General features: G+C 41.0%; 2 protein-coding genes across 2 annotated transcripts; one reads left to right on the top strand and one right to left on the bottom strand.

Moving 5' to 3' along the window:
* The first annotated feature begins 28,678 nt into the window (after positions 1–28,678).
* pdxp (pyridoxal (pyridoxine, vitamin B6) phosphatase) lies at positions 28,679–34,642 on the top strand. The gene is made up of 2 exons (XM_021603223.3): positions 28,679–29,769; positions 32,442–34,642. The coding sequence occupies exons 1-2, from the start codon at positions 29,169–29,171 to the stop codon at positions 32,774–32,776; spliced, it is 936 nt and encodes a 311-aa protein (XP_021458898.2). The 5' UTR covers positions 28,679–29,168; the 3' UTR covers positions 32,777–34,642.
* Positions 34,643–36,957: 2,315 nt separating this feature from the next.
* On the bottom strand, positions 36,958–43,862 carry LOC118964615 (alpha-ketoglutarate dehydrogenase component 4-like). The gene is made up of 4 exons (XM_090236681.1): positions 43,833–43,862; positions 38,730–38,784; positions 37,402–37,592; positions 36,958–37,250 (listed from the first exon to the last, which is right to left on the bottom strand). Exons 1-4 carry the CDS (start codon positions 43,860–43,862, stop codon positions 37,233–37,235), a joined length of 294 nt encoding a protein of 97 aa, XP_090092807.1. The 3' UTR covers positions 36,958–37,232.
* Positions 43,863–51,645: the final 7,783 nt, after the last annotated feature.

The raw sequence follows: 51,645 nt of genomic DNA, 5'->3' as shown, positions 1-51,645 counted from the left end.
TATTTAAACTATTTTGTATTTTATTTTTCAGAATAGTTTCTGATTACACTAAAGTCTCTTTTTAGTCTCTCTTACTGCAAAGAACCCTTGGTTTGGTCTTGAACATAATTTTCAGTTGAGTTGAATTTCAAAAGCCGGATAACATCTAGCTCAGAGTTTATGGAATAAGCTATTTTCACTTTAAGTTGACTTAAATGGTGCAGATCTCGGTTCCTTATCGCTTACGTTCACTGCTCCTACGTTTTTGACTCATCCTACTACAGTTTATACCTTTATATAATCTTTGTTATTTTGTCTTTGTCTATAGTTTCTATTAATGCTAGGGGGTTACGAAACAATGTGAAGCGCAAGACCTTATTTTTATTTGCTAAACAATTTCAAACAAGATTTTTGCTTTTTTCAAGAGTCTGACTCAATTTCGGCTGATGCCAACTTCTGGAGGTCACAGTGAGGCAATGATATTTGGCTTTCCCATGGATCTGAACACTCCGCTGGTGTCACTACAATGAAAAATACCTTTGGTGGTAATATTCTACACTCGGAATGTGACCCCTTTGGTCACTTTATTTGTCTTGTGATCAGTTACAATGACATTACGCTCATTACTGTATACTTCTATATGTACAACACCAAACATGAGAATGATGAGTTGCTTGAATCTATAGAGAAACATACTTCATTGGTTATCTAAATTTCCAAATGTGTTATTATTGATAGGAGGGGACTTTAACATTACTATAGATAATTCAACTGATAGATGGCCCCCAGGGAGGCCAACCAATCAGAATTTGGGTTTAATACTTTTTATGGAAAAGTTTGATCTTACTGATATATGGAGGGAGAGGTTTCCGGCTGACAGATCATTCACTTGGAGTAACAAAACAGGTTCCAGACAATCCAGAATAGATGTTTGGCTTATATCCAAATGTATTGATAGTGAGTGTGTTACTACTGATATTTGTACTACTCCCTTCACAGACCATAGGGCCATTTACATTAATATCAAAATATTTACCCCTGATACTAACCTTGGTAGAGCATCCTACTGGAAGCTAAATAGCTCATTATTAAATAATGATATAGTTAAGTTTGAGGTTAAAGATCTGCTTTCACACTTTTGGGAAAGGGCTTGTGAAGAAAAATCTTATTGCAAGAACTGGGAGCTCTTTAAATTTGAGGCGTCCAAATACCTTAGAAAATATGGTAGCAATCTTGCTAAGACCAGAAGAGCTGAGGAGGAAAAGGTGATCATTAAGATAACTTCCCTTTCTCAGAGGTCCCCAGCCGGCCTCTCGGGGGAGGAGAAAATGGAACTGATTGAGTTACAAAATAAACTGGATAATATGTATAGATTCAAAGCAGAGCCTTTATTAGATCTAGGAAAAAATGGATTGAGGAGGGAGAACAGAATTCATCCTTTTTCTTTAGCCTTGAGAAATTTCACTCTACAAATAACACTATCCATAAGTTAAACATTGATGGTGTTATTACAGATAAGCAGAAATGAATCGCTAAATACTTGAGCAATTTTTACAGAAAATTGTATAGCTCTACCTACTATCAGGAATCCACAGATATGTTTTTTGACTCACTGAATAATGTTCATTCTATCAGTGATATAGAATCTAAACAGTTTGATGAACCCATCAAATTTGAAGAGATTATAGTCTATCAAACATTTGAAGAACAATAAATCACCAGGTGTTGATGGAATTACATCAGAATTTTACCAATTATTTTCTAAACAAGTAGCTCCCTTCCTATTTGATGTCTTTTTTTAGAGAGTATTAAAAACAATGTTCTCTCTCCTACAATGAGTCGGATTAATAACACTGATACCTAAGCCTAAAAAAGAAGTGCTGCTCGTCGATAACTGCCGTCCAATTTGTCTTCTTAATAATGATTATAAGATATTAGCCTTACTACTTGCAAAAATAATGAAAGAAGTCCTGGATGCAATCATTGATGTAACACAGTCTGGCTTCATGAGGAACAGACATATTTCTAACAATATCAGACTAGTATTAGACATACTTGACTGCTCAGACCTAATAACCGAGGATAGCTTCATATTATTTTTAGAGTTTTATAAAGCATTTGACACAGTAGAGGATTAGTTCCTCTTCCACTCCCTTGGGAGACTTGGCTTTGGGGATTTTTTCTGTAAGGCTATTAAGACTCTATACAAAAGGTAACAGCTCTATCAAATTGAAATATGCTAAATCAATGGCTACAGAGCGACTTATCTTTAAAAGGAAGAGTCCTAATAACCAAAGCTGAAGGTATCTCTAGACTAACATATGGTGCGCTATCTTTATATCTTGACAGTAAAATAAGCAAGGAGATAGACCAGATGCTTTTCAACTTTCTGTGGAGAAACCGTACCCATTACATTAGGAAAACTGTTGTAATGAACACTTATGTGAATGGTGGGCTGAATTTTCTGGACTTTACTATCTTAAATAATACTTAAGATCAATTGGATAAAACAATTCCTAAGAAGACACACTTCTATGTAGACACACTTCTATTATTCCTCATCAAGTCTTCTCTACTTTTGGTGGCCTTAACTTCATGTTGGTTTGCAATTATAATATTGACAAAGTTCCAGTGAAACTTTCTGATTTTCATCGGCAGGTTTTCTTGTTATGGTCCTTAATTTATAAGCATAATTTTCCTCCACACAGATATTATATATGGAATAATTGGGATATATTGTATAAAAATAATTCTTTGTTTTTAGAATATTGGTTCCAAAATAATATCCTATTGGTGAGCCAACTGGTAAATGCAGAGGGTCTTTTACTCAGTTATAAGGAATTCTTATCACTTTACAAGATCCCTGTAACACCTAAAGATTTTGCAATTGTTTTAGATGCCATTCCCTCAGGTGTTGCTTTATTATTCAGGAACATGTCAAGACCTGACCCTCAGAGCCTACCTTCTGTTGACCCTGTTGACTCATCAGTAGAAAATATTTGTTTCTCTTTTGGTCCATTCAACAACAGAGCGATATGAACCTTGTTTCAGCAGGATGTTGTATCTATATCTTGTCATGCCTTATTGGAATGGATTTATTGATAAAATCTGTTGGAAAAAAGTTTGGATGTTGCCACACACATACCTACTTGTTAACTAAATTAAGGAAGTTTCCTTTAAAATTGTTCATAAATATTATCCTGCCAACCACTATATGAGGAAGTTTAAGGAAAACATCAACTCAAAATGCTCATTTTGTAATGACCACGCAGAAACAGTGTTGCATCTTTTTTGGCATTGTATTCATGTAAGAAAACTGGCAAGACATCAGTAGATTTATAATTGAACACATTTAGGATCTTACACTATTGTGGATAGATCTACTGCTTGGATTCTTTACCTACAATAGAAATAAGCTGAAACATTTTTATGTAATTAATTTCATTATTCTTTTGGCCAAATTTCATATTCACAAATTTAAATTTACAAACAAAACACCACATTTTCTTACCTCACAAAAATAAATTAAACTGTATTTTAAGACGATTAAATAAATACAGAAAATCTGTTAGAATAATAAGTGTATGTATGTCCCTTAAGGTCCTTGTGTAATGTGATATTGTACTCCCTAGCCCAATTGTCCTTTGTATATTATTTATATATACTTGTGTTCCCACATGTACTTCTTGTATTGATTTGTTGTGAATAAAAAAATAAAAATAGAGGGTGACGGCAAAACCAAGCCAGTACGACGTTGCTATGGTGATTTCAGTAAACAAACAGTCCAAATCAACATCCGGTAGAATACCAATGGCAAAAATGTAAATATTTAATCTCTGGCGGCCAGTCTCAACCAAGTGTAGGTAGCTGCAATTGGCGTGTCTCGAGAATTGGGATGATAGGTAACACTAATGGGAGGAAGGAGGAAATCATCATACCATTCAAATGGTGAATGGTATCCCACACGCCACATATGTGGTACGCGTTACATTTGAATAGCGATTCAGAACAGCACATTGTACTGTGTGATACACGACCATTGTGATTTTAGACCGTTTCAACTAAGACTAAGTGCACATGTTCGTCGTAGAAGGCCAAAGTTCAAATTCATGGGTTTTTGGAAAATTGTCCTTTCTCACCAGTAGCAGCATGGAGCAAGGGTGTGTTAGCTGTCCACCCAACTGAAATTGCTAGGCTTCCATTTGCTGTCTTTGCGACATGTGGTATAAGGGGTTGGTATGTATTTATTATAGGGTTTTTTTGCAACGAAAACGAGAGTTTCTATTGGACAGATTCACGTACTGGTAAATTCCCTTTGCTTTCGCTTGGTCTTCTTTGGTGGGTTTTTGTGGCGGAATACAACCAAAAAGGTGTGTTGCTGCCACCTACTGGATGCGGTGATTCTAAGCGAATACGCCCTAAATCAGGCTTCTTCAACTGGCGGCCCGCCGGCCGAATTTATATGGCCCCCCCAAGTTTTCTGATAAAAAAATATAGAAATATAATACCAACTAAAAAAATATATATCGATTTTTTGTGTGTGATTATGTACAAATAATAATTGATTGGATTTATATAGTACATTTCTACCAACTGAGGTACTCAAAGCGCATTACATAGTAGGGGAAAAGTCCCCTTATCCACCATGAATGTGTAGTACCTGACCATTTTTGTGCCAGAACGCTCACCACACATCAACTATCAGGTGGAGAGGTGAGGAGTGATATATGCCAATTAGGAATGAGGTGGATGATTAGGTGGCCATGATTGAATGTGGCCAGGTTGGCAATTTAGTCATGACACTGGGGTGAACCCTCCTACTCTTACAATAAGTGCAATGGGATTTTGAATGAGACACCCATTTTAACGTCCCATCCGAAAGACGACACCCTACACAGGGCAATGTCCCCAAATGTAATCAAGGTTTGAAATGATTATGTTTTAGTCAAATATTTTATCTGTTCAGGCTTCTTGAAGTCAATTTGCAATCTACAAATATTTGTTTTATGTTCCGGCCCCCCAACTAGCCGCTCAAGAAAAAATTGGCCCACGGCTAAATCTAGTTGATGTTCCCTGCCCTAAATGTTGCATAATCCTTGTCAAATTATTTTTTGAAATATCAGAGACCTTTTGAAAGTGGACAAGAATTTGCTGGCTTCTGGCCTTCCTTGAGTTTGTGATCAACTTTATGTATTTTATCTGATTCTTCATAACGGTCTTTGTTTCAGAATTGTGCAACAATTCCCAAATTTGGGAAAACAAAAATCTTTATCCTGGGAAAGGAAATTCAATTGAGAGGCGAAAGAGGCACATTGTCCCTGAGGGCTGCAACTCCGTGTGTGGGATCGAGCTAGAGATAATATGGAGGTGCACTGACTGTGGGGCTGAGACAATATTTTGCTCTGACTGTGTGATGGCCACCCGTAAAGACCAAAATATTTGTGCACTACCTGGAGATCTGACAGGTAATTATCATCGACAATGTTTCATCGTGTACCCAATTGACAAAGAAACAAATTTCTCAAACATAAGTTAAGTGAAATGGTCAGTTTCTGAGGCCTTCGCAGAGGTTTATCCCACAAAGGATTACAGTCACATTAAAACCAAGCACTTGTACTATTTGCAGTTGTACTTAAACTGAACAACTAAATGTATTTGCTCTCGGCCTATTTTTGTCTATCTGATATATATTTCCAACACCTGGAGGCAGAGAGGTGGCCATACGTGCTCATTCTACAACAGTAGACTTCTGAGGGTATTTGATGACTTTGTGAAGTAATAAAGCATTTGTTTGTAATATCTTACCGTAAACAAAAAATGTTCAACTCCATCTGTACATAAACCTTTTAGTTTAAAAAAAATGATATTATGCAAGAAGTTCAAGGCATTAAGAATACCTGCTCTTTCCATGTCATAGACTGACCAGGTGAACATATGATCCCTGATCCCTTCAATCAGTGTAGGTGATACTAGCTATATTAGCTAGCTCAGAGAGTATGAAACGATGATAATCAGGGTCAAAACAGCTCTCAAAAGTTATAATTAAAGCATGCTTTTATGAGAACCATACCTGCCAATGACATAATTAAGTTGTAGAAGGGGTGGCAGGTAGCCTAGTGGTTAGAGTGTTGAGCCAGTAACCGAAAGATTGCCGGATCAAATCCTTGAGCTGAGAAGGTAAAAACACACTTTTCCCCCGTAGGCCATCATTGTAATTAAGAAATTTTTCTTAACTGACTTGTCTAGTTAAATAGTAACTTTCCTTACTTGTAAATATTACACATTCAAAAGCTCAAGACAATTTCCCCTGAAACCCTGGAATTTGACACTAAAAACTCCCTGGAAATATTTTGGGTTTGGCTTCTATGGTGAACATGCGCCCTTAGTCTCAGTTAAAATCACGATTGAAAGGGTCGCGCGTATCACACATGTGGGGTTCTGAATCACCATTCAAAGGTAATGCGTACCACACATGTGGCATGTGGAGTACCACATTGGTAAGATGATTTCCACTAAATTATCATGTGAAACGACTGAGAAAGCTAGAAAGCCACAATCTAATTTTAATAGAATCACACTGTGTCAGTTGAGTGTTAATGAAACACAAATAGCAAACATCTATCTTATAGCCTAAATTAAAATAAAAGTACTTTTTATGTCACTTTTTACCAATACATGTTAAGTCTATAACTCATTATGATGTCTGTTTGGCTATCATATGATGACAATAAAATTGTGTTTTGTTAATAAGGCTCATTATAATTACTGTTGTAAGCTTATTTTTAGACACAAAAACAGACTATACAGTTTTTTTTTATTTACCAGTAAATCTATATTTCCTTATTATAACTCATGGCTCATCAGAGGATGAGAATAAAATAGTTTTTGGCTCAATAATCTACTTGTAGAATCTGGAAACAAACCAGTTTAGAATGGGAACAGCTGGGCTCTGTATTGTATTGTAATTCTATTCAATGACAAGTTCAACAATAAAATCCATCAATATGACTCCTACCAGAAATCCACTGTTATGTTGTCTATTATGAAAAGATTGTCAAATGAACCTAGTGACTTCTACATAAAGTTGTACTAAAACTGTAAAGTGTGTTGACATGCTCAAAATCAAACTCTGTCATCTCTAAGACTTTAAACATCTTGAAGAAAAATATAGCCTTAATTCTTAAATCACAACCAGGAACAGCCAGAAGAGGAATGGCCACACCTCTAGGTTTTCCCCTAGGGCCTAGGTTCTTGCCTTTCTAGGCAGTTTAAGCACTTAATGACAACCCCAGATGTAAAAAGGGTTTTATAAATAACCTCCCCTGTTATTGTAATGTTCTTGGGGGCCTGATATTTGTGCGTCTGTAACTTTGTCATTCATCATTATTCACGATTCATTCAGAAGAATCTGTAATCATGGTAGCATCCACATTAATATAGAAGCTTTTAGAAACTTATTCTATTGTTATTTACAATAAAAGTGACTCAAAATGACACAATACATTATTTGCCATTCATTTCTATTGGGCGCAAAATAATCTGAAACAAAACCAAAACAAACATCAAATGCATCCAACAAATTTGTAGTCACAAGCTTGATGTAGTCATTGCGTGCTATGATTGTTGGCCCAAATACCTAACCTTTTACTACTTTAATACACATACAAGTGAATTTATCCGAATACTTTTACTTCCCTAAAATAGGGGGACTATGTACAACAAGTAATTGTTTGACTTCAAATCCCAACAAAGAATTAAAAATGCTTCGCTGTCCCAATAATTATGGAGGGAACTGTACTTTTATTATTGGTTTCAGATGTGTTAGGCCAAGGCCAGAGTGACAACCAACAGTACGGCAGACCCCCAGGGCCAGGACTGAGCAGTCCAGCTTTCCTATATAGGTATCTCTCCTGACATGGGCATGTTTTCAATGTCATACAGTATTCTATATGAGGCATCCAGACCTTATGAAAGTTGCACAGTATACCTTCAATCTTGTAATAAATCAAATCTAGTGATACATAACTTGATATTTCTGCCATCCTTTCTGACATTGTGGGAGGATAACCAGCCTTCCAATTAATGACAATGCATTTCATAACCTCTATAAATGCTAGGTTACACAGTTTCTTCTTATAAGAGTCTCCAGTATCAATATTTCCAAGCAAACAAAAACAGGGAGAAGGGTGAATCTGTAGACATGCAGAGATAAAAGAACATACTCTTTGCCAGAATTCAACCAGCCTTCACAAGAGCATAACATACACTACCAGTCAAAAGTTTAAGAACAACTACTCGTTCAAGGGTTTTTATTATTTTTTTACTATTTTCTACATTTGCAGAATAATAGTGAAAACATAAAAACTATGAAATACCACATATGGAACCATGTAGTAACCAAAAGAGTGTTAAACAAATCAAAATGTATTTTATATTCTTCAAAGTAGCTACCCTTTGCCTTGATGACAGCTTTGCACACTCTTGGCATTCTCTCAACTATCTTCATGAGGTAGTCACCTGGAATGCATTTCAATTAACAGGTGTGTCTTGTTCATTTGTGGAATTTATTTCCTTCTTAATGCGTTTGAGCCAATCAGTTGTGTTGTAGGTAGGGGAGGTATACAGAAGATAGCCCTATTTGGTTACTATATGATTCCACATGTGTTATTTCATAGTTTTGATGTCTTCACTATTATTCTACAATGTAGAAAATTGTAAAAATAAAGAAATACCTTGAAAGAGTAGGTGTGTCCAAACTTTTGACTGGTACTGTATGTATACAGTGCCTTGCGAAAGTATTCGGCCCCCTTGAACTTTGCGACCTTTTGCCACATTTCAGGCTTCAAACATAAATATATAAAACTGTATTTTTTTGTGAAAAATCAACAACAAGTGGGACACAATCATGAAGTGGAACGACATTTATTGGATATTTCAAACTTTTTTAACAAATCAAAAACTGAAAAATTGGGCGTGCAAAATTATTCAGCCCCCTTAAGTTAATACTTTGTAGCGCCACCTTTTGCTGCGATTACAGCTGTAAGTCGCTTGGGGTATGTCTCTTATCAGTTTTGCACATCGAGAGACTGACATTTTTTCCCATTCCTCCTTGCAAAACAGCTCAAGCTCAGTGAGGTTGGATGGAGAGCATTTGTGAACAGCAGTTTTCAGTTCTTTCCACAGATTCTCAATTGGATTCAGATCTGGACTTTGACTTGGCCATTCTAACACCTGGATATGTTTGAACCATTCCATTGTAGATTTTGCTTTATGTTTTGGATCATTGTCTTGTTGGAAGACAAATCTCCGTCCCAGTCTCAGGTCTTTTGCAGACTCCATCAGGTTTTCTTCCAGAATGGTCCTGTATTTGGCTCCATCCATCTTCCCATCAATTTTAACCATCTTCCCTGTCCCTGCTGAAGAAAAGCAGGCCCAAACCATGATGCTGCCACCACCATGTTTGACAGTGGGGATGGTGTGTTCAGCTGTGTTGCTTTTACGCCAAACATAACGTTTTGCATTGTTGCCAAAAAGTTCAATTTTGGTTTCATCTGACCAGAGCACCTTCTTCCACATGTTTGGTGTGTCTCCCAGGTGGCTTGTGGCAAACTTTAAATGACACTTTTTATGGATATCTTTAAGAAATGGCTTTCTTCTTGCCACTCTTCCATAAAGGCCAGATTTGTGCAATATACGACTGATTGTTGTCCTATGGACAGAGTCTCCCACCTCAGCTGTAGATCTCTGCAGTTCATCCAGAGTGATCATGGACCTCTTGGCTGCATCTCTGATCAGTCTTCTCCTTGTATGAGCTGAAAGTTTAGAGGGACGGCCAGGTCTTGGTAGATTTGCAGTGGTCTGATACTCCTTCCATTTCAATATTATCGCTTGCACAGTGCTCCTTGGGATGTTTAAAGCTTGGGAAATCTTTTTGTATCCAAATCCGGCTTTAAACTTCTTCACAACAGTATCTCGGACCTGCCTGGTGTGTTCCTTGTTCTTCATGATGCTCTCTGCGCTTTTAACGGACCTCTGAGACTATCACAGTGCAGGTGCATTTATACGGAGACTTGATTACACACAGGTGGATTGTATTTATCATCATTAGTCATTTAGGTCAACATTGGATCATTCAGAGATCCTCACTGAACTTCTGGAGAGAGTTTGCTGCACTGAAAGTAAAGGGGCTGAATAATTTTGCACGCCCAATTTTTCAGTTTTTGATTTGTTAAAAAAGTTTTAAATATCCAATAAATGTCAGTTTTATATCTTTATGTTTGAAGCCTGAAATGTGGCAAAAGGTCGCAAAGTTGAAGGGGGCCGAATACTTTCGCAAGGCACTGTGTATACAGTTGAAGTCAGAAGTTTACATACACCTTAGCCAAATACATTTAAACTCAGTTTTTCACAATTCCTGACATTTAATCCAAGTAAAAATTCCCTGTCTTGGGTCAGTTAGGATCACACTTTATTTTAAGAATGTGAAATGTCAGAATAATAGTAGAGATAATTATTTATTTCAGCTTTTATTTCTTTCATCACATTCCCAGTGGGTCATAAGCTTACAAACACTCAATTAGTATTTGGTAGCATTGCCTTTAAATAGTTTAACTTGGGTCAAACGTTTCGGATAGCCTTCCACAAGCTTCCCACAATAAGTTGGGTGAATTTTGGCCCATTCCTCCTGACAGAGCTGGTGTAACTGAGTGAGGTTTGCAAGGCCTCCTTGCTCTCATACACTTTTTCAGATCTGCCCACACATTTTCTATAGGATTGAGGTCGGCTTTGTGATGGCCACTCCAATACCTTGACTTTGTTGTCCTTAAGCCATTTTGCCACAACTTTGGAAGTATCCTTGGGGTCATTGTTCATTTGGAAGACCCATTTGCAACCAAGCTTTAACTTCCTGACAGATGTCTTGAGATGTTGCTTCAATATATCCACATAATTTTCCTCATGTTCCTCATGCCATCTATTTTGTGAAGTGCACCAGTCCCTCCTGCGGCAAAGCAACCCCACAACATGATGCTTCCACCCCCGTGCTTCACGGTTGAGATGGTGTTCTTCGGCTTGCAAGCCTCACCCTTTTTCCTCCAAACATAACGATGGCCATTATGGCCAAACAGTTCTATTTTGTTTCATCAGACCAGAGGACATTTCTCCCCCAAAAAATTGTCCCCATGTGCAGTTGCAAACCGTAGTCTGGCTTTTTTGTGGCGGTTTTGGAGCAGGTGCTTCTTCCTTGCTGAGCGGCCTTTCAGGTTATGTCAATATAGGACTTGTTGTACTGTGGATATAGATACTTCTGTACCCGTTTCCTCCACTATCTTCACAAGGTCCTTTGCTGTTGTTCTGGGATTGATTTGCACTTTTCGCACCAAAGTACGTTTATCTCTAGGAGACAGAAAGCGTCTCCTTCCTGAGCAGTATGGTGGTTGCGTGGTCCCATGGTGTTTATTCTTGTGTACTGTTGATTGTACAGATGAACGTGGTACCTTCAGGCGTTTGAATATTTCTGCCACCCACATACAGGCAAACGTTTCCAAATAAATGACATTATTACGTGTTCCACCACCCATGTTATTTACATTATTAAATGTCCATGTGGGCTGTGCTCTGTCGGTAAAACCTCTCGTCCTCTCAAACAGAGAACTAGTGAACATACAAGTTCAATCAGGAGAAACGACAGGGATTATCCAGTCGCAGTACATTTCAATGACGCATGACATTTCTACCTTTAGAAATGACATTTCTATCTTTAGATTTTGTGGCATAGAGAAAGTTAAGATATCCGACAGGCGAGGTGATATTAATAATACTCTGAGTAAAAGATAATATTTTGGGATTTTCACCCTCCAGACATTATTTCCCAAAGGACTTAATGATGAAATGCCTATGTATGTTATGTTGTGAATTTGAACATGAATTATATCCCTATTTAAGATTATGTTTTTCGTTACATGTACCCAATGATTAATGAAAAATGTCCTCATTGGGGTTATACAGACGTGTTTAATACGTTTTATTTACACACTTTATTTGAATATTTATGAAATGCATATTGTTATATTTGGTAGCACTTCTTCGTTTTTCCTTCGCCTCCAACCCCTTTCGATGCGTGGAACGGATGTGGGTGGGGCTAGGTCTACATAAGGGTGCAAATTTTTTCTTTTTAACTCACAAAAGCTCAGGAAGCCGTGAGGCCGATACCTAAGCTTATTAAAGATCAGTGATACTATCAAGAGCAGTGTGTGGTTTTCTTTTTCCTATACCTATAATTGACTCAAATGATGTCTAATTGACTCAAATGATGTCAATTAGCCTATCAGAAGCTTCTAAAGCCATGACATAATTTTCTGGAATTTTCCAAGCTGTTTAAAGGTACAGTCAACTTACTGTAAGTAAACTTCTGACCCACTGGAATTGTGATACAGTGATATAAGTGAAATAATCTACCTGTAAACATGCACAAAATAGATGTCCTAACCAACTTGCCAAAACTATAGTTTGTTAACAAGAAATGTGTAGAGTGTTTGAAAAACTAGTTTTAATCACTCCAAACTAAGTCTATGTAAACTTCCGACTTCAACTGTATATATATGTTTTTATCTCAGAGAGTATGAGGCCTTTGGAGACTGAAAGATGTACTGGCAGACTGGGCAACATAATCAAATGCACATGTTGTAGCTAATGGTGTAATTACCTTGATATGCTTTTCAGATAGTGGCTAGACAGAAGCCACCGAGTCTGCTTTATTCTAAATGGAAAAGTAAAGTAAATAGAACCTTATCAAGCTAATTTATACAGTTAAAAGGGTTGCTAGACAGTTTTTCTAATTGGGAATTTGGAAAACAATTAGCTCTGACTGGGAAAATCTATTTGAACGGTCATCCAACTAGGAATTTCAACTTTTGACAACCCAGTCTCTCATTAATTATGTACCATATGTACAAATAAGCACAATGTTTTTATGTGTTAATATCACAAACTCATGGCGCATCGAACTCTGTCAATGCCACACCCCTTCTAAACCACTTTACTCGATGCTCCCCGAGTTTGTGCTATTAGTACAAATAAAAATAACAGCTTATTTGGATGTAGCTAGCTATTTTACAGTGAAAGCGAGGTAAGTTAAGAAATGACCAATAATCTAGTATTTTCTGTATTTCGGCCCGAATAATTCTAGACTTTTCTTTTATTTTAGTCAGTTATGTGTATTGCTTTATCATCTTGTGTACTGGAAGTGATCTTTAATCGCTCTGGACATCATTGTTGATGTATTTATTTAACTAGGCAAGTCAGTTAAGAACAAATTCTTATTTATAATGATGGCTTACCCCGGCCAAGCCCTAACCTGGATGACGCTGGGCCAATTATGCGCCACCCTATGGGACTCCCAATCACAGCTGGTTGTTATACAGCCTGGAATCGAACCAGGTCTGTAGTGACACATCTAGCACTGAGATGCAGTGCCTTAGACCGCTACGCCACTCGTTAACATTAGCTGGTTGGTTCCCAGAAGCGTGTAGGCCTTTTAGCTAGCTGTTTAAAAATCTGTTGTTACTGTTGTTATCATTTATGTAAAAAGACAATCAATAATATCAATCGTGCAAACACATGGATATACTTTTTTGCAAATTATTTATTTATTTCAGACTCATGACTTAAATGGCAGGCTGTGAGTGACAGACTGTGAAACTCAATCTCCCATGATTCCGTAGTACCGGAACTGACCATGTTGTCATTTGTAATATAATTAATCAACTTAATAATGTTGAACTCCGCAAACAAACTTAAGAAAAAGACAATTACTCTTTATATATTACTTTGCATACAATGTATAATAATAGAAGAAACAATTGTATTTTACGTTTTAATTTGATCTGTGATAATGTAGCTAGTTTATTTATTGGCCTGCATGTGTCCAATAGAAAAAATATTGGTATGTCCCACCTGCACAACCATTAAAATGATCAGAGAGAAAAAAGAGAGAAAATCAATTGGGCCTTTGTAGTTGCTCAGTGAAACATTGTTGACAGCATATTGAGATATTTTTCACAGTACACTCAGAGTGCCCAAATGCCTGTAGGGGAACCCTCATTAAAAAAAAGGTTCCAGATCGAACCATTTTAAGATCAGATAAAATCCTTATTTTTGAGAGTGTAGATTGTTCATTGCCCCACAGCTCACTGTTTTTATTGACGACTAGGTCAAACATAGGCTACAACAGTCGTTCTAAGTTTGCGCTGGGACAGCATCAGTGGCAGCATCAGTGGACTAGACTGGGAAGGTTTTACTGTCCAAGTCTATAGGGCAACAGGGATGTGACCCGGCAGGCAATAGTGGAACCAATAACACTATATGACTTTGGCAAGACTGCCCTACAAAGGCAAAACGCAGTAACTATGAATTTGGTAAAACATCTTTGATCTGTTGTAATGGTTTCCTGACACAAGAACAAGCCAGTTGATCCGAATATATCATGGATTATCAGAAATTACAGTATAGACAGAAAAATAATAAAGTCCAAAAAATGCCTTTTATTTTGCCTTTGTAGGGCAGAAGTCGGAGCCTAATAATAATATCTTACTATGAATATATAGCAACTATACAATCAAATATAGGCCTTCAACATTTTACAATCATGGAGGGACCCAGTCTAAGTAGGGTACCCCTCAAAGTAAGGGTCATTTAAATAAATTAGAAAAGGTATTGCATTAGGTAAGGGGCGGCAGGGTAGCCTAGTGGTAGCGTTGGACTAGTAACCGGAAGGTTGCAAGTTCAAACCCCTGAGCTGACAAGGTACAAATCTGTCGTTCTGCCCCTGAACAGGCAGTTAACCCACTGTTCCTAGGCCGTCATTGAAAATAAGAATTTGTTCTTAACTGACTTGCCTAGTTAAATAAAGGTAAAATAAAATAAAAGGTAAAACGACCTCCTAACTCTTTCTGTTGAGCACTTTGGCATTACAAGCCGATAGCTAGAAGTACTCCTAGGGTCTTTTGAAGAACTATACAGATATGCAGTTTTTGTCTGGTTCTCTGCTCTGTCATGACCTTCAGAGAGTCTGGTGTCAAGCCAATAAGTAACTCCAATAACTGAATCGGCCTTCTTAATCAGTTTATTGATCTTGTTCTTGATGTGGACAATTTAATATCTAAAATAACCCTCTACTTACTACCTCATTATGGAATTATAATTCACATAATATGACATGATGCTATGAGTATGACATTAAACAATTAGCCTTTTGTGCTCATATTGACAGATTATAAAGCTGCACCTTGCCCTCAATTTCAGAATTGCCGGGATCAACAACAACAAAATATGTGTCCAAGCTGTACCCAAACCTTTTCGGTAAGGGCAAAAAAAATTATGTTCTTGGAAAAATCCAACAAGTGGGTACAGGACTGATGATACATTTGTCAGACCTGTGGATAATGCAAATACCTTGATATGAGTGAAGATATTGTATGTCACAATCATGTCTGTTGATATTTTGTTTGTGGAGGCAGACTGGCAGACAAGGAGACTTGTTTGACTTTCCTTTGAAATTGTACAGAAACAATGACCATAACATACTTTGTGTTTTCAGCTTTAGTCTGCTTCTGGGGGAAAAGAAGAAGACGGGGAGGGGGGCTTAAAGCCCAGGTCCTCACCACCTCTCAGGACCTGTCAGAGGAGGAGATGGTGGATCACACTGCCCTTAGATTTGTGTTTGAGAAGTTACTTGATTGATATACACTAAGTGTACAAAACATTATGAACACCTGCTCTTTCCATGACATAGACTGATCAGGTGAATCCAGGTGAAAGCTATGATCCCTTATTGATGTATTTGTATTTATTATGGATCCCCATTAGTTCCTGCCAAGGCAACAGCTATTCTTCCTGGATGGAGTCCAGCAAACATTAAGGCATATACATATACATTATAATACAATTTCACAATAGATTAAGTGTGTACCCTCCAGGCACTACCCTACTACAACACAATCCAGGTGTATGTGTATGTATGTGTGTGTTTGTGTCACTTGTTAAAACCTCTACAGGATCGGTAGGTCCCCCGCGGGATGGTTGAGATAACGTAGGCTAATGTGATTAGCATGAGTTTGTAAGTAACAAGAACATTTCCCAGGACATAGACATACAGTGCCTTGCGAAAGTATTCGGCCCCCTTGAACTTTGCGACCTTTTGCCACATTTCAGGCTTCAAACATAAAGATATAAAACTGTATTTTTTTGTGAAGAATCAACAACAAGTGGGACACAATCATGAAGTGGAACAACATTTATTGGATATTTCAAACTTTTTTAACAAATCAAAAACTGAAAAATTGGGCGTGCAAAATTATTCAGCCCCTTTAAGTTAATACTTTGTAGCGCCACCTTTTGCTGCGATTACAACTGTAAGTCGCTTGGGGTATGTCTCTATCAGTTTTGCACATCGAGAGACTAAAATTTTTTCCCATTCCTCCTTGCAAAACAGCTCGAGCTCAGTGAGGTTGGATGGAGAGCATTTGTGAACAGCAGTTTTCAGTTCTTTCCACAGATTCTCGATTGGATTCAGGTCTGGACTTTGACTTGGCCATTCTAACACCTGGATATGTTTATTTTTGAACCATTCCACTGTAGATTTTGCTTTATGTTTTGGATCATTGTCTTGTTGGAAGACAAATCTCCGTCCCAGTCTCAGGTCTTTTGCAGACTCCATCAGGTTTTCTTCCAGAATGGTCCTGTATTTGGCTCCATCCATCTTCCCATCAATTTTAACCATCTTCCCTGTCCCTGCTGAAGAAAAGCAGGCCCAAACCATGATGCTGCCACCACCATGTTTGACAGTGGGGATGGTGTGTTCAGTGTGATCAGCTGTGTTGCTTTTACGCCAAACATAACGTTTTGCATTGTTGCCAAAAAGTTCAATTTTGGTTTCATCTGACCAGAGCACCTTCTTCCACATGTTTGGTGTGTCTCCCAGGTGGCTTGTGGCAAACTTTAAATGACACTTTTTATGGATATCTTTAAGAAATGGCTTTCTTCTTGCCACTCTTCCATAAAGGCCAGATTTGTGCAATATACGACTGATTGTTGTCCTATGGACAGAGTCTCCCACCTCAGCTGTAGATCTCTGCAGTTCATCCAGAGTGATCATGGGCCTCTTGGCTGCATCTCTGATCAGTCTTCTCCTTGTATGAGCTGAAAGTTTAGAGGGACGGCCAGGTCTTGGTAGATTTGCAGTGGTCTGATACTCCTTCCATTTCAATATTACCGCTTGCACAGTGCTCCTTGGGATGTTTAAAGCTTGGGAAATCTTTTTGTATCCAAATCCGGCTTTAAACTTCTTCACAACAGTATCTCGGACCTGCCTGGTGTGTTCCTTGTTCTTCATGATGCTCTCTGCGCTTTTAACGGACCTCTGAGACTATCACAGTGCAGGTGCATTTATACGGAGACTTGATTACACACAGGTGGATTGTATTTATCATCATTAGTCATTTAGGTCAACATTGGATCATTCAGAGATCCTCACTGAACTTCTGGAGAGAGTTTGCTGCACTGAAAGTAAAGGGGCTGAATAATTTTGCACGCCCAATTTTTCAGTTTTTGATCTGTTAAAAAAGTTTGAAATATCCAATAAATGTCGTTCCACTTCATGATTGTGTCCCACTTGTTGTTGATTCTTCACAAAAAAATACAGTTTTATATCTTTATGTTTTAAGCCTGAAATGTGGTCGCAAAGTTCAAGGGGGCCGAATACTTTCGCAAGGCACTGTATTTCCAAATTTCCAACTGCGTCCAATGCATCACTTCATTGAACACTATCCACAATTGATATGGTGTTTTGGTCCACTTGTACATTTCTGGACCATCAGATTTGAAGGAAAGCATAAAGTATTTTAAAAATATTGTATATGATGCACAAAACTTCAAGAACCTAAACAAACCCTAGTTCAAAGACATCAGAGAATGATGGCATAACATTTGGCATAGCCAAACTTTTTTAAGCCTGCCGTTGAGACATTCACTGTAAAGAACATATTTTTGAACACTCTTCCGACTGTAGCACAGGATTATATACAGGAAATTACTGACAGCACCTTGGTGTACAGCACTTCACATGTTGTTGTAGACAGCACACATTTTGTCAGATGCATGTTTGTGTGCACTGGACTACATGGTGGTTTGCCCCAATTCAAACAAATTGGAAACATCATACTCGTCAACAATCAAAATATGCAAAAGCTGCCAGTCTTGGAATATAGAGCACCTGAAGCTCCTATGAGGTGACAACAGAAGAGTCATATGTTGTAACAACACCATCAGATCTCCATGACTTCGTGCCTCTAACTGCATACAGACTGAATGGACAACTTGTCCTTACTACTAAGCACTTCATACTTTTGAGCAGGTAGAAAAGTCATCTTTGTTCCCCTGTCCTACAGCGATAAGGCTGACAAGTCTGAACTCTTGAGTCTGAACTGAGAGTCCACTTAGGAGACGGAGGCATTGAATGGGTGACACTCCCCTGTCGTCCAGATTCTGTCCCTTAACAAACTACTTTACTGCATGAAAAATGTGAAATTCCATAGTGTCCTGATTTTGGTGGCCAGCTATGCAATCTGAGCAGTATTCATGAACTACAAAACATGGAAACTGTCAAATTGATCAGAGTAATACACTTGGACTGTAGCTCAACTTCCAGCTCTGCATGGACAAGTGACAGTGGAGAGACCTACAGCTGCCTAACACCCCAAAGGGAAAGTGCATGGCCAGACGTGTTTGTGGTGCCCAACTTTCCACATGATTTAGAATTTGCTCTCAGGGAAGGCAATGAAGCTAAATAGCTGCATGGGAAATGCCTTACTTTAAACAAAGAGCAAAAACGTACGATTTTTGAAGGCATATATGAATACAAGGCGTACCCTTGCAGCAATGAGATTAAAAGTGTTGCTGAAGCGTTAGTTCAGAAACATTGATGCCTGAAATAGTCTGGCTCCAAAAGTGGCTGTGATGGAAGGAGAGACAGCTTGATGTTCAAACAGATGCAAACTCAGCAAGTCAGTGTGTGCAGAAGTGAAAGTTAACAGTGGCAAGAGAAGTAAAAGTAGCCCAGATGGTGACTCGCCACATTCAAAGATAAAGCGGTGAAACTGAAGAAAGTCTAGAGAGGTTGAAGATTGTCCTTGTGGAGGGGTTGAAGGAAACGGTCCAAGACAAGTTTGACTTATCATTGGTCAACAGCAGCATGTGTAGGACCTTTGCATTGAGACGTAAAGAGATTGTTACCTTAACCCCCAACATAGAGCGTATCCAAGACAGATGGCCGGCACTTTTCCTGAAGGAACAAGTATGTGGGTGGGGGATGGGGGACGTAAAGCAGTTTTCAACTGCCTTTGTACTTTGTTTTAGGTATGTGCAGAGTGCCATCGCATCACAAACCAGCAACTCCGGGATTCGTTTTATTCCATGTTGGACCAACTCACAGAATGCTTGCTAGCCCTATCCAGAGAGAAGCAGGGAAAGACTGGAAGAAATGGACAGAAGATAGCTGCCATTCTGAATTTGTACAGCCAGGTATATAAATGAAATCAGTAAGCAAAATGTAAAGCTAATTAATTGATTGAAATGTTACATTTTAATATCAGTGATACCCTTACACAGATATATAGTTCATGTTGTAATGTTTCTCTGTAGCAACCATGTGATGTGAACACCAATCGAGCAGTTGTCCTCAGATGTCTTCCAGCAACACTCAAGAGGATGACTCTGGAGTGTTCATAACATGCACGGTGGGTTGTGTTTGTGTTGTTCAAATATTCTTTAACCCAAAATAAAGGAGGGGAGAAACTACTTGTGTGTCTTCATAAGAGTTTATTGTGACATGATAATTATATTTTCATGTTCTTTCTCAGGAGAGAACATCCCAAGACCCTGCAGCCATCAAGAGACCAGCAGCTATCATCTCAGTCATTGATTACAATGGAGATGTAGCTGCTGTGCCATTCCATCTAGGAAGAGTCTACGTGGTCCTTCAGGAAAAGGTGGTTATGAAGGATTTCCGGTGCTGGCCTGATGCACTTGTATGTTTATATGGGCTAATGTACAGTACTCACTCCAACATGGATACACAAATTGCATGAAGAACATGTTTGGGTTCATACAAAAAGTGTTGTTAAACTTGGATGGAGACAGAATGAAGCCAGGTCCTTGCTTTGAAAAACCAATGCAAAAATGTATGGCGCTAAACAATTGTAAATAGTTATGTATGTTCTCCTATAAGGAAAATAGATTAGGGATAAAAAAACAACAACTAAAGACAACTAAATATTTTGTAGGCAAATACCATCTAAAATGTCTCCATGCATTTGATTTGATCTGTGCCTTTAGTCAAACCAGTCACAAAAATGAGAAAGTCATGCAAAACTATTGGCCTTTAATCTATTGAGTCTTAACATGTACAGAGATACAAGAGTAACTTGACTTCAGTTTGTGTAGAGTTTAATTAAAAGTGTTAATATTTGGGATAACTGAACATTGGCATTGTGAAGTTACCTTACAAATCAGCGATGAAGTTGTTGGCCTCAGCCTAAATCCTAAATATAGGAAGCTTTAGAGGCATTGACCACAAATCTCACATTGCTGACTTCATCATCAAAATGTCTGAGGTCCCAGAGGATGAAAATAGATAGGGAATCTTCATGGAGTTGTAAGGAGAGGTCTTTTGCATACCTGGGTAGTGTTTTGGACCGGTACATATAAGAAAGTTGGAGAAACAACGTTCGCACATATTTATACTTGCATTTAGAACGTTTATTTGTCTGTTTAATGATTCGGCCCTACACCTTAGACAGGAATTAATATTTAGGACCGAAGCATTGCGTGCATAAGTACATTTTATAATCTGCAAGTTTAACTTTGTTTTGTAAACATAATGGAGTGAAAATTGTCGTGGATGAACATTTTTAAATTGTCAACATTAATCTTCATCTTAAACAGTTAAATGTAGTCAAATTGTTAGACTGTGAAATGGATGTCGGCACATCACTACCTCATTATTTTGATTTTATATCCTTCAGCACAGCTTTTAATTGAATGGAAGCTACCACATCAGTTGAAAGTGTTAATTGGGGAAGGGTCATTATACTGTGCTTATGTTTTAATAGTTCAATTGTTGATAGGGAATGTTGCAATGTTACACAGTATTGAATTGATTGAAAGATGGGGTTTTGTTATCTGGGCCTTTTAAAAGTTATAGCATATGTTCAAATGAGTCATACTGTACAGAATTGTCATTCATCTATTGATGGAGGCTAAAATAGATTAATCATGTTTTGTGCATTCATGTAATTAGAGATTTGTGGTTCTGAAGATGCAGTGTTTTAAATAAAATGTCCTTTTATTTTTTAAGAAAAAATGGTTGCAATTGCTAACTTGCTTTAGAATAGTTGACTGACAGAAAGAACTTGAATTTTAAGAGTCGTTTTTTACTTAAAATGTTGATGCGCAGCTGGTTTCCACAAATTATTTGAGTTACGTAACAAAATATGTCAAGTTACACAGGACTGAAATGTGATACAATTTGTTTTACTAATTTATGTTTAATTTACTCAATAAAAGTTGTATGCAAACTTGAACATTGATTTGGTAATTGTTGAATGCCCTCCAAAGAAGAGAGTAACTGCCATGCCCTGACCTTAGAGAGTCTCTTTTTGGTTTGGTCAGGGTGTGATTTGGGTGGGCATTCTATGTTTTGTTTTCTATGTTTCTTTATTTTTATGTTTCTATGTTTTGGCCGGGTATGGTTCTCAATCAGGGACAGCTGTCTATCGTTGTCTCTGATTGGGAATCATACTAAGGTAGCCCTTTTTTCCCTCCTTCAGTGTGGGTAGTTGATGTGTGTTTGTGGCACTTAGCCCTCGTAAGCGTCATGGTGGTTTTGTATTGTTTCTGCTCATTCCAAAATAAAGGATAATGTACGCTCACCACGCTGCGCTTTGGTCTTCCTTCAATGACGGCTGTGACACCCACCCCACTTGCTTCAGTAGATGGCTAGCAGAAATGATTAACACCATTAACTTGTAAAACATTTTTTTAGGACCAACGCCTCCAGCAGATTTCTCAAGGTTTGGGGTCTGTTTCTGGACCATCTGGACAAGGATTGACTGTGAAAACTGACTAGGAACACTTACTGTTATTGTACCTCATTCTTTCTCTATTCTTCTCCCATGTCTTGCCTAAGCAATACTTAATTTCATGTCTGGCAGCTGTGTTTTTTCCCCTTTTTTTTCTTGTGTGCTTTAGTTTTGTACTAAATTACAAAATAAAATATTTTAAAATAAAATATATAAAACATTTAAAAAGACTATCCTACCAATGGGACATTAAAAACGGTAATATCTTATGTTTCACTGAGACGTAACTGAACGACGACATGGATCATTTTTTATTTATGAGGGTGCCTGTGTTTATGGATTTGGGATTGTATCTGGTGGGTTCATTGATAATTTGTGTGAGATTGAGGGCATCAAGCTTAGATCGTGCATCGGCAGGACAGAGCAGCTATGTCTGGTAAGACAAGGGGCGGGGGTGTGTGTCTATTTGTCAATAACTGCTGGTGCACGATGTCTAGTATTAAGGAAGTCTTGAGGTATTGCTCGCCTGAGGTAGAATACCTCATGATAAGCGGTAGACCACACTATCTACCAAGAGATTCGTAGCTGTCTATTTACCACCACAAACTGATGCTGGCACTAAGACCACACTCAACAAGCTGTATAAGGCCATAAGCAAACAAGAACATGCTCATCCAGAAGCAGCACTCCTAGTGGCCGGGGACTTTAATGCAGGCAAACTTAAATCTGTTTTAGGTCATTTTTACCAGCATGTAACATGTGCAACCAGAGGGAAAAAAACTAGACCACCTTTACTCCACACACAGAGACGCATACAAAGCTCTCCCTTGCCCTCCATTTGGCAAATCTGACCATAATTCTATCCTCCTGATTCCTGCTTAAAAGCAAAAACTGAAGCAGAAAGTAGCAGTGACTCACTCAATACGGAAGTGGTCAGATGACGGATGCTACGCTACAAGACTGTTTTTCCAGCACAGACTGGAATATGTTCCGGGATTCATCCAATGGCATTGAGGAGTATACCGGCTTCATCAATAACTGCATCGAAGACGTAATCCCCACAGGGACCGTATGTACATTTCCCAACCAGAAGCCATGGATTACAGGCAACATCCGCACTGAGCTGAAGACTAGAGCTGCCGCTTTCAATGAGCGGGACACTAATCTGGACGCTTATAAGAAATCCCTTTATACTACACCGGCTCTGACACTCGTCGGATGTGACAGGGTTTTTAAAATATTGGAGACTACAAAAGGAAACCCAGCCGCGAGCTGCCCGGTGACGCGAGCCTATCAGACGAGCTAAATGCCTTTTATGCTCGTTTTGAGGCAAGCAACACTGAAGCATGCATGAGAGCACCAGCTGTTCCGGATGACTGTTTGATCACGCTCTCCCTAGCCAATGTGAGAAAGACCTTTAAACAGGACAACATTCACAAGGCCACAGGCCAGACGGACTACCAAGACGTGTACTCAAAGCATGCGCGAACCAACTGGCAAGTGTCTGCACTGACATTTTCAACCTCTCCCTGACCGAGTCTGTAATACCTACATGTTTCAAACCCCCATAGTCTCTGTGCCCAAGAAAATGAAGGTAACCTGCCTAAATGATCACCGACCTGTAGCACTCACATCGGTAGCCATGAAGTGCCTTGAATGCTGGTCATGGCTCACATCAACACCATCATGCCGGAAACACTAGACCCACTCCAATTCACATACCGCCCCAACAGATCCACAGTTGATGCAGTCTCAATCACACTCCACACTGCCCTTTCCCATCTGGACAAAAGTAACACCTATGTTAGAATGCTGTTCATTGATTACAGCTCAGAGTTCAACACCATAGAAGCCTTGTGGTTAGAGTGTTGTGCCAGTAACCGAAAGGTTGCTAGATCGAATCCCTGAGCTGACAAGGTAAAAATCTGTCGTTCTACCCCTGAACAAGGCAGTTAACCCACTGTTCCTAGGCCGTCATTAACATCGACGGGGATGAAGTGGAGCAGGTCGAGAGTTTCAAGTTCCTTGGTGTCCACATTACCAACAAACTATCATTGTCCAAACACAGCAAGACAGTTATGAAGAGGGCACGACAACACCATTTCCCCCTCAGGAGACATGGCATGGGTCCCCAGATCCTCAAAAAGTTCTACAGCTGCACCTTTGAGAGCATCCTGGTTGCATCACCGCCTGGTATGGCAACTGCTCAGCATCTGACCGTAAGGCTAGTGAGGGAGATATGAGTCTCCAGCTTCAGTGATTTTTGCAATTCGTTCCAGTAATTGGCAGCAGAGAACTGGAAGGAGAGGCAGCCAAAGGAGGAATTGGCTTTAGGGGTGACCAGTGAAATATACCTCCTGGAGTGCGTGCTACAGGTGGGCGCACCTATGGTGACCAGTGAGCTGAGATAAGGCGGGGCTTTACCTAGCAAAGACTTATAGATGACCTGGAGCCAGTGGATTTGGCGACAAATATGAAGCGATGGTGGAGCAGATCTCCATGAGCTATACTCAGCCTTGTCTCAGGGTAGTAAGTTGGTGGTCTGTTGATATTACCCTCTAGTGGTGTGGGGGCTGTGCTTTGGCAAAGTGGGTGGGGTTATATCCTGCCTGGTTGGCCCTGTCCGGGGGTATTGTCGGACGGGGACACAGTGTCCCCCGACCCACCCCTGTCTCAGCCTAGTATCTATGCTGCAATAGTCTATGTGCCGGGGGGCTAGGATCAGTCTGTTATCTGGTGTAATTCTCCTATCTTATCCGGTGTCCTGTGTGAATTTAAGTATGCTCCCTCTAATTCTCTCTCTCTCCCGTTCCCTCCCCTCCCGGAGGACTTGAGCCCTAGGATCGTGCCTAAGGACTACCTGGCCTGATGACTCCTGGCTGCCCCCATTGCACCTGGTCGTTATGCTGCTCCAGTTTCAACTGTTCTGCCTGCGGCTATGGAACCCTGACCTGTTTCACTGTGCTACCTTGTCCCGAACCTGCTGTTTTCGACTCTCCTACTCTCTCTCTCTACCGCACCGGCTGTCTCGACCTCTGAATGTTCGGCTATGAAAAGCCAACTGACATTTACTCCTGAGGTACTGACCTGTTGCACCCTCTACAACCACTGTGATTAGTATTTGACCCTGTTGGTCATCTATGAACGTTTGAACATCTTGAAGAACAATCTGGCCTTAATGGCAATGCACTCTTAGAATCTCCACCCGGCACAGCCAGAAGAGGACTGGTTCCTCTCTAGGTTTCTTCCTAGGTTCCTGCCTTTTTTTGGGAGTTTTTAGGGTGCCACCTTTCTTCTACATTTGCATTGCTTGCTGTTTGGGGTTTTAGGCTGGGTTTCTGTATTGGACTTCGTGACATCTGCTCATGTAAAAAAGTATTTATATATACATTTGATTGATTAATTGGTTAGCAGACTAGGCCTACTTATTATTGGCAGGGTTGGATGATGACCACTTAGTACCCGCAGGGCAAGTCAGAAGTTACCTTGGCTTTAAAGTAAAGTAGCTTTGCACGAACCTTGGCTTGTATGAGATTTGATACAGGCAGATCATTTTTATATTTTTTTTGTTGGAAGTATGCAGCTTTTTAACCTTTATATAACTAGGCAAGTCAGTTAAGAACAACATCTTATTTACAATGACGGCCTTCCGGGGAACATAACTGCCATGTTCAGGGGTAGAACAACAGATTTATTTTACCTTGTAGGCTCAGGGATTTGATTCAGCAACCTTTCGGTTACTAGCCCAACGCTCTAACCACTAGTCTACCTGCCACCCCAAGCTTGAGGGTTTAGAGGCCATGACTATTTTCATGAATGTGTCAAGAGATACATACAGGATTAAACAACTTGACTATCTCCATTGATCCTAGGTCCTGGCAGTTCTGTGCAGACTCAGGATAACTGAGCTTTGGAGAAATACGCAGGTTCAAAGAGGAGTCTGTAATTTGCTTTCTAATGAACATGATTTTTCATGAATTAATCACTGCTGAAGTGAAAGCCATCCTTTTTTGTTGAATGCTGCTTTTTAGTTAGCATTGTGACAATATCAATTTTGGGGGGGATTGTACTTGTTCTCCTCAATTAGGTTGAAAAAAAAATAGGATGATCTAGCAGCAGTTAGTGCTCTTCGATATTGCATGGTACTGTCTTTCCAAGCTAGTTGGAAGACATCCAGTTTGGTGGAGCACCATTTCCATTACAATTTTCTAGAAGCTTGCTTCAGGGCTCGGGTATTTCTGTATACAAGGGAGCAAATTTCTTGTAAAAAATGTTTTTGACTGCATCTAGGGTATTACGCAAGGTTAAATTTAGATGCTGTTCGTGGGTTAGTCCCAGAAAGAGGGCAAATTATCTACAAATTCTATCTTTAGGGAGGGGCAGAAAACAGTTTTCAACCAGGGATTGAGTTGTGAGACTGCTGTAGAGCTCATCACTCCCCCTAACTGGGAGGGGCCCAGAGAAAATTACTCGATGCCGACACATCTTTCTAGCTAATTTACACACTGAAGCTATGTTGCTCTTGGTGACCTTCATCCTAACATCTTTGGTGCCGAAGTGGATAACAGTATCCCTATACTCTCTACACTCGCCAGTTTTAGCCTTAGCCAGCACCATCTTCAGATTAGCCTTTACTTTGGTAGCCTTGTCCCCTTTTAAACAGTGTATGATCGCTGGATGATTATTTTCAAGTCTAACATGCGGGTAATGGAGTCGCCAATGATTAGGGTTTTCAATTTGTCAGTGCTAATGGTGGGAGGCTTTGGTGGCTCAAACCCCGTAACGGGTGGAGGAGAGACCTGAAAAGGCTTGGCCTCTGACTCCGACTCGTTGCTTAATGGGGAGAACCGATTTAAAGTTTCTGTCGGCTGAATGAGCGACACCGGTTGAGCATGCCGACAGTATTTCTTTCCAGAAGCCTTGAGAAAATTGTCTGGCTGCAGGGACTGTGCGGAGGGATTTATACTACTACCTGTACTTACTGGTAGCACAGACGCTGTTTCATCCTTTCCTACACTTAAATTGCCTTTGCCTAACGATTGCATCTGAAGCTGTGCTTGCAACACGGCTATTCTCACCATAAAGCGATAGTTCTCCTGTACATTATGAGTACATCGACTGCAATTGGATGGCATACCTGATCTTATACCTGTAGCTATGTTGTAGAGTAATTATATAGCATGCCTACCTGCAACAGGACATTAGACACCATCTGGAGCTGTGCGGTAAGCAGTGGGGGTCAAGCCCAACACTTACAAACCCTCCATCCAGTGTATTAGCCCTCATAGTGTTGGCTGGGACATATTCCTGCACACCCCGTGACAGGTCAGGAAAGCCTGATCCCTACTAACCCTAGTATAGGCAGGCCTACTATACTTAACAGCACAGATAGTCTCTTGTTATTGTAGTGTTGGCCGTTAGACCACATAAATGCCAGTGTTGATCTGGGCCTGGACTGAGAGTCCACTAATCTCTGAAACACAAATAAACCAGTAGCCCTTAGAAACATATTGTGTAGATCTGGAAGTATTGGAAAGATGTAAACAATATGCTTGTAGCTCCATCTTGGTCTCTGATAGACCAGGTGGGATTAAGGAAATGTCTGGTTGTGGTGTGTTGTTTTTGTTTTTTAAATTGGTATTGGTACACACTGTTTTTTTTGCTAGTGTAACAGGGTTGGTTATGTTTCCACTTGCCTCCAAAGAAAGGTGTATTTAGTGTTCAAGCATTCTTATTGGTTGGTTCAACTCTGATGACAATAAGACGTGTTGTGATTGGCCCCGCTTGCAGATAGGGGGAGATCGCGAACGTCAGGTCTTCCCAGTATGAAAATGTGATGCAAGGGATTTTGTCATCGACAGCCATCAATACAGTTAAACCCTGCACAACTATTTCCTTGTTTTCAATAAGTTGCAAATTGTACATTGCTCTTGGAAAATTAAATATTAAATACAATAAGTCTTTAAAAAAAAGCCCTGCACAACTAACGTGCTGTTTCCTATTTAACAACAGCAACAGAAATAAATTATGCTCAACTGGGACCACTGGCTGATGTGATTTATTTGGACAAAACACAACGCAAGGAGAGTACGATTTACATCTGTTACACTAGCTACCTAGCTAGGTCTCAAAACAAATTTGCTGTAGCTCTGATCTTGACTTACAAGACACTGCTCATCTCTGCACTATAGGTACAGGCAGGTACCTAGGAATATGTGCAGATCAATGTAATATAAAACCACTTCTAACCCTCTTTCCCCTAAACATGCATCACCCATCTAACTATTTGTAGCTAGCTAATAAACTAAACTATCGCCAGCTGATCGTTTTGTGAATAGAACTCCTGTGCATGGCATTCAGATTTGCTTTTTTATTTAAAAAAATATTTTTTTGTTTGTTGTTGTTGCAAACTAACTAGCTATATATCTAGCCATCTATCTGTACCCATTGCTGATGATCCTTTGATCTCATCCATGATGCCTTGACGTCTGTGTTGCAAGCTACATGCAAAACACTTAAACAAATCTTTAGGACCAATGAGAGTAGAGCTACTGAGTTCTGACGTCACATACACATGTCCATATATGGTATTGCGTTGGCAGCTATATTGGATTTTCTATGCGGTGACGTCCCTGGAACCGGGACACATTATTCCTCTACCAATGTGGTTTAGCCGCTCATTAACTGTAACGGGCAAGTTTCACTGTTTTGACTGTCTCCACAAGTTGTCAGGAGAGTTACATGTAACTCAATGTTGTAAACGGTAATCGCCGGTCAATAGGCCAAATGGTTAAAGAGGAAGCGCCGTGTTATTGCAAAATATGCTTGGTGGGTGGGTCTTAAATGCCAGCGCCAATGAAACGAATAGAATGAGCTGTATAAAAGACGGGGACGTTTCAGTTTCATGTAATATAATTGCCATTTATCACCGTTGTACAAAAGTGTGGTGGAACTAGAATTACAGGGAACTGTCGTAGTTCGTTCTATTTGAGTGGCGTAATCATATATTTCTGTAGACAACTACGCGCGAGGTTGTTCCTCAACGCATCGTTCACAATGGCTGGGCTGGTGAGTAGCAGAGGGTGTCACAAAATCAGGGGTTCCCAAATAAGAGAGCTCCTCGACTCCAAGCTCAACGTCCTTTTTGATTGCGACGGAGTCATCTGGAATGGCGAAACGGTAGTGGCAGGCGCGCCAGAAGTGGTGACGCTACTGAAACAGCAAGGCAAAAAGGTATTTTTCATCACCAACAACTGTACTAGGCCCAGAGCGAGCTACGTGACGAAGTTTATCCGGTTGGGCTTCACTGATGTCGCAGAGGAGGAGATCTTCAGCTCGGCGTACTGCTCTGCGGCTTATCTGCGAGACGTGGCGAAGTTGCAGGGTAAGGTGTATGTCATAGGGTGCCAGGGCGTTGTGAAGGAGCTACGGGAGGCTGGGGTTCCCATAGTGGAGGAGGACACTAACGCACCCACTGGGACCATTTACGACTACCCGTTGGACCCAGAAGTAAAGGCAGTGCTGGTGGGATATGACGAGAAATTTGATTTCATAAAACTGGCCAAAGCCTGCTGCTACTTACAGAATACTGAGTGCCTGTTTCTGGCCACTGATCCTGACCCTTGGCACCCACTGCGAGGAGGCAGAATAACACCAGGTAGGTGTGTCACTAGTGAGGGTCCTGATGGCTTTTGTTCCTCCCCAGCACTAGTACAGCTGATTTTTAAAGCGATTATCCAGTACTGTTTTGTACTTATTAGACAGTAGTTCTGGAAATAGCACTCACGAGCCAAAAGTGGTCCCCGAAAATGGTGTACTGTGTGCGAGGGGGCTGAAGCTCATTGGCTAGAACTCGAATTGTTAAGGGGCTGGCCCAAATGGGGGGGCCTGTGAGGTAATTGAGGTAAAACAGTAATAATGCTCATAGACTATGCATGTAGGAACTAGCGAAAGGCTTTGCCGCTTTCATCAAATGGTGCCAAAAACAGTTAATTACTCAGAGCTTCATTATCCCTTCTCAATGTCCATTAGTGACTGCTGGTCAGCAATAAATAGCTGCATTTGATTATCGGATGTTTTCTCTCTCTCGTTTTCATCGAAACTCTGTGGCACAGCGGTAAGTTGTTGGCTTTAGTAGCTTATAATCAGTTGGAATTCCATTTTGCCTTCTAGTTTACTTTTTTTTAAATCATGAATTTCACATTTTATTGGTCACATATTTAGCAGATGTTATTGATGGTGTAGGGAAACGCTTGTGTTCCTATCTATGGCATTATTTAGGATGCTTAAGACAAGCTTATACTATATTAAATAAAACAAATTATTTGAATAACAGTGCACATATTATTATTTTTTCAAAATAGTTTGTCTTTAATGGGATTTGACCTCATACCCTCACATCCCTTAATGTCCCATAGTTCCCTACTCTACCAGCTAAGCTACCTATATTTGTAAGTATGGTGTCCAGTAGATGTCAGTGTTTGAAAGCAGCTTGGAGTAAAGAAAGCACCAGAACCACTGTGAAATCAATGGGCTCTCACATTTTGCAACAACCTGTTTGAAAAAGCAAATGATCAAACGACGCTTTGGACATCATTGATGACGTACTTCTGATAAAGTGATGCACGCATCGGCACACTGCTTCGAAGTTAGCTGCTAAGCGATTTCTATGCATGCCTCTGAGCTCCGGTATCAAACGTAAAATCTCTAGTATGAACTACGCATTGACACAAAGCGGTAGATTTGATAGAGGTAGATATGTATCTTGACTAGGCATCAGGATATGATAAACAGAGTAGCAGCAGCAGCGTATATGATGATTGTGTGTGTATAGAGTCAGTATGAATGTATATTATGTGTGAGCAAATTATGGTGTGTGTGTTGGAGTGTCAGTGTGCATAGATACGGTGCAACTCAGGGTCAACTCAGTCCATGTAGCCATTTTGTTAGCTTTTTAGCAGTTTTATGGCTTGGGGATATAAGCTGTTCATTAGCCTGTTGGTGTCAGACTTGATGCACCGGTACCACTTGCCGGGTGGAAGCAGAGAGAACAGTTTATTGCTTGGGTGGCTGGATACCGATTTTCCAGGCCTTCCTTTCACACCGCCTGATATGGAGGTCCTGGATGGCAGGGAGCTTGGACCCAGTGATATACTGGGCTGTCCGCACCACCCTCTGTAGCACCATGCGTTCGAGGGCAGTGCTATTGCCATACCAAGCAGTGATGCAGCCAGTCAAGATGCTCTCAATGGTACAGCTGTATAACTTTTGAGGATTTGATGGCCCATGCCAAACCTTTTCAACATCCTGAGGGAGAAGAGGCGCTTTTATAACGACTGTGTGTGTGGACCATTTTAAGTCCTTAATGGTTTGGACACCTAATCATGATTAGTTGAATCAGTGTGTAAGTGCTGGGCTGGAACGAAAGCTTGCACATCCTGTAGTTGCCCAGGGGACCTGTGCAAGGTAAACATTATCTACTTCAATTTCACCTCAATGTAACAGGGTGAATAGGGATACCATGTAGAAAGGGTTTACTACATTTTAGCCCTGTGGGGCCTGGACATACAGAATCCACATTCATTTTTACCTGTCATGCAAACTTTTCACAGCGCACTAGGTTGGTTGAGCACACCTGTTGGTTAAACGATTACAGTTTTTATCAGAGAGATGTCAGTATTTGGTAGACATGAGCAGTTGTGTAGAATGGCTTTGAATGCTGTGTGCTGTGCAATTCAACCTGTTTTTGCTCCCAGCAACACACACGTGCTGCTCTGTTCATGAAATGAAGGATACTGCTCATAATGTTGTTTATAAATTGAACCCTGACAAAGGTTGTTTCGGGCATTTCCTCACTGTCTGGCTAAGTGGTCACCTGTACTCGTCCTGGAGAGCTACTGGTGTCTAGTTGGATATTAGGTTTTGAGTGCAGGCATTTTTTTCCAGCACAAACATCTTATCAAGGTACAGTCAACTCCTAATAAGAGCACATCAAATAAGTGTAAGCTTATAAGTGCAGTGCACCAATTGGTTTTATTTTACTTGACAATACAAATATCAAGCAGCTCCAGTTGACAACAGGCATTACAAATACATTTTTTGTTTAGGATTATTTTAGTGTGGCTTCAAAACAGCCCCAAGTCATTGCATTGCAGAATTGTATTGCTGAATCAGGAATATTTGTGCTAGGCTGGAACAAAAGCTTGGAAACCTTAAGAATGAAGGTTTCTGACCACTGCTGTACGTCAGTATGCCGTTTACAAGTTAAACATTGAAACGGTAGTAACTGGTAATCTTCCCTGACTCTCTGGCGCCGCTCCTCTCCCTCAGGTTCAGGAAGCCTCACGGCGGCTGTGGAGACAGCCAGCAGCAGGAAAGCCACGGTGATCGGGAAGCCCAGCTGCTTCATGTTCGAGTGCATCGCCAGCCAGTTCAACCTGGACCCCGGCCAGTCCCTCATGGTGGGTGACCGCCTGGAGACTGACATCCTGTTTGGGGCTAACTGTGGCCTGGACACCATGCTCACCCTGACCGGAGTGTCCACTCTAGAGGAGGCGCACGGCTACAAGGACAGTGACGACCCCGAGCGGAAGGACTTCGTGCCAGATTACGTGGTGGAGACCATTGCCGATTTCATTGAAGCGTATGAAGAGGAGGAAGGCTGAGGAGGACTATAGAAAGAGGAGACCCCTGAAGCTGTGCCTGAGAGACCTGGGTCATGTTCATTAGAGTACGCAACGGAAAGCGTTTTAAACCGCTTTGCAACGGAAAGTGAAAATTCCCTCCCTGTTTCAATCCATTTGGTGCCTAATGAACACGACCCTGGATATATCAGAAAAGGGATTCGTTTGGTGGTGTTATAAGCAGTCATTTGTAAAGCCTTTAAGAAGTCAGTGTGATGTGTTATAGTGCTTGTGACAGGCATGCTGTGCTTTTTATGCCAATAATCTTTGTCATGAGGCATGTAAAGATGTGGCATAACATTTTGGAAATGTTTTTGCAATTTACATGCTTATGGCAAGTGATAATGACATTGACCAGGATGCAATCAGAGATGTGTTGTAGACGAGCCCATTTCACTACAATGAAGATCGCGTTCACGGTAAAACGCTGAAGATGTCAACTCATGAGGAAATTATCTTTTAAATGTCAAGCACTGTGCACTTGTATACAACATGTCTTTGATTGAGTCCAGGCCATTGTGTAGTATTTTGGAAAGCTTTATGAATGGTGGCATAAGACCACCTGGAACATTATATACTGACACCAATAATGCAGTGTGAGACTCCACCTGGTTGTAGTTCCTAGTGTTCATTATTTGGGACATTTATTGGTGTAGTAGGAATGTCTTTGGTTGTACTGTAGTATATCATAGACGTCACCATATGAGCCCAATATACAAGCTGTTCTATTTTCCTTGAGACCATCCAGTGTTGAAATGGATAGGGATCCATCAAAGCGAATCATAACACCCAACGTAAATGGACTGAAGTCATCTAAACTCACAGAGCCAACTGTGCTGTTCCACAGTCAAAACATAAGATAACGTAAGCTGAAAGCTTCCCTTGCAGCACCTTCATCTTTAGTATACCAAACCAAATACTGTGTTAGGTTTGAATCCAACAACTGGTATACCAAACCAAATGTTGTTTTTAGAGCCAACTGTCCAACATTTAGCTCTGGATATATGGAAATAGGGCTGGAGAATTGGTTTGCTGGAAATATGGATAAAATACTTGGTTTGATATTGGTTAGTTTTCCCACCAAGTCAAACCTTTGTTAATGTGTGCCAGCAGCCTTGCTGTAGTTTTGGATCCTTTGGTCAATGAATCCTTGACTGTAACAAATATGACATGGAAATTGTTCTCACTTCTCACCTTTCTAAAGAACAGAGCATACGAGTGGTCCTGAATTAATCATTACCAACAATGAAATGTGTAGGACTGTATGTAGATCCAATTACCTTTTGATAAGCCTTCTACTGATCTATTCTACAAGTAATAATATTTGAATAGAACTTCAAGGGATACCAATGTTCAATGAACTGAAATGTGAATTTGCAGTGGAAAATATTGTACAGTAGTTTGGTATTTGAAAGTCAAAAAGGAACTAGTATTTTCCTTAACCATACCACTGTAGAATGTTAAGTAGCTGAAATGTTAACTATTAGGTGTATTTGGGAACTGGATTTTCAATGGTTTTTTTATCGACAGGTGGTTATTAACCTGAAGAAGGGTGTGTGGATTTCAGTCAGGGTAATAACAAGAATGGCAGACAAACATTATTTTAATTGAGGGTATCACCATTTTTTTTTATCAGTCTTTTTACTTAGCTGGAGGTTGTGCTAGAATTTTATTGTAAGACTTAAGACACATTTTCATACTGTAGATGAAGTACCTATTTCAATGGAATGCCAACCTGTTTTGTATGAACTTCAGACATTCTGCATATTGTGAATTAGGTTTGTACATTACTTAATGTAGTGTACAATTGCATTTTGTTTTTTTAATTAAAACTCTTGCTTTGTATAATTTCTGTCACACTTGTTCTCTACCAGGTCATATCCAAATTTGTTATGATGGAGAAAGCCCTTGAGGACAAAATGTTCCTCAATGAATCAAGTCAGCAAATTAAGTTTAGGCTGAAGTTGAAGCCGGTCAAGGCTAGACTGAAATGACACACCTGGAAATGACTAATACACTCCTCCGTATGTATTTGGACAGTGCAGCTAAAATGTTACATTTAGCTCTATACTCCAGCATTTTAGAGTAGAGAAAACATTTCATATTAGGCAACATAAAATTTGATTGGTCACATACACATGGTTGGTTAGCAGATGTTAATGCGAGTGTAGCGAAATGCAGACTTAGAGAATGTCTGCTTTTACAAAGGTATTTTCATACATACTGTATCCGTTTTACCATTTAGAACTTAAATCACTTTATGTATCTAGTATCCCCCCCCCCCCCCATTTGAAGAAGTCATAAGTATTTGGACAAATTCACATAGTGTATTAACCCTTTACACTCGTGGGAATTGGGCTACATGGATAGGACTAAATTGAACTTTCTTACAGAAGAAATATAAAAAGCATAAGCATGGTAGCAATTGGAGATCATGGCAAAATAATTAGACCAAAGTTGAGGACAGCAGTTCAACCCAAACATTTGGGCTCATGGGTGGCACAGTGGTTTAAGGCACTGCATCTCAGTGCTAGAGGCGTCACTACAGACACCGGTTCGATTCCAGGCTGTATCACAACTGGCCGTGATTGGGAGTCCCATAAGGCGGCGCACAATTGGCCCAGCGTCGTCTGGGTTTGGCTGGTGTAGGCCATCATTATAAATAACAATTTGTTCTTAACTGATTAGCCTAGTAAAATAAATGATACCATTTGATTTTATGTGCATTTTACCGCATTTGATAACGATATCTTAAAATACTGTACAGCCACTACGTTCCAATTAAGGTGCTTATCAGTGCCCGAATCTGCCATTTTCGACCCTGATACAGGTAGGAGAGTAAAGGGTTAAAGTAGTCAAAACTGGGGAGAGGTTAGCATGTTTTCTTGTAGACTCTGTTACTTTCTCACTCATCATTATTCATGATTAATTCATGATTTTTAATCATGGCAGCATCAACATGAATTAAAAAGTGTTCAGAAACACTTAAGGAAATTACTTGAGTCAGCATACACCATTCAGTTACTATTGGGCAAAACATCACCTCGTCTCCAGGCTATTACTCACAGTACATATAAACCTGTGACATCAATGATTCAAAGAGTGACATTAGAATTCTATGGGAGTGACCTTACTGAGTAAAGTATTTGTCGAGCTGTGGCTCTGTTAACAAAGCTGCACAAGACACGTACGGGGGAAGGTGTTGTGGGAGATGATTGATTGGTTGGTAGATTAAGCGTCCCTGTATTTTCTAATGAAGGCCAAGTTTGAGCGTTGGTCCACAAGACTTTGCGCATTTGGGCAGAAGTGTCTGGGAATGAGATTAGGCCAAAAAACAACCAAAACAAACTGCAAATGCATTTTTAGAGTTACAAGCTTGATGAAGTCATTGTGTGCAAGGAATATGAGACTAAATACTAAACTTTTGATTACTTTAACACCCTATAAGCAAATTTGTCCAAATACACAACTTCTAAATGGTATAACAGATATGAAAATACCCTCAAATAAATAGGTGATATTCTGTATTGTTGCCTCATATGAAACATTTGATCTCAAATCCAACATGTTGGAGTATAGAGCCAAATAAAACAATTTTGCTTCACCATTCAAACACATATGGAATGGAGTATATATATACAGTGCCTTCAGAAAGTATTCACACCTCTTAACTTTAACATTTTGTTGTATTACAAATTGGGATTCAAATGGATGTCATTTTTTGCAAAAAATCTACACAAAATACTCTTGTCAAAGTGGAAGAAAAAGTACCTCCACCATCCAAAATATTGCACTAATATACCTGTATATTGATTAGATTAGTATTCAACCCCCTGAGTCAATACATGTTAGAATCACCTTTGGCAGCGATTACAGCTGAGTCTTTCTGGGTAAGTCTCCAAAAGCTTTGCACACCGGTGCCGAAAAATATTTGCCCATTATTCTTTAAAAAGAATTGTCAGGCTCTGTCCAGTTGGTTGTTGATCATTGCTCGAAAGCCAATTCCAAGTCTTGCCATAGATTTTCAAGCCGATTTAAGTCAAAACTGAAACCAGGCCACTCAGAAACATTCACTGGTAAGCAACTCCAGTGCCTTCAGAAAGTATTCATACCCCTTGACTTATTCCACATTTTGTTGTGTTACAGCCTGAATTCAACATTGATTAAATATGATTTTTTTTATTACCCATCTACACGCAATTCCCCATAATGACATACTTCCCATCGCATATCACAATACATTCAAAAAAGCATTTGAGATTATCAGCACTGCTTGAACATAAAAATAAACATTTCAGCACTCTGATCCAACAGGATCTAGAGATAAATGTTTCTTTGTGCATTTATATTGGAATCTCTGGCAGTTATGCTCCTAAAAAGCTATACAGTACTGAATAAATATCTAGAGAATGGTTTGGCAGGTTAGTGAAGATGTCTGTTACTCTGGTCCACCACACTGTAAAAGAAAATTAAGAGATTAATTCTTGACTGTTACAGCAGAAAAATACTTGAATTTATATATTCTGTGATGACAAGTACCTGTAGTGGTATTGTTGAACTCTGAAGCTGGAGTTGAACCTCATTGTGATTGACTGTACATATCTTACCTGGATGTACTCCATCTCCTCTGGACCAACTATCCTTCTTCGATACCTCTGGGGACGATCTCTGATAGTTGCAGCGGTATCTGAGGTTCCCGGGAGGCGAGTCAAGGGTGATGGTGCAGAGGTCAAAGGTGAACTGTGTGTACCACTGGACTGCTGTGCTGCAGCAACTCCCACTTTCAGCACCTCTTGGACTGAATAGGTTACAATAGGTTTAGACCCCAGTTCTAGTCTTAGAACATATTGCCAGTTATTTTCCGACCCATGGCTGTGCGGCGATACTTTTCCCACTTCTAAAGGAATATGGGTAATCGGTTCTGATTAGGAGATCATCCAGCGGTGCCCAGGAAATAATGACATCCAATTGTTAGATGCTACCATCCCCCCTCCAAATCAAAACATGGATTTCATGTTATGTTTTCGCACGCACAGCTGTCTGTTTCACACCCGTTTGTCCTAGCTAAATCAGCCTTGTAATACGAGCACCATGCTACCGCAGACAGGAAGCAGACAAGAAGTAGAATGAAGCTTGTGCATGCAAACATTGACATCCATGTTTGGTTTTGATTAGGAGAGAGGGTGGTAGCATCTAACAATTGGATTGAATTATTTCCTGGGCACCGCTCAGCGAGCAAACAACGCATTCTTTATCAGAACAGTCCACCGACCACAGATATGCCTAACGAAGTGGGAAAAGCGTCGCCAAAAAGGCATAGACACAGGTTGGTAAATAAGTTGCACGGGGGCTAGAGTTATATTGCTAGACGGAAACCCAATCTCTGTCTAGAACCACCAGGCTACAATAGGTATAGGTGAGAGGAGGAGAGAATGTGGAAGCAAATGTTTTTGTATTAAATGACACTCTCCTTAACTTGCGCGCCATCATGCAAATGATGTATACAGTGATGAAATCCCAAAATAAGTGTAAAGTAGTATAGATAAAAGGATAAGTAGCATATCATTTAAAAATATGTGCATGCTTTTCTCCTTTAGTATTCAACAGCTGATTCAAAGGGGTTTCGAGGCAGAGGACAGTCCTCCATTCACCTTTTGGCATTGACACGCTCCAGGTCAGGGAGGAGTCGAGGACGGACTTTTGTCCAATTGAGATAGTCCCTACGTACTTAGCCTAGAAGCTTTTGTTCCAGTCCAGCATTAATACCTGGTTCAACTAATCTTGATGAGCAGTTGATTAGCTATATTATGTGTGCTAGTGCTGGACTTAGACAAAAATCTGCACGTGACCAGTGTTTTTACACACTATTTGTTCCAGTATAGGCAAGATGCCTGTCACATGTCATACTCATATACAGTATACTTGGGTCATATACTTCGGTCACTAAGGCGATGAGGAAACTTTATAAGTGGCGAGTGAAGGCGCACAGCCTGGTGGATTAAAATCATAGTTAGGCTACTCATATATTGCTTTTACATTTTCTTGAAATTATATCATATGAATTAATGATGAGCGAGTAAGAAATGAGTGAATGAAACTAGCTAGCACTACCCTTTCAAACAGTCTACCGACATGCACAGAACTATAACGAATATTAACGCATAAAATAGCGCGTTGGCAATATGGATAAGTTACAGAATGTGGGATACACAAGCTATACCTTAAATGAAGCAACAAATTGTTTGAATGCTAAATGACGAGACAGAGGCATTGATGCGAGTAACCAGTCTTGTTCAGTACATCACACCACATCCGGGTATCTGAAGCACCCCGGTAAAACACAAGAGTTGCAGTAATGAACATTTACCAACAGATGGCATCACTGTGCCATCTTACACCCATAACATCTTCCCTTTAATAAAATAGGACAGGAGGTGTCAATTCACTAACAAAACAAACCTAGTAACAATTTCCAACATGAACAGTTTAGTATTTTTTTTTTTTTTTTTTTTTTTTTTCAGAACAACAACACATTTTGATATTCTCTTCACTTTTATCTCTGTCAACAATCCCTGATGGGAAACCTACAGATTAAGTCTTTTTGGTGGCTGGGACAGACGCCCGCATCGTGAAAAGACAGGGGGCTTGTCTGCGAGGACTGCGGGTTCCCGCACAGGCGTGTCACCTGAATGTCTAAGGGGAGAATTGATGGGTGAGGGAGCGGCCGACCTGTGATCCCCTGGCTCTTCGCCCAGTGCCTCAGGCCCCATGTGACTTGCTGGGGTTCTGTCTTTTGTCATGCGACCCCTTTGACCATCAGGGTTCTGAGTAGGTGCTGTCTCAGCAATCCGAAGGTCAACCCTGTTACGACGGTACAGTGATCCATTCACTTCGACCAAGTAGGAGCGTGGTGCCACTTTCTGTACACAGGATCCGAGTCTCCAGAGGCCTGTCCGGTCCCCTGGTAGTGGCTTCATTCGCACCGTTTCACCCACCCTGAGCTCAGGTAAGTCTTTTGCTGATTTGTCGTAGATGAACTTGGAGACCTGTCTTCTGTGACGTAGCTTCACCAGCACGTCTGTCACCACACATGGCTCCAGGAGAGTGCTGGCTACTGGCAGAGCTGCTTTTAAGCGCCGTGCCATGAGGCGCTGTGCCGGGCTGCTGTCCATGCCTTCTGTCGGGGTATTGCGCCACTGCAGGATTGCTTTCCAAGCATCTTTGCCCTCTCGCAGAGCCTTTTTGCAGAGGTTCTTTGCGATTTTTACTGCGGACTCTGCCTTCCCATTAGCTTTTGGGTGTCGTGGTGATGAAGTGACGTGCTCGAATTCCCATCCTGCAGCAAATTTTCGGAACTCAACTCCGGAGAATTGGGGTCCATTGTCTGAAATTACCCTATCTGGCTGTCCATAGCGGGCAAACTGAGCCTTGCAGCGTTTGATCGTTGTCTCTGCTGAGAGGTCGGGGAGGAGGTCGATCTCCCAAAAGTCTGAGTAATGATCGACTACCAGCAGAAAGTCTTTGCCACTGTGCTGGAAGAGATCTAGACTTACTATCTGCCAGGGGCGCATCGGTAGCTCGTGGGACATCATCGTCTCTCTCTGTTGCTCAATGGCATATTCATTGCAGATTGTGCATTTACTGACATAGTCTTTAATTTCACTCTGCATTCCTGGCCAATACAGTGTGTCACGTGCTTGTCTGTAACAGGCCTCACCTCCTATGTGACTTGAGTGCACGCGTGCCAACATCTCAGGGCGCAGAGACCGGGGAATAACGACTCTCTGACTCTTGAATATCACTCCGTTTTGAACACTGAGCTCCTCTTTGATTGGCCAATATTCTCTGACGGCTAAAGCAGTTTCTTCCCTGCAGTCGGGCCAGCCCATCAGAATCACAGACCTCAATGCCTGGAGTTGCCCGTCCCTGTCTGTGTGCTGTCTGATTTGTATAAAGCGCTGGTCCGTAACATTAAGGTAGTCAGCCTGGTTGATGTGTTCAACATCCACTTGCTCTGTTTGCAAGCTGCACACTGCGTGTTGTTCATGCATGGAGCGTGTGTGAGTGCCTGATGCAGTAGCCCTGCTGAGCGTGTCACTCACATACATCTCTGGCCCTGGCTTATACACCACCTTGAGGTTGTAGTTTTGTAGGGCCAGTAGCATGCTCTGCAGTCGTTTTGGGGCATTCAGGAGAGGCTTGCTGAATATAGCAATAAGGGGCTTGTGATCGGTCTCTGCGGTAATATTGTCGCGCCCGTACAGGTAGTGGTGGAAGCGTTGGCATGCAAACACAATGCTGAGGCACTCCTTCTCTATCTGGGCATAGTTCTGCTCTGTTGGGGTGAGTGCCCTAGAGGCGAATGCCACAGGCTGGCCCTCCTGCATGAGGCAACAGCCAAGTCCATACTGGCTTGAGTCACTCTGAATCGTGACAGGTTTTGACACATTGTAGTATCGCAGTACAGGTGTCTGGGTGACCAGTTGTTTTATTTCCCTCACCGCTGCGTCATGTTTTGGGAGCCAATGCCAGATGGTGTCCTTGTCCATGAGCCTCCTCAGTGGCTCACACACTTCAGAGAGCCGCGGTAGGAATTTGGCCAGGTAGGTGACGAATCCGACGAAGCGCTGCACTCCCTTCACGTCAGATGGGTGGGGCATTTCCAAGACAGCCTTCACTTTTTCAGGATCCGCCTTCAATCCGGTGGAGGACAAGATGTGCCCATGAAAGCGGACCTCTGGCACTTTAAACTGAAGCTTTTTTATGCTTAGCCTTAGCTTGACCTGTCTGCATCTGACCATCAGGGCCAGCAGCTTGGCGTCATGGTCACATTCTGCCTCCTCATCACTGTCCCCACAGCCCACTACGAGAATGTCATCTGCTATGGGTTCCACGCCACTAAGTCCCATCAACAGCTCATGCTGTTTCCGCTGATACACCTCTGGAGCCACGGAGACACCAAACGGAAGCTTCAACCACCTCTTCCTGCCCCAGGGTGTCCAAAAGGTGGTCATGTAGCTGCTGGGCTCGTCGAGCTTGCACTGCAGAAAGGCATCTCTGGCATCCACGAGCGTGAAGACTCTGGCCTTTGGGAGCTTGTAAAGAACATCCTCCAACGTGGGCATAATGTAATGTGAACGTCGCAGAGCCCGGTTGAGGTGTTTAGGATCAATGCATATCCGTAGCTTGTCTGGTTTCTTGACGATAACCATATTACTTATCCAGTCCGTAGGCTCGGTGACGGATATGATGTGGCCATCTGCTTCGTATTTGTCAAGCTGAGCCTTCGTAGCTGCTTTCATGGCCACTGGTACATTGCGGGGTGCACACTGGACAGGCTGGATTTCTGCGTCCAACTCAAAGTGGACTTCCCCAGGAACTGACTCGACCGGTGCGTTGAAGACATCATGGTACTTGCTTAGGAGTGTCTCCTTGCTCAGGGGCCCAGCCTGGACTTTGTCAATAATGTTAAGATCAGCTGGGATGGTGAAGTTAATAAGTCCAAGGCGCTCGCATGTAGAACCTGACAGTAATGGCTGTTGACTAGCCTCAACTATTTCAAACTCAAGGGTGTATTTCTGGCCACGTAAAACACACTCTGTCACAAACAGGCCTAAAGAGGTCATGAACTGGCCTGAATACAGTTTCAGCTTGGTGCTACTCTGTGTGAGTTTGTCTCTGGGCGCAAGCCTCCTTTTGTCTTTAAGGCTCATAACGTTGCATGTGGCCCCTGAATCTAGCTGGCATTGCTGTGGTTTATTATTAAGTAGCAGAGTGACAAACCACTTTTGTCCTTTTGCCCTCACTGCCCCTATGCACTCGCTAGCATATACATCCTCTGTGCTGTCGTTCCCTTCATCTGTGTTTGTTTCCATGGAGTGCACTTTACCCTCCTTTCTCTTGCTTTTCATGCAGACCCTTGCGAAGTGATTAGCTGTACCACAGGATTTGCATATTTTTCCATAGGCTGGGCAGTGTTCTTTTCCTCGTCCATGAGAAATGCCACAATATCGGCATGTATTGGGGTTGTCTACTGCAGAGTTGGCTGTAGTATTAGCATTAGCTGTGGCAAAGGGGAATTTCTTTACTGGCTGCCTGAATGTAGCATTTACATTGTCCGTATGTTGCCTTTCTAGCTCCATGGACCTCATCCGTATATCAGTAAGCTCTGCTGCACGGCATGTCTCCACTGCCAAGGCCAGCGTCAGGTCACGTTCTCTCAGCAAACGTCTGCGGGTGCCCTCATCCGTTATGCCAAGCACAATCGTATCTCTGATCAGTTCATCTCTTAAAGCACCATAGTCACATGTAGCTGCCTTTTCCCTTAACCTAGTGACAAAGCTGTCAATGGACTCCCCGTCCTCCTGTTTGCAACGACCGAAAACATAACGCTCGTAGATGACGTTCTTTGCTGGCGTAAAGTAATGTTCAAGAGCATCAAGAATAGCTATAGCGTTGCCTTGCTGTGCTGCTGTTAGGTTCAGGTTGTGTTTGTATACGTGTCGGCATTCAGTTCCCATTATAGTCCTCAAAGTGGCAGCCACTACCTCATCTTCCTTTTCCAGAAGTCCCGTTGCTAGCGCGTAGTCCTCCCATTCACCTCTAAACGTATCCCAGTTCGTGCTCCAATCCCCGCTGAGCTTCATAACGGCGGGAGGGGGAATGTTCGCTGCCATGTCTAACCGATGCTAACAACACTGAAGCTAACTAGCAAACTCACTCTAGCTTAAGGCCAATTCCGGGCGAAATTTTACACAAATAAGCATTTGTTTGTAAACCAGAGCAGGTGACTCTAATTTGCGGAAAGCATGGTTAGTTATCCGACTCTGACACCATGTTTGAATGCTAAATGACGAGACAGAGGCATTGATGCGAGTAACCAGTCTTGTTCAGTACATCACACCACATCCGGGTATCTGAAGCACCCCGGTAAAACACAAGAGTTGCAGTAATGAACATTTACCAACAGATGGCATCACTGTGCCATCTTACACCCATAACACAAATCTACGTTTTTCTATTCTTAAATATTGTATACCTGCACAATTGCTCTTCCTGCTGCTGCCATCTTTCTTCAACAGTATCGTCAGCAAAGCTAAAACAGTACTTCCGGGTCACGGAATTTCCGACATTTTCCAAATAAAAGTTCCTCACGTAATCTTCTTCTTCTCTGAGTTTTATTGGCCGAATACACTCATAAGGTGTAATGTCGCCACCTCCAGTACGGGATAATAAAAAAATACACCAAAAACTAAACATGTCTTGGATGAACAAATCATACTAATTACTTCTTTATATTTTTTTATTATAAAAAATAAACACAAACCAAATTCACGCTCCTACCCTGAATTTCAAACAAAAACGGCACTATTCAGATCCCTACACAGGCTCAGGAACCTGGAAGGGGTGAACTTCTTCATTCAGTACTGGCACACCCCTTGAGTTGTGCCGTGGCGGAGATCTTCGTTGGCTATACTCGGCCTTGTCTCCGGATGGTTGAAGATATCCCTCTAGTGGAGCCTGTGGTTTCCAAGAAATGGGGAGGTTTGTCCTTTATTTAAAGGGGGAGATCAAGCTGATCCTAAATGTTATATGCCTATTTCTATTTTGCCCTGTTTATCAAAAGTGTTGGAAAAACTTGTCAATAATCAACTGACTGGCAATCTTTACGTCTAAAATATTCTCTCTCTGATTTCCGCTCAGGTTATGGATGTGTCACTGTAACCTTAAAGGTCCTCAATGATGTCACCATTGCCCTTGATTCTAACTAATGTTGTGCTGCTATTTTTATTGACTTGGCCAAAGCTTTTGATACGGTAGACCATTCCATTCTAAGGAGTATTGGTGTCTCTGAGCAGAACATCTGCTGTCTCAGCCACTGCCTGTTACCAAGGGAGTACGCCAAGGCTCAATCCTAGGCCCCACGCTCTTCTCAATTTACATCAACAACATTGCTCAGGCAGTAGGAAGCTCTCGCATCCATTTATATGCAGATGATACAGTCTTATATTCAGCTGACCCCTCCCCGGATTTTGTGTTAAATGCTCTACAACAAATCTTTCTTAGTGTCCAACAAGCTCTCTCTACCCTTAACCTTGTTCTAAACACCTCCAAAACAAAGGTCATGTGGTTTGGTAAGAATAATGCCCCTCTCCCCACAGGTGTGATTACTACTTCTGAGGGTTTAGAGCTTGAGGTACAAGTATACAAGTACTTGGGAGTATGGCCAGAAGGTACACTGTCCTTCTCTCAGCACATATCAAAGCTGCAGGCTCAAGTTATATCTAGACTTGGTTTCCTCTATCGTAATTGCTTCACCCCAGCTGCCAAACTAACCCTGATTCAGAGGACCATCCTACATATGCTAGATTACAGAGACATAATTTATATATCGGCAGATAAGGATGCTCTCGAGCAGCTAGATGTTCTTTACCATTCTGCCATCAGATTTGTTACCAATGCTCCTTATAGGACACATCACTGCACTCTATACTCCTCTGTAAACTGGTCATCTCTGTATACCCGTCGCAAGACCCACTGGTTGATGCTTATTTATAAAACCCTCTTAGGCCTTACTCCACCCTATGTGAGATATCTACTGCAGCCCTCATCCTCCACATACACCCCTCATCCTCCACATACAACACCCGTTCTGCCAGTCACATTCTGTTAAAGGTCCCCAAAGCACACATCCCTGGGTCGCTCGTCTTTTCAGTTCGCTGCAGCCAGCGACTGGAACAAGCTGCAACAAACACTCAAACTGGACAGTCTTATCTCAATCTCTTCATTCAAACACTCAATCATGGACACTCTTACTGACAGTTGACTGCTTTAAGTGATGTATTGTTGTCTCTACCTTCTTACCCTTTGTGCTGTTGTCTGTGCCCAATAATGTTTGTACCATGTTTTGTGCTACTATCATGTTGTTGCTACCATGTTGTGTTGCTACTATGTTGTTGTCATGTTGTGTTGCTACCATGCTGTGTTGTCATGTGTTGCTGCCTTGCTATGTTGTTGTCTTAGGTCTCTCTTTATGTAGCGTCGTGTTGCCTCTCTTGTCGTGATTATTTTTAATCCCAGACCCCGTCCCCGCAGGAGGCCTTTTGGTAGGCCGTCGTTGTAAATAAGAATTTGTTCTTAACTGACTTGCTTAGTCAAATCAAGGTGAAATAAAATAAATAAATAAAATAATCCATTCAACCATTCCTTTGTTTCATCACAAAACTGGAGAGCAACCTCTGTCCGGTGAAGTTCACAAAACATATTGCATGTAACAAACAGTTACATGACCTACAGCATGGTCAAGCAAGTAAATTTTTCCAACTTTTTTGCACAACTAAACAACTAGCATATTGATTTAGAACCACGGAGAGTTCTCATAAGTCGCATAGAAAATAGGAGCTGCCTCCACTATTCCAGCACCATTTCAACTTCAACATTTCAACATCATCAAATCACCTATGGTTAGTCTACTACAGGCAAGGATGAGCACGCTAATTAACATTAGCCCACTACATCTAGCTCAGTTGCGATTTTAGCATGTAAATCGGGGTGGAGAAAACTCAACCATTTTTTTTAGATGCATGCCAGCAAAGCCCCTACACAACACTATTTTAATGAATTTTTTCATTGGCAAGATTATCAAATTTAGGCATGACATGCCAACAACAAACACTGACACTACACATCCAAGTATAGCTGATCAAGTTATGAAAGACAAACATTGTAATTTTGAATTCCGTAAAGTGAGTGTTGAAGACGTGAAAAAAATATGACAAGCCAATTGGATGGAAAATTACTGAGTATAATAGCGGACGATATTGCCAATCCCATTTGCCATATCTTCATTCTAAGCCTACTAGAAAGTGTGTGACCTCAGGCCTGGAGGGACGTAAAAGTTATCCCGCTACCCATGAATAGTAAAGTCCCGTTTACTGGCTCAAATAGCCAACCAATCAGCCTGTTACCAAACCTTAGTAAACTTTTGGGAAAATTTTTACTATAAACAAATTAACAGACTTTCAGCACACTTTTGGGAAGGACTTTCAACAAGTGACTGATAATTGGCTGAGAGTAATTGATGAGAAAAATATTGTAAGAGCTGTTTTGTTAGACTTCAGTGCGGCTTTTGAAATTATCAATCATAGTCTGCTGATGGAAAAACTTATGTGTTATGGCTTTACACCCCCTGTTATATTGTGGATAAAGAGTTACCTGTCTAACAGAACACAGAGGCTGTTCTTTAACAAAAGCCTCTCCAACATAATCCAAGAAGAATCAGGAATTCCCAAGGCCAACTGTTTAGGCCCCTTACTTTTTTCAATATTTACTAATGACATGCCACTGGCTTTGAGTTTCGATGTACAATGCCTTGCAAAAGTATTCACCCCCCTTGGCATTTTTCCTATTTTGTTGCATTACAACCTGTAATTTAAATTGATTTTTATTTGGATTTCATATAATGGACATACACAAAATAGTCCAAATTGTTGAAGTGAAATTACAAAAATTACTTGTTTCAAAAAATAAAATAATAAAAACTGAGAAGTGGTGCATTCATATGTTTTCAACCCCTTTGCTATGAAGCCCCTAAATAAGATCTGGTGCAACCAATTATCTTCAGAAGTCACATAATTAGTTAAATAAAGTCCACAACCTAAGTGTCACATGATCTCAGTATATAGTTGAAGTCGGAAGTTTACATACACCTTAGCCAAATACATTTAAACTCAGTTTTTCACAATTCCTGACATTTAATTCAAGTAAAAATTCCCTGTCTTAGGTCAGTTAGGAACACCACTTTATTTTAAGAATGCAATGTCAGAATAATAGTAGAGAAGGATTTATTTCAGCTTTTATTTCTTTCATCACATTCCCAGTGGGTCAGAAGTTTACATACACTCAATTAGTATTTGGTAGCATTGCCTTTAAATTGTTTAACTTGGGTCAAAAGTTTTGGGTAGCCTTCCACAAGCTTCCCACAATAAGTTGGTTAAATTTTGGCCCATTCCTCCTGATAGAGCTGGTGTAATGGAGTCAGGTTTGTAGGCCTCCTTGCTCGCACACGCTTTTTCAGTTCTGCCCACAAATTTTCTATAGGGTTGTGGTCAGGGCTTTGTGATGGCCACTCCAATACCTTGACTTTGTTGTCCTTAAGCCATTTTGCCACAACTTTGGAAGTGTGCTTAGGGTTATTGTCCATTTGGAAGACCCATTTGCGACCAAGCTTCAACTTCCTGACTTTGTCTTGAGATGTTGCTTCAATATGTCCACATAATTTTCCATCCTCATGTTGCCATCTATTTTGTGAAGTGCACCAGTCCCCCCTGCAGGAAAGCACCCCCACAACATGATGCTGCCACCCCTGTGCTTCACGGTTGGGATGGTGTTCTTCGGCTTGTAGGCCTAGTGTAATCATATCGAATTGTGATACAGTGAATTCTAAGTGAAATAATCTGTCTGTAAACAATTGTTGGAAAAAATGACTTGTGTCATGCACGAAGTAGATGTCGTAACCGACTTGCTAAAACTATAGTTTGTTAACAAGAAATTTGTGGAGTGGTTGAAAAACTAGTTTTAATGACTCCAACCTAAGTGTATGTAAACTTCCAACTCCAACTGTATATAAATCTAGTTCCTGCATGTGTCTGGCACCGTATCCTATCTTAACTTTTAGAACATATTCTGGGCATTCTGACAGATGACCAGCACAGGCAGGAACCATTGATTATTTCCAAAAGACAAGATTACCATTATCAAGGCTGTGTCTTCACAGGATAACATTTCCCTCACAACATGAAAATCAAAGTACGTGCTTGCAATAGTATAACATTGAGTGTTAAAATAATGGACTCCTTAAAGCAGTATGAGAAGGAACTGGCGGGAATTCTTCACTCACTACAGAAATATCTGTGATTAAATGAATACTTGGAAAGTTTTTGGATATTGTGTTCTGAAATATGAATTGTGTCATTGTTGTGGGAATTTCAAAGCTCAGATTGATGGAAGCAGTTGTGGTCCCTATGTGTGTTTGTTCACCAAAGCAGTCTTATTTGGAAATAACATTAATGAATTTATTCACAACAACATGAAATGTTGTATTTTGTATGAATTATCAGAAAAAATATTATTGTTGAGAGCCAGCCGTGAGCTGCCCAGTGACATTAGCCTACCAGACAAGCTAAATTTCTTCTATGGTTGCTTCGAGGCAAGCAACACTGAATCAAGCATAAGAGCACCAGCTGTTTTGAACGACTGTGTGATCTCACTCTCCATTGCCGATGTGAGTAAAACCTTTAAACAGATTAACATTCACAAGGCCGCGGGACCAGATGGATTACCAGGGCGTGTACTCAGAGCATGTGCTGGCAAGTATCTTCAAAGACATTTTCAAGCTCTCCCTGACACAGTCTGTAATACCTTCATATTTCAAACAAGACCACCATGGTCTCTGTGCCCAAAAACGCCATTGTAACCTGTCTAAATGACTATCGTCTCATAGCACTCATATCTGTAGCCATGAAACGCTTTGAAAGGCTGGTCATGGCTCACATCAACGCCATCATCCCAGATGCCCTGGACCCACTCCAATTCGGATACAGCCCCAACTGATCCACAGATGACACAATCTCTGTTGCACTCCACACTGCCCTCTCCCACCTGGACAAGAGGAACACCTAGGTGAGAATCCTGTTCATTGACTATAGCTCAGCGTTCAACACCATAATGCCCTCCAAGCTCAGGACCCTGGGACTGAACACCTCCCTCTGCAACTGGATCCTGGATTCCTGATGGATGCCCCCAGGTGGTGAGGGTAGGCAACAACACATCAGCCACTCTGACCATCAACACGGGGGCTGCTCAGGGGTGTGTGCTTATTCCCGCCTATTCACCCCTCGACTGCGTGGCCGTGCAAGACTCCAACACCATCCAACACCATTATTAAGTTTGCTGATGACACAATGTGGTTGTGCTGATCACAGATGAAACAGCTATAGGGAGGAGGTCAGTGACCTGGAGTGTTGTGCCAGCATAACAACCTCTCCCTCAACGTCAGCAAGACAAAGGATCTGATTGTTGACTACAGTAAACAGAGGGCCGAGCGAACCCCCATCCACATGACCGGGGCTGTAGTGGAACTGGTCGAGAGCTTCAAGTTTCTCTGTGTCCACAACACTAAGGAATTATCATGGTCCACACACACCAACACAGTTGTGAAGAAAGCATGACAAGGCCTCTTCCTCAGGAGGCTGAAACGATTCAGCATGGGCCGTCATATCCTCAAAACATTCTACAACTGCACCATTGAGAGTATCTTGACTGGCTGCATCACCACTTGGTATGGCAACTGCTAGGCATCCGACTGCAAGACGCTACAGAAGGTAGTGCACAGTGTTGTAGTACTCGAGACCACATATTGAGTGTCTCGAATATATTTGTACTGTTCTTGACTTGGTTTTGGACAGTGAGAACATGCAATTTCTTCCTGAGACCAGCTGAGTAAAAAAATCATAATTATCAGCTTCCATTCAATCAGCTATAAAACCGCTTGTCCAAGCCAAATATATACACTCCTTTCTTGAAACATTAATATCTTAACAATATTTACGTCTATTATAGACATGTTTGCGCAGTGGCGAACTTATAGGCCTTCAGTGTGTGACAGGTTCGTGATTCTTAAAGGACAGCAACGGTAATACCAGCACTCATGTAGGAGAGTCACAGGTTGGAAAATCTGAAAGGACAGCAACCATAATACCAGAGCACTCATGTAGGAGGGAGCACTTTTTGTAGAACACAAAGGGCCAGTGGTGTAGTGGAGGTTATATGCAGGTGTATGCTGTAAACCCACTTTTTTTTCAGTGGGCATTGCATATACTCACTTCTTAATATGTGCGTTTCAAAGTAGTGAAGTGGAGGTATATGACTTATCTACTGACTTGCCTAGTTAAATAAAAGTTAAATAAAACATTTAAAAAATAAATGATCAATTATGTAGTTCAATAGAGAAATCATGCACAAAGTAGCCTACACGATTGCAACGACCGTGAAATATATTCACATGCATGCAGCACACATAGCCTAGTTTCAGCTGACTATCATCTGCAGGCAGCAAGAGTGTGTAGCGCTCTACTGGTTTTGGCATGGAGCAGCTCACAGAAGAATGACATCGGTAGCCGGTAGGGTAAGAAAGACATACTGCATCAACTTATGTCTACCAGTAAATGCTAACCAAGGCAACAATTGGTATGCAAACCAGGTATTGAAAACGTTTAGTCCGAAGTGTTGGTTAGTAGGCTATTTGTGATGCGCAATTAACATCATGAACTGTTTACATCAGTGGCGTATACATACATGGATGGGCCCACCCACTGGGGAGCCAGGCCCTGACAGGCCCACCCAATCAGATTGATGTTGTTTAAGCATTTTTGGGGACTTAGACCACCACATTCTTTGAGTGTGAAAATCTGAAAAATCTCCTAGGAAAACGCATTAAAAAAAACGTAGGAAATAGGATTTCACACAGTGTCTTTCCTTCACTGGGCGGGCTGTTTGGAACTTGACCAAATAGTGTAAAGGCTGTTGAAGGAGGAGGAACAAGGTGCAGCGTGGTGAGCGTACATGTTCTTTTATTTGAGAAAAGATGCCGAACAGAACAATAAACACTACAACACAAACTGTGACGCTAAAGGCTATGTGCCAAATCCCAAAGTCAAGTTCCCACAAAGACAGGTGGGAAAAAGGGCTACCTAAGAATGGTTCTCAATCAGAGACAACGATAGACAGCTGCCTCTGATTGAGAACCACACCCGGGAAAACACAACAAAATAAAAAACATAGAAATAAAGAAA

The sequence above is a fragment of the Oncorhynchus mykiss genome, chromosome 5 (genome assembly GCF_057628025.1).
Source record: "Oncorhynchus mykiss isolate SJ-2025 chromosome 5, ASM5762802v1, whole genome shotgun sequence".
Classification (NCBI taxonomy): domain Eukaryota; kingdom Metazoa; phylum Chordata; class Actinopteri; order Salmoniformes; family Salmonidae; genus Oncorhynchus; species Oncorhynchus mykiss.
This window is presented reverse-complemented; position numbering and strand designations above follow the sequence as displayed.

Bases quoted from the DNA above. Each gene is read 5' to 3' on its own strand.
- pdxp (XM_021603223.3), top strand. From the start codon at position 29,169: ATGGCTGGGCTGGTGAGTAGCAGAGGGTGTCACAAAATCAGGGGTTCC. The intron at 29,770-32,441 runs GTAGGTGTGTCA...CCTCTCCCTCAG, and splicing joins AGGAGGCAGAATAACACCAG to GTTCAGGAAGCCTCACGGCG.
- LOC118964615 (XM_090236681.1), bottom strand. From the start codon at position 43,862: ATGGCAGCAGCAGGAAGAGCAATTGTGCAG. The intron at 38,785-43,832 runs GTATACAATATT...TTAATCCACCAG, and splicing joins CAGGAAGAGCAATTGTGCAG to GCTGTGCGCCTTCACTCGCC. The intron at 37,593-38,729 runs GTATATGACCCA...TAACCTATTCAG, and splicing joins TCATCGCCTTAGTGACCGAA to TCCAAGAGGTGCTGAAAGTG.